General features: G+C 57.8%; 3 long non-coding RNA genes across 3 annotated transcripts; all 3 read right to left on the minus strand.

Annotated features, from left to right (window-relative positions):
• Window positions 1-15,762: 15,762 nt before the first annotated feature.
• Window positions 15,763-18,145, minus strand: LOC119876470. Its single transcript, XR_005362972.1, has 3 exons — window positions 17,804-18,145; window positions 17,056-17,621; window positions 15,763-16,561 (listed from the first exon to the last, which is right to left on the minus strand). It is a non-coding gene; the product is annotated as an uncharacterized LOC119876470 (long non-coding RNA).
• An 8,982-nt stretch (window positions 18,146-27,127) lies between these two features.
• On the minus strand, window positions 27,128-43,400 carry LOC119872929. Its single transcript, XR_005363797.1, has 4 exons — window positions 43,056-43,400; window positions 42,746-42,816; window positions 41,400-41,577; window positions 27,128-27,624 (listed from the first exon to the last, which is right to left on the minus strand). It is a non-coding gene; the product is annotated as an uncharacterized LOC119872929 (long non-coding RNA).
• A 609-nt stretch (window positions 43,401-44,009) lies between these two features.
• Window positions 44,010-48,632, minus strand: LOC119872930. Its single transcript, XR_005363798.1, has 4 exons — window positions 48,555-48,632; window positions 48,329-48,382; window positions 47,495-47,621; window positions 44,010-46,404 (listed from the first exon to the last, which is right to left on the minus strand). It is a non-coding gene; the product is annotated as an uncharacterized LOC119872930 (long non-coding RNA).
• Window positions 48,633-69,969: the final 21,337 nt, after the last annotated feature.

The raw sequence follows: 69,969 nt of genomic DNA on the forward strand, positions 1-69,969 counted from the left end.
GTGGTGCACAGCTCATTTCCCCTATAACTGACGCCCATTTCATGACCATCGAAATTATAATTCCTTAATTATGAGCCTAGCACCTCTTCTCATTTCCTAAAATTAATCCAGAAACCACCAGGTACAAACTTCTATTTAATAAAATGAACATCTGTGATGACACACCAGGAGCAAAATCCTAATTGTTCTAAAACTGGCACTTTGCTTTGACAACCAACCACCTATTTTTTTTTTTTTGTTTACAAAAAAAAAAGAAGAAGAAGAAGAAGAAAGAAAATGCCTTATTCCTTTAAAACACCTGCTTTCTTTCCTTTTTGACTTCTAAAGGGAAGAGATTAATTTTTATTGGCAAGAAAAGTCACCCTCTAACAAAGGAAAAGCTGCGCTCTATGGAAGAGTTACCTGCTGCATTAAATAATACGCAAGAATATCTACCCCAAACCACAAATCAAAGTGGGGCCAATCCCGTTTTCCCACATAAAAGCCCACAGCCCGATAACCTCACCCCTTTGGAATTAGGCAGCGGCGGAGGCTGCAATTCTCACCACTTGAGGGGTGGCCGCACCACCGCATTTCTGGACGCCGGATTTCCATTAGAATCGCCTCCTCTCATTCACTCCCTTCGCCTCCACCCCCTCCACCCCAGCGCGGTTATTCAGTGAGTTATAATTTGGCACTAAAATTCAATTAAGCTGAAACTTTGGTCATACGTGGCCGTTTTCTCAGCGGCCCGTGATGTCTCCCCACCCGGTTCCCAAATGGTAGCCAACGATCATCGATGTTTAAAGCGGAGGGAGGTAAAAAGTCTACCGAGATGGAGATCTGGATTTTACAAACCGGCTGGGATGCTCAAAAAAAAAAAAAAAAAAAAAAAAAAAAAAAAAATGCAACGCACCGAGCGCGGGGGCGGGGGGCTCAGGGCATGAAAGCGCTTCGAGTGTGGACAGCCCGGAGGCCTCCTCGGAGGAGGAGCGACAGGCCAGTGCGCCCCTCGCGCTGCAGCCGGGAGGGCGCGCGCCCCAGGGATGGGATGCGGGAGCCCCGCGCGGCTCCCTGTGAGCCGGCCAAGGTCAGCCCCAGCAGAGAGACCCCATTGAGGACTGTGGGAGTCTGCGCGGCTTAATGGGATTGTGTTCGGTGCTTCAGGCGCTCCTTTAAAAGATTCCATGGCACCAACGAAACTGCAATAAAAGGGCCTCTCTAATTGCTCTCTGACTTTCTATGAAACTTTCTAAGCTGTGCTGACATCCTCGAATGCCGCCCGTGGAATCCGGCGAGGGGGGCCCCGGGGGTGCGCGGGGCGGGGTGGGGGGGAGCGCGGTTCTCAGCGAGGCGTGTGTGGGGTGGGGGCGGCCCGGGGAGGGGAGGGGAGCTGGGGCGGGTGTGAAGTCGGGGCCGGGGAGAGAAAACCATGAGTTCTCCTTTGTGTGCGGACAAACAGCCGAGCGCGGGAGGTCGGGGCCGGGGTCACGCGGCTCCGGGCTGCAGCTGCCGCCGTGGGGCGGGGGTCCCGGGCGGTCCCCGGGCTCCGCGGCCGGCGGCGGGAGCAGCATTCCGGAGGCGCGGGAGGCCGCTGTCCTCGCACGACCCCGGCCTGCCCGGGGCGCGCCCCGCTGCGACCTCGACCTCGGGGCGCCCGGGCGCGGGGAGCCAGGTAAGCTCCGCGGCCGGCGCCGCTCACCCCTGGGCCGGGCGCGCGCACCGGAGGCCCGGCTCCCTCCCGCGCCCCGACGCCCCGCGGGGACCCCGGGGAGCCCCTCCACCGCCTGGGCCTGGCCTGCTGCGCGCTGCGCCTCGAGCCGGGCTCAGGGCCGCCGCACCCCCGAGCGCACGGGGACCTGCCCGGGCCGCCCGCGGGGGGCGGGGGGGGGTCGCCCTACCCTCCCTCCGTCCCTCCCTCCCTGCGACCCGCTGGGTGGGCGGCGGCCTTACCGGGTCCCGTACCCCGCCCGCGCCCCTGGGACCCCCGCGCGCCCGTGCCGCCCCTCGGGCGCTCCTGCGCACAGGCGAGGGCCGCGGGGGGCCGCGCTGCGGCGGGCCGGGGCGCGCGGACGTGGGCCTCGGAAGCTGCCCTGCGGGGCCCACGCGGTCCCCCGGGGGCGGGGAGGGAGGTGGCGGCGTCGGCGAGGCCCGGGCGCCGGCAATCAAAGGCTGGGGATGGCGCCCGCCGCGTTGCCCACGGCCAGGCCCAGGGCATGAAAGGATCTTTATCCTCGAGTGACACGGCGGCGGCTTCCTCCGGCCTCCCCCTCCCGCGGCCCTAATTGGGGCCGGCTGCTAATGTGATTAAAGGCCAGTTAAATGTTTCTCGGGGCAGATGGTGGGAAGAGGCCGAGACCCCTGCCCCCTCCCCGGGGTCACGCCAGGCCCGTGGCCCGGGGCCGGTGGTGGTGCCAGTCCCAGCGCAGCCTGGCCAGGAGCCCGCCGATTGTTCACCCCGAGGCGGGGAGGCCGCGGGCGGGCTCCTGGGGCTTTATGTAAGCTGGTGGGCTTGGGGCCCGGCCGGATTTGGGGATTCTTTTCGCACAGTTTCCATTTTCTGGCCTTTGGAACAGCGCCCTGGGCCCTCGGGGCCCTCCCCCTCCGGAGCCCGGCGCCCGCGGGGCCCAGCGGCGGAGGCAGGCCCGGGGGGCGCGGGGCGCTGCGGGGCGGGGGGTCGGGCGGGCTCCGGGCCCTGCGGGTGGGATCGCCCCACCGAGCCGCCCGGCAGCGCCCCCGGGCCTGGGCGAGACGGTTCCCACGTCGGCGGCCGCGTGGGTGGTCTCGCCCGCCGGGGAGGGCCGCGGGCTCCGTGGTGGCGGCCGGGGCGCGGGGCCTGGGAGCCGGTGGGTGCGCCGCGCCGCGCCGCGCCGCTTCCGAGGGCGCCCTCCCCGCGCGGCCGCACAGACCGAGCCCGAGCTCCGAGCCTGGGCCCCGGGGCCCGCTCCACGCCCGACGCGCCCTCCCCGCCGCGGGCCGGGCCGTGCGCTCGCGCCGCCTCACTGCTCCCGAGTCCCCGAGGGCCAGGAGCGCCCCGGCCGGGTCCCCGCGCCCCCGAAGTGGCGGATCTGGAAGCACCAGGCGGGGGTGCGGGGCAGAGACGAGCCACATGGAAGCCCGAAGACCGAGTGAGCTCAGGACCGCCCGCCAGGTGGCCCCGGCCGTGCGCTCGGGCGGCGGGGGCGCGGGGCGCGGGGCGCGCGGGGCAGGTGCGCTCGCAGGCCGCGCCCCCTCCTGCGCCCCAGCTCCGGGGCTCGCTCGGCCTCCGTGCACCGCGGGGGCGCAAGGTGCGAGCCCCCTGGAAGGCCGCGGGGCGCCGGGGGGACGCCGATGGGCAGCGGCCTTACCAGGGTCCCCCGTACCTCCCCGCGCCCCGGGCGCCCGCGCTCCTGGCACCCTCCGCGCGCCCCTGCCGCCCCCTCGGGCGCTCCCGACACAGGCGTGGGCCGCGGGGGGCCGCGCTGCGCCCCGAGAGCGCGATTCCCAAGCAAGCGAGCCCCCGCGCAAAGTTTGCACATCGGTTGTTTACTTTTTCCCCAAAATTTCTTCTGGAAGAGTCTACAGAACTTTCTCACATCTAACAAATGTCAGACTGAACAGATCAGAAGATATGAAATTAAAAAGAATGACATTTCCATTTAAGGGGAGTGAAAGCAAACGGTATTTTTTTTAAAAAAAAATAATATTTTTTTGTCAGAGTGTATGGTGGACCCAAAATGTTGTCCTGTTCAAAATATATGATTTTGTGTTTGATATTTAAAATATGCATCTTGTACGTGTTTTCAACCCCGAAAGAAGTCAAGCATTTCAAAAGCAAAAGCCGAAACCAAGAAAAGCCTGCAGAGAAAATGGTGAGGAACCAAAGCCTGTCTTTCTCCTGCTCTCCTATTTTTTTTTGTCTTTTCCTCCCTAATAGCCTGAAGGAAAATATAGTCAAAATAAAACAATTTCATATTAAACTAACACATAGATGGAATTAATTCCTTCCCAGATGGTCTGAGGGACCTGGCTGTTTTAGTGGGCTCGGAAAATGCTAGATTCAAGGTGATTTTCTTTCCTTCAGCTGCTCAGAGAATTGTAAACAGCTTCAGCCTCATGATTTGTTTTAATCCGCTTATTGAACACAGATAAAATTAGAATCGTCTTCCACTTGACATAAACGTGGCAAAGGAAAAGTCACCAATTTTTTTAACCAAAGGAATATCTGTTTTTGTTTTGTACAAAACAGTAATATTTAACTAGTAAGTAACAAGCCGATTGACCTTGCGTTTGTTTAAAACTGCAAATGTTCTAATGTCAGTAACCCCAATGGCTGTAAAAAAAAAAAAAAAAAAAAAAAAAAGATTTTAAGCTCATCTTCCATTTGTTCTTTTCCAGTGATCTTGTGTCAATAAGCAAGTAGCATAGAGTAAAACAAATAATTTTGTATGTTCCTGGCACATAATTTTTGGAGTCTCAAAAAATAAAAAATACGTCAACTGCTGCTTTTTAGGAATAACCTTTAAACTGGACAGGAGAGGGGAAAATACGTTTTTGTTGACACTGGGGAAACTGGAAGACAGTCGAGGTGCAGTTAGCTTCACTCTATTGGGGGAAATGCCACCTGACCCAGAAGGCGTGTTGTGATGTGAGTCGCACCTCTGCAGACAGCGTGCAGCGCAGTTATGATACGTGTGATGATGTAATGAGCCGGACAGGTCCCCTGGAGCATGGAGACGGGACCCATACCCGCCTGGCAGCCTGGGCAGCTCCCGTCCTGCAGTCCCCTTGGCCGTACTGAGGTCCCACCTGGAGGACCCTCTCCATCTAACTATGTTTTCTCTCCTTTCAACACTCCATGGTGGCAAAAAATAACCCAAGCCTGGACCAAAACTTAGGATCAGAGAAGCCCCCCGGCTTCTTTGTCACATCGGCAGCACGTAGTCTGAGGAGGGAGCCAACAGTAGGGAATCTATATACGTCCCACAATAGGGGACATCGTGTCCAACCTCAGGCCTGATGACGCAGTTGCATTTAGGTGTGTGTGACAGTGTCTGGGATTTTTTGTTTGTTTCCATCTTTGTTTTGTTCTATTTTTCTGGGAAAATGAGAGTCCCTTTCGTAGCACTTGGGCCAGCCCGCACGGCCATCAGGAAAACAGGTCAGGACAGGAGGGGGATGTGGTCCCATGTTGGGATGCCAGTTTGCTTTGTGCTCGTTTATTAGGACTGAAGGTTTCAAGGTGCCTAGAATTGCCCAAACCAGAGGCGCATTCCCAGGAGGAGAATGAATTCTTCGCCACCACAAAGAGGCCCCTGCAAAGTTGGTCTGAGAATCTTACCCCTTCCTCGTGGGGATGGACCCCTAACACTCTCCAAGGAACAAAATAGCCAACTCACATCTTTTGAACATCCAAATGTTCAGTGATATTTAGAAAAGCAGACAGCTGGCCTCTGGCCTTGGAGACCTTAAAACTGCGTGGCCAGTATAGACAGAAGTGTCTGTGAGCGCTTGGGGGGAAGAAAGGAGAAGATGAATGTTCTGCAAGGTAGAAAGGTCCTCCTGGAGAGGCCCACATGGGGGTTTGTGCTCCATATCCGGGTCTCTGCGGTGGGAGCAGGACCATCTAGAGAAAGCCCAGCGATTTGTGGGACCAGCCCCACACTCCAGCAGGAGCTAGTTACTGATGGAAAAACAAATCTGATAACCCGAAAGCCTTCCTCCAGGTGCCACTGCTGGCAGGAGGGAGCTCAGACTCCTTCCCCAACAGGCCGACCAGCCCAGCCTGCATTCCTTGCCTCTGCCACTGTCATCACCCTGACTTGCCTCTGCTCCCCAAGACACCCTCCTCGGCCACCAACATTGGCTCAGAGACAGGCAGAGTGAGAGCCTGGGGAGACCCCTGTGAGAGCACGGGGTTCAGTGTCGCTCAGAGCAGGCCAGCCTGGTGAGGCGCCTTTAGAAGGCCTAGCCCTGGGGGCCTCAGGAGCACCCCTGGCCTGCAGGTGAGGAACCCTGTGGGATCGCAGTCAAACACGGACACCCCAACGTCTCAGACCCCACACGGTGGTGCCGCCACCTCGGTGAGCCAGCCGCATTGGTGTGCGCGTAGGGGCACATTGCGGAAGTCCTCCAGCACGTCCTGGCTCCTGTCCGGTGCCCAGCCACTGGCGTTCTTGTTCGGAGAACAAAGGCCCGGAGGCCCCTGCAGAACAGAGAAAGGCTGAAAGCAATGGCTTTCAAAGCTTGCTGACCGTGGCCAGGGTAAGAAATACATTGTGCATCTCAACCCAGCGCACACATAATGGCTACGTATAAAATTAGTAGTGAACTTTTTATTCGGGTCTGAGCGTTTTTCACAAAAGGATACTTCTCGTCCCGCGCATTCCTGAAACCTGCTGTTTGTCATCCCATTTCATGTCTTCTCGATGACGTCAGCCCCCTGCACAAATGATCCCATGACCCTAGTGGGTTGCAGCTCAGGGTTTGAGGAGCTCAGCACTCAGTCTGGGGCCCCCTCAGCCCCCACCTGCTACATTTGCGTCCCCCTATTCCGGCCCTGGAGTCAGGCTATCTTGCTGGGATTCCTAGAGCCGTGACACCAGGTTATCACCTCCCTCTGCTGAGTTTCTCTCTCTTAGGATGGGGGTGACAGCGCCCACTCCTAGGGTCACGGGGAGGATCAAATGAGCTCATGCACGAAATGAGGGTGTGACTCAAAGCGCTCAAGCACCTGTCCCTTGGTTCCTCTCCATCTCAGCCTCCCCTCTGGTCCTGCCTGGGATGCCGGCCCGGGATGCCTCCCAGGGGGCTTCTCCCTCTGCCGCCTCAGCTCCCGGCTTCCCTCAGGGCCACCTCCTCCTGGGTTCCCACTTCGTGTTTCAGTCCAGCTCAGATCCACTGATCCCCGATTAAGTCAACCCCATGGTGCTACATCCACCCCCGTGGACCACCAGCTGCCCACCGGGTGCTTCAGCACCGGCCCTAACAGCAGTGCATTGTTGGGCATGGGTGCTGCCCTGCTCCTCGTGTTGCAGATCAAGGATTTGGGGCCCAGAGGAGTGTCGCACAGTTTGTTAGTTGGGGTTAGGGCAGCTCGCCTGGCCTTGGAATAGGGCAGGCTCCGCCCGATGCGCCGCCCCTGGGTCCAGGGCCAGGCACAGAGGACTCCTGCTTCCCCGCTCTCTCCCCAGCCACCCTCGAGAGATGACTCCTCTCCTGGGGGTGGGGGGTGATCCTCGTGAAAGGGACAACGAACTCCCCCAGGCAACACGGAGAATTATTCGCAGACCGCCTCACCTCCTGAGCCCTGAGAGGGCCGACTTCATTGTCCATGGAGTGTCCCCCGCCTTGGGGGCAGAACCACACTCCCTGCAGTGACAAAGTCACAGACACCAGACCGGGGAAGGCTGCCCTGCATCCTCTGCACATGTGTGCGCCTGTACCCAGGTACACATGCACTCCTGCACACACACACACATCCACATGCAGGCACACACACACTTGCCGTGTGCATTATATATTTTTTTAAGATTTTATTTATTTATTCATAAGAGAGAGAGAGAGAGAGGCAGAGACACAGGCAGAGGGAGAAGCAGGCTCCATGCAGGGAGCCCGACGTGGGACTCGATCCCGGGACCCCAGGATCACATCCCCGGGCTGAAGGCGGCGCTAGACCGCTGAGCCACCCAGGGTGCCCTGCTGTGTGCATCTTAGTTGGCAAATTACTTTCACGCACTTTAACCACTCCAGCCTCCCGTAATCAGTAAATAAAAATTCGGAAATAGATGGCTCACTCGCTCTTAAGGGAGGTAAGAGAATTTTTTGGAGACTTGGAAACTGAAGTTGTCGATGAGGGGCTCTATCCCTCAAGTTTTTTCAGGCTTTATGGGTCTCCAATAGCCCTGAGATGGGAAGTCACTGTGCAGGGGACCTCTGTGTTCCCCCAAAACGGACAGAGGCCTTCTGTGGGTGAGGCCCAGCTCCAGGCACCCCAGTCCCTGCCCGTGGAGCCAAGGTTCCAGTAGGGGATAGAGGGGCAGGGCAGGGCACGCGGCGCAGATAGACGGTGTCTGGGAGCAGGTGGCCATGGTGCAGGTGGCCAGAGAAGTGAGGTCGAAAAGGAAGGCGGCAGCAAAGCCCTGGGGAACGCTCTGGCATCTGTGCAGGCAAAGGCCTGATCTAGGGCCAGGTCCAGTACAGAGGAGCAGGAAGGAGCTGGTCTGGCCGCAGCAAGAGGCAGGGAAAAGGAAAATGGAATGATGGGGCCCCTCTGGCCCTCCGGCCCTGCACAACCCACCTTCTGTCCCCTGCCTCCGAGCCCAAGGGTGCTGCAGAGCCCCTCACCACCCCCCACCACCTCTCAGGGCTGCAGCAGGTCACTGCAGCTCCGTGTCTGGAGGACCCACAGCTCCATGACTGTTCTGTGGAGCCAGCCCCCTCTCTGGGCTTTTGCAATCGGTCCTTCTGAGTCAATTTTCCCTTGTAAGGATTTTCCCTTTTACTTGTTTTGTTCATCTGACAGCTTCTTATCTCTTTGAAGTTGCTCTTGTACGATCCAGCTGTCCTGGCCGGCCGCTTCGCTCCCTCTCGGGCCCTCACAGGGGCACTGAGAGCAGTGGACACCCGAGGCCTTCGCTGCCCATCTGCCCGTACCGGGGGAGCCCTGGGACGCTGGAGGTAAAGCTAAAGAGCTAGCAGGGCTCCGAGCCATTCTGCAGGCTTCCTCCAGCCACAGGCGCCGGCTGCTGCTCGCCCCTTCCCACGCATACACGCATGCGCACACACACACCTGTTGTCCCAGGGAGAAAACCGTCCACATGCAGGAGTGAGCTGCCCAGTGTCACGCTGGGAGCCGCACTCAGGGCCAGTGCAGGATGCCTTCTGAGGCTCGTCCTGACCCTGGGGCCCAAGCACCGGTGTTCCCTTGAATCTGTCCACCTGGAAAGCAGGTGCCACAGACCCGGGCTTCTGGCCCCCCTTGACAGTCAGCTCAGGTGTGTTACCCCCCCCCCAGCCTCCCTGAGTGCTGCCACCTGCCCACCTGCTCCATCCGTGCACTGCTTCTGCTGGACAGCTCTTCACTGTGTGTGCAAGCATTCTAGAAAATGCTTTGAGCTCCACCAGCCCCTGGGCCTTGGGCCCTCAGAGGTGAGCCTCTCAAGGCAGACAGGCGGTATGCACAGAGGGGCGGGGGCCCTGGCCTCCCAGCCTCTGGCCTCAGGCCTCCCGCCAACCCTCTTTGCTCTCAAGTGTGCCCTGCCCACCTGGTGCTTCCCTCTTGCTTGCTTGCTTTCCCTGCCCACTGGACTTTGGATGCATTTTATTTTTTTTCCCTTCCTGCCAACCTGTCACCTTGGTCACTGCCCTTCACCCAGTGCCTCCCCCAAGTATATTTTCCTCTGAGGTTTTCCACCAGCATAAACCTCCCAATGTTTTTGCTTCAGGGTGTGTTAATATTCATATTCTTCGGGGCACAAAAACACCAAAGCAAAAGAATGTCTTCTGGAGGTAGGTGCCCAGGTGATGTTGGGATCCTGTGGCCGGGTCAGCCTGTCCTCCCTGCCCAGAGCTTGCTGAACCACAACTCCAAGCAAGACACTCAGAGTGCACCCCCAAACTCTAGTTCAAAGCACACCTAATAGACTCCTAACTCGGGGAAACGAACTAGGGGTGGTGGAAGGGGAGGAGGGCGGGGGGTGGGGGTGAATGGGTGACGGGCACTGAGGGGGGCACTTGACGGGATGAGCACTGGGTGATATTCTGTATGTTGGTAAATTGAACACCAATAAAAAATTAATTTATTTAAAAAAAAAAAACAAAGCACACCTAATTTGGCATCTGATAGAGTCATGGACCTGTGGAAATAGGAAGCCCCTCGGAGGGCATCTAGCCAGGCCCCTTATTTTAAGAGACGACCATAGTGGCTCAGAGAGGGGAAAGGACTGGCCCAAGGTCACACAGCCAGTAGATGAGTGTGGTAGGACTGAGTGGAAGGGCTCTCGGCTTCTGCTCTGGCTGGGTAAGCAAACAATGGAAGCAATAACCCAGCTGATCATGAAGGTGTGATTTACACACCGTTCTGAGCACCAGGTGAGCTAAGCATTCACTGTGTGCCAGTACCATCGTGCCGCTGCCTCTCTGCACTTCTCTGAACAATCCGCCCCTTCCCCAGCCCAGCTGGCTCAGTCTATACCAAGCAAGGAAGCCTTCCAGGCCTCGCTCCGGGGACAGGGCTTCACGCTCCAGCGTGGCCCCAGCCATTAGAGTTTTTCAAGAATCTGAACTAAGCACAGCAACTGAATCACACTGGGCTGGGCCTGGGGGCACGAGATCCCACAGGTGCAGAGGGTGATGTCTCCGTGTAGTAAACCATAGGTTTTCAGTAGCATCCTCTACCTCACTATGGGCACCTGCTCCCCCAGGGGCCTCGTCAGCCCCTCATCAGCCTGGTGCTCCAGGGCCTGGGACGAGACCAGGGCTGGGGACATGAGGGGTCATGTTGGAGGCAGCCTGGGCTCCCGAGGATGGGATGCAGGGTCCCACATCCTTGAGTACATGAGCGGGGCCCTCAGCAGCACCCAGGAGGGGCTGGTACTGCATGCCTAGATGTCACAGGGAGAGAGCCCGCCCCCCGCCTGCCCCCCACCACCCCCCGCTTCAGCCCAGACACACTGCCCTGTTGCCCCACCCGGATCCAGAGGCTCCCGGACACTCATGCTCATTTCCAAGTGCTCTCATAACAAAGGACCACAAGCTGGCGGGACTTAAAGCAGTAGGGCACTCTGTCACCTTTCTGGAGGCCATGAGCCTAAAACCAAGGAGGATCCTTCCAGGCTTCTTCCTCATGAGGACACTGCCATTGGGTTTAGGGCCATTGGGTTTAGGGCCCATGTGACTTCGTTTTAACTAATTACATCTGCGAAGACCCTGTTTCCGAAAAAGGTCACATCCTGAGGTTCTGGGTAGATGTGAATTTGGGAGGGGAGACACCATTCAACCTAGTACAACCCCCACACTCTCTAAGGAAAGGAGGCCCCCGTACACCTCAAGTGTCCGTCGTGCATGAAGACAGTTTGCTCCTCAACTGAGGTGGGTTCAACAGAAGCCGCCGGGGGTTTGCTGACAAGCCAGGCCAGGGGCGTTCACAGCGCCTCTGTCGTGGGAACTGGGGTGGTGATGGTGCAAGGCGAGCCAGTGTTCCAGGAGAAAATGAAGCCCGTGGGGAAAGGCGGCGATGGGCAGGGATGCGGAGCAGAGGTGGAGCACCAGAGGAAGCACCTGCCAGCCCGTGAGACCCCTCCTTCCTGGCACTGGTTCGCATGGCACAGTGACAGCTTGGTTCTGTAGGCCCCAAGCCCCAGGCCTTTCCTTCCCCGCTGCCACCCTTACAGCCATCCGTGTGCACACTGCCGCCGTCCACTCGGGTGGGTGAAGGGCAGGGTTGGACCGAATCACTGTAACACCAGGCTCTGGGTGGGCGCTGAGATTGCCTAATGGCAGAATGACCTGCGGAGTCACCTCGCCACCTTGCAGGGGCAGCCCACCGCACAGAGAAGGGGCTCCGGACGCAAGTGCAGGAAAAGAGACACATGCCATGACCTCGTGTGAGCCACGAAGTCCAGCTGAACCTTGGACTCCTTGGTCATAAGAACCAGTCAGTTCACCAGCCTGCGTGCAGTTTCTATGCTAACTGGCCACACGTGTCCCCCAGCCCGCCCACCACCAGCTCTGGCCACCTGCACGATGAAGTTTCACAGAAGGGGTGTCTGACTCAGGACCGAGTCTGCACACGAAGTCTTGTCCACACTTGGTCCCAGCGAGGGTCATGGAAGTGCACCAGGGCTGAGGCCAGAGACCAAGAGGAGCCCAAGGTCCCAGAGGAGACCAAGAGGAGCTGTGCTCCGGGTCTCAAGCACAGATGGCCAAGGCCACGCCTGTGTTCTCCACCCCGGGCCACCAGGCCCATCCCACCTTTGCTGTGGAAGCGCGACTTCCTAGAGTCTGCGCCCCTGGGTCACCCAGCCCTGAGGCCCCCAGCCCCTGCATCTGTGGCCTCCCTCGTAAGGCGGCAGCTAGGAGGCTTGGTTCAGAGAAATAGGGTGGAGTTTGGGGGCCCACGTAGAAGAGAAGACCCCCTCTGCAAGTGGATAGACGTCAAGAATGAAGGAAGCCTGCAGTGGGTATGGGCAGAATTGTGGCCCTACGTCTAGCCTCTGGGGGTGAGGGATCTGCCTCGTAATGGAGACACGTGGGGCACCCCCCAGGTCTCGGGGGGCTGCTGGCCAGATTGCTGACTTCGCAGCCCCTCATGGTCTAGTTTCCTTTCTGTAAAACGAGGTCCCTTGTCTTTATGGGTACCCTCCACTACCAAGTCTCCAAGGGTCTAAAAATCAAGGTCACCAACCAGTAGGAGGCCTGGGGCTGGAGCCCACCGTTTCCCAGATGACCACCAGGAGCCCGGCCAGAGATCAGGGGAGCTGGTCTCCTTGGAAATAGGACCAGGATCTCCAACACCTGTTGGTCTGTCCTTCTTCTGACCTGAAGCAGGAGCAAGGCCATCCGAAAGGCCTGAGCTTATCCAGGCCGCCCTCATTGTGCTACAGAAGGAGAAACTGAGGCCCAGGGGAAGGGGGTTCACCGGCAAGGGCAGAGCTGGACACCGACCACACCACCGTCGCCCGTGGAGACTTGGCCCTCGTTAGAGCTGAAGTGGCCTCCCCGCACCAGGCTGCTGGGATACCTACGGTCACCAATGGCAACGTCACCCTCTCAACAGCCACATGAGTGGCCGAGCGGCAGCTGCCAGCCTCAAGTGTGTGCTGGACGGTGACAGGGTGGTACCGGGGAGGCAGCCGTTTGGAGGCCAGGCCTGTGGGAGACATTTCAGGCCCAGGTGGTCTTTGGATTCTGTTCAGGATTAATTATAGCTTCTTGGCTCCATTTTTTAAAAATATTTTATTTATTTATTCATGAGAGACACAGAAAGAGGCAGAGGGAGAAACAGGCTTCCTGCGGGGAGCCCGATACGGGACTTGATCCCAGGACCCCGACATCACGACCTGAGCAGATGCTCAACCCCTGAACCACCCAAGGGCCCCGCTGGTGGTGTCCTCCTCTCCGGCTCTGGTTCGGAGCATCCAGGTGGGCCCTGGTGAGGCCTGGGGGAACACTAGAGTGAGACGCCCCTCTCTTGGCCTCACTTTGGCGCCATAAGATGAGGAACTGGACCCGGAGTTGTCCAGGGGTCTTCCCCCTCCCGCGCTCCGGAAACCACGGGCGAGAGAGCTGACCTGTAAGCAAGCACCAGCGGGCCCCCCGAGACCTGGGTTTTCACCTTCTGGAATCCTGGTGGGGGTTTTTTCAGTGTTCTTCCCAGAGACCCAGCACTCTCTTTGGGGGGTGGGGGGGTTGAGTTTTTTAAATGGTATGACTGTGCTTCTCTCTTCAGTGCGGAAAAGCACAGTCAAGGAATTTGAGGTTGCTAGGCCCCCCAAGTACTCCTGTTGACAATTTCTAAAACAAAGTCATACCTGCCACTGGAGAGGAGCCGCAGGGGACCAGGGAAAGGTGACCGGTGACTGGGCCCGAGGTCTCGACACCAGCCCCACAGCAGGCAGGGGCTCAGGCTTGGGGCCAGTGCCCCCACACACCCCGGCAGGTCCCTCACCTCCCCAGACCTCGAGGTCCTCGAGGGGGCCCAAAGGCAATAGGCACCCCCCGGGCCCTCTGAGGCCCCGGTGCGGTACCGGCCCGCCGGCACCTGGAGGTGAGCTCAGCACAGCAGTAAGCAGCTCCTGGGAACTCGCCCGTAGCACCTACCACCGTCTGTCTCTCCCCACCTTTTAACTCAAAATATACAGACTTGGTCTGGCATCTTGCTGTCTTTGCCTCATTTATGTTAGAGATCCATCCCAACACATGCAGGCAGACGCACCTCCCTCTCGCCCGGGAGCCGTTAAGCCCACGGGCCCATCCTGTCTTACCATTAGGGACACCCGGACACCTGGACACCTGGACACCAGGAAGTTAGATTCCTAGAAGGGTCGATCCCAGCCCAAACTGCGTACTCGTTTCCAGTATGGCTGGATTTACACTTCCAACCACCAGGATAAGCGTCCCATCTCTGAAAACCCTGCGAGCCCTGGGACCACCGAGGCCTGGGTAGTTCGTTCCCATCTGACCCCAGGCACCTCTTCGGGGACAGCCTTGCAAGGCAGTGATGCAGCTGAGACGTGGAGCACGGAGGTGGGCTCCAGGGCTCAGGGACGTCTCAGGACCCCAGGGGGACGGGCAGGAGCCACAGCCAGCAGCCAGTTCCCCACGCCCATCGGCCCTGCCCCGCATTGGGCTCCCAGGACGTTTGATCGAATGCATGCCCGCCTTGCAGCTGGGAAGTCAGCTGGGACGGGATAGGCCAGCTAGCTCTCAGAGCCTTTCCCGAGGCAGCCCTCTGCAGCCCGGAGCTGGCCGGGACGCCTGCCTTGGGCCCCTTTGGGGACGGCCGGGGGGGCGGGGGGTGCCTGCGGAGACAGCCCATTGTGTGGCCTCCTTAGCAGGTTCGGCTGTGACCTCAGAGAGCCGGCAACTTGTGGAAACAGCCAGATGCCATTCCGAGCCAAGCCCAGCGGGGCTGCTGCTGGGGCCAACCCAGGTCACCCATCCAAGTGACCACAAAACAATGAAGCCCATCTGCCCCTGCACCGTTACTTGCCTAGAGAAGCTTCCCGAAGAGAAGCTACAAACCTGTTTCCAGTGAAGATCCACCTTCACTGGAAAAAAACCTCTGGGTTTTACCACCCTCACCACCGGGTAAGGAGGTAGCCTCCTGGGTGACGGGGGGACTCGCTGGCAAAGACTGAAATTCGGTCCACTGGCTGAGATGTTCACAAGCTGGGTCCAGTCATCTGCCCTGACGCAGGTCGGGGCACGACTGCCAAGCTCGGCTGCATCCGTGGCTTTGCAGACGCCGTTTCCTGGGCTCTCCTGCCGCCTCCACACCACCTGGCCCTGCTGGGCCCTTTGCTCCCTCCTACGGCCCCTGAGCCACGGCCTCGTCCTGCAGCACCTTTCATCTCCTTGTCTCCACCCCAACACCCAGATTATGAGCCCCCAGAGGTCACAGCAGCTTCTGTCTTTCCACATCTTGTGTCTCTGTAGCCCAGAGGAGTCATGCCAGCTGACAGGGATTTAGGGGAAGGTGGCCCACAGAATGGCCCCTGGATGAGGGCATCGCAAGACCTGGTGCTGGGGCCCGGGACCCCAGCCGGCCACAGGGCCCGGGACCCCAGCCGTCAGTTTCCTAATCCATCAATAGAGGTGTTGGGACCACAGGAATCAAAGGCCCCTGCAAGTCTGTCATTTGTGGGGTTTCTCATGGTGGAAGCTGGAGAGTGGGAGAGGCTGGGGGTGGGAGGCGGAGAGAAGGGCCCCCCCACTCTGTGGCCCACATGCAGTGAAGGGGCAGCCTCGTCCACGGCCCCCAGGACAGTTCCTAGGACGGTTCCCAGGACGGTTCCCAGGCTCCTCGGGGCCCCCAGGGAAGGCAGCAGAGGTGCGCAGGAGGGCACGGGAGGACACGCTTTCGCGGACCATCCAGCCCGGCAAAGCTAGAAACCGTCAAAAAGTAAAAATTCCATTTGTAAACAAGATCGAATTATTTGATTGTGAAACCAGGGTCCATGGAATTTAAAATAATTTAATATGAAACAATATCATTTGAAATGCTGGCCAGCCAAGGACCTGAGGGCGGAGGCAGCGGGGGGGTGCCGGGGGGTGCCGGGGTTGCCGGGGGGGGGGGGGGGGGTTTGGTGGCAGACCTACCTCCTGTGGCCAGACACGTGGAACCTGGCCTCAGGGAAGAACAAGTCGCCGGTCAACAGGCGAGGCTGAGCGTCAACTGCCCGGCTCGCCAGGCCGAGGCACGGGGCCGCCAGCCTGGGGCTCCCGTGCTCCTGGGGTCCCCGGCTGTGATAGGCAAGCAAGGTGCCAGCAGTTGAAAAAGCAGTGCCGGAGAGCAGGAGAGGTTTGGGGAGACGGCACATAATCCAAGCCCACGGGGAGGCCCCGATGGAGCCGAGGGGGACGGTGCCCCAGGGCCCCAGCAGGCATTGTCGGGGCGGCTGCAGGAGGTCCCGGGTCGTGGTGACGGACACGCCCCACCCCATGTGGGCGCAGCATCTCCGAGGAGGGACGCAGAAGAGGGGTGTTCGGACTAGAAACGGTCACCACTCTTGTCTGTACTGCCGGTGTCACCTGGGGCAAGCAAGCCACTCCCAAGCCTCTGTTTGGCCATCTGCAGAATGGGAATCATCCCAGCCCTCACTCCCTGGTGGCGTGAGGGTCAGAAGTCACCCGTGTGTACTCCCCGGAAAGCTGACACCCCCGGTGGACAGGGGCGGTCCAGGGAGAGGGTGTGATGCGGCTGGACCGTCAGCAGACGCCCGAGGGGGTGAGGCGGGGGCGAGGCGGGGGGGAAGGTGGCAGGTGCCCCGGTCGCCTCTGCAGGCCCAGGATCCCGCGGCGGGGCGGCCGGTGCTGCGCAGAAGGATGGCGGAGGCAGGGCCCGGCGGATCCCGGGGCGCAGCGCCCGCTCCCACGTGTCCTGCCTCAACATAAACACAGTCAGGGATATCTCAGGCTGTAGGAGCAGGAAAAACAAACCCGGGGCACCCAGACAAAGAGTGCAAATGCTAACTTTCATGTCACATCCAGAAACCACGTGTTCATCAAGCCACCTGCAGGCTCGGGGCTCGGCGGGAGGCGCAGGGCTGTTGTGTTTAGAAACCAAGCTCGCGGGACAGCTGCAGGCGCCACCTCCCTCCGTCCTCCCGGACTCCGCGCCCGCCACTGAGCCGCCCCCTGGGCTGCCCGGGTCTGGCGTGGGGACCGGCACCTGGGGCCTTCTGGGCTTTACACCCCCCGGGGCCGGCGGGCGAGCGCGAACTCCCCGTCCCCTGCGGTACCACCTGGGCACCTGGGCACGCACAGGAGGGCTGGGAACGCCCCAGGTCACCTGGCCAGGGCGCGGCAGACCTGGAACTGGCCCCGGGCTCCCTGACCCCCCGGACACGCTCTCCTGCCGCGGCCCCCACTCACCAGCCGCCGTCCTGCTCGTGCAAACCCACTACCTATGGGCTCAGGGAGGGCTCCTTTGACACAGCGATGCCTGATGCCGTGTTATTTTTATTCGTCCCCGAGCCTTGCCAGGTTACACCGTCAAGGCCAGCACTTTGGAGATACTCCCTTGGTTTCGCAATTCACGCAGTGACTAACACATGTGTTGCATCTGAAACCCTCTCCTGGTAAAAATTTAAGCTGAATTGTAAATACATAAAAGTCTCGATGTTAATGGGGCGCACGATTTCTCGGCGGCCGTTTTGTAATCCCGAGATTCCGAGAGGATGTGGAATTCTATAAAAATGGATAACGAGCTCCCGCTCAGAGCCGCCCTTTGAAACCGTCTCTACGGGCAGCAGAGCGGCCCTTCCATCTGCCCGTCGTTACAGAAGTTACAAAATCACTCGGAGTTTCCTGCCTCTGATGGGGGCCAGGATGCTTCTGTGGGGTGAGCCGAGCGGGGTAGCAGGAGTCCGCAGCAGAGGATGGAGGCCCTCCATGGGGCGCGAGCTCACATAGGCAGGTGGGGTGCCGGGCATATCCACCTGGGGCATGAGGATGCGAAGTCATGCTCAGGGACATACCCCGTGATAACGGGTAGGACGGGACCCCACCCCAGGCCCCAGGCCTCTCTGCAGCATGGGAGGCCCCCGGCTGTGCCCATCATGCCCACCGCCCCTGCTCCTGAGCACCCGTGTCCCAGATCATTCACCCACCCTGCACCCACCTCAGCTATTGCACCAGAGTGGTCCCCACCTGGGACGGTGGATGCATAGACGGACGAGCAGGGTCTCTGTTGGAGCATCCGAGCTAGGAGGGCAGCAGGACGACCCATGTGCCTGTGCACACCGGAGTTGGTATGAGAAGGTGACAGGGAGAGGAAGAAGGGAGGAGACGGGTGGAGAGTGGCAAGGAGAGGCCACCCACTGTGAGAGAGGCCCTGTCAAGAGTGGGCCCAGGGCCGCCCCGGGCCCTGCAGGCTCAGGTGGGTGGCAAGCTTCCAGAGTGCGGGCAGCGCTTTCTGGCCCCACCAGCACATCCCTCACACCCTCGATTTATTGCCTTGGTGGATAACACTTATCAGTCTGTAGTTACCCTGTTTCTTGTTTCGCTTACCAACCCAGTGCCGGTCCCCACGCTGGACTGTAGACTCCGTGCCCTAAGTGGCCTGTCTGGCTGGCTCCCTGCCATATCAGCAGAGCCCGGCCCAGCGTCTGGGCAGAGTGGGCACTCAGGAACTACTTGTCGAATCCATGCACCTCTGGGAGAACCAGGGAGCCACCCTACTCTGCCCCACCCCTGCAGGTAACGTGGGTGGCTTTCAGCACGGAGACACAAGGGCTGCTCTTGCTCCTCAGACGGGCGATACGGTGTGGGGCAGATGGCTCCCCAGTTTGCAAAACGCTCACCTGGGTCATGCAAGGGCCAAGAAGCGGCTGTGCAACTCAAGACAGGTTGGTGATTCTGTCAACTCCAGGATGAACACTGACTTTTCTTCCAAGTTCATGGCCAATCTGTCTGGGTTCCTCCTGGGGCCCTGCCCACCTCCACCCCCGAGCTGCCTACCAAGCCCAAAGCACGGTCTCCTTGATGCTGTGGGACCCCCAGTCAAGGCCCTTGTTGCCAGCATTCCAGTGACCTGGACGTGTGCAACCCCACGGTTGTTGCAATAAAGCTAAAAAAAACCACATCCAGCCAAAGATAAAACATTGCGAAGGTGCTTTCTGCAGAAACGTTTGCGGCTGTGGAAAAACTCAGTTCGGGAGTGTCACATGTGCCTTTTTTTTGTTGTTGATACCTAAGTGGGCAAGATGTAGGCCGAGCTCTCAAGACACACATGTGGGCGGTAAAAGAGTGTGAGACAGACCCAGAGAAAATCACAACACAGTGTGGTTGTGATACGAGCACAGAAACAGCAGCACGTGCAGGGCCCAGGAGGGAAGGATCGGCTCTAAATAGGGGTCTTCAGGGGGTCCCCGAAGGAAAGAAATTTCCATGGTCTCTTGCAAGTTTAATTCGGCATCTCTAGAACACCTGTTACATTAGAGCCAACCTGGGTGCTTAATGGAATTACTCAGCTTTTGGTAATAACGAGTTTGTCTAGGTCATGTGGGGAAGTGCTCTAAAGTTATTCTTTCTTTTTTCATTATAGCAACGACGTACCATGCTTGAAAGGACATTTTCCCTAATTCAATTACCAAGTGAGCTAAATGCATTTGCCGGAGATAATTAAGAATCTTTATAAATATAAAACGATTATTCCATCAAAATACAGTGCTAGACGTTATGATTCAAGCTAACTTTTCAATCAAGCCCTCCCTCCTTTCAAAGCCATTCCTCGGCACTCCAGGCCCGTCTCTGCTGGTCTTCCCAAGCAGAGCTGCCTGTGTCCAGGCCACGTCGTCCTGCGAGCTTCTCACCACGATGCGAGCATTTGCCCACGTCCACCTCGCCCCCTGGACCACGAGCCGCCGGCGGCCAAAGCTCTCCCCACTCACCTCTAGGGCCCTCGCCTTGGCCCAGAGCAGGTATTAAACACCAACGTGGCATGGACCAGAGGAGCCTGTGCTATGGAGACAAGACTACCACATACAGTGCATCGGTGGGATAACTGGGGAAATCTAGATCAAGTCTGGAGTCAAATTAATAACAGACCAACGTCACCTTCTTGGTACTGGCACATGTACCATGGTGACGCAGGGGAACTGGCTGAGGGGTGTATGGGAACTCTGTACTCTCTTTGCAACTTCTCTATAAATCCGAAATTACTCTAAAACCACGTGTTTATTGGGGCACCTGGGTGGCTCAGTCGGTTGAGCATCCGACTCTTGATCATGGTCATGATCTCAGGGTCCTGGGATCGAGCTCCGTGTTGGGCTCCGTGCTCAGAGGAGTCAGCTTGAGGATTCTCTCTCTCTCTCTGCCCCTCCCCTCCACTCCTGTGCTCAAGCGTACACATTATCTCTCTCTCTCTTTCTCTCTCAAATAAAATAAATAATTCATTTTTAAAGAGCTTTTAAAATTCAACATTTATTAAAATAACAAAGGCGATAGTGTGACTGAATGCACAAGTGGAAGGGCAGATTCTCTACTGCTCAGGACTCCCCATCTTTAGAAGCCTGCCTTGGACCCTCCACCCCCAACTCCAGAGCAGGAACTTCAATGTTATGTCGCGTGTGGGGGCTGGAAAAGGGGGGAACCCTTCTAATAGCGCGTGTTTGATGTCAGGGGCACCGGAGCCAGCCACAGCCCTGTAGTGGCAAGCATCATCCCCAGGCCCTGTCCCAGACCTCCCGAGAACTTGGCCTCCAGAGGGGCCAGGCCAAGTTACAATCCCTCGGAGCTGCACTATGACTTTCATGCCCACACTGTAATAATATCTATATTTTAAAAAAAAAAAACAATCTATAAACCTTCAAATACATTTTTCTGCATTAGGCAAAATCGAACAGGTGTTCGTGAGCCCCAAGGAATGGCGTTGACACATTCTTGCTCCGTGCCTGCCATTCCTAATGGAGAAGCAGCGTCCCCAGGCCACACTTCTCAGCTAAGTGACCCGGAGCAACTTCCTTACCCGTCGCATCTTCGATCCCTCATGTGAGAACCAGGGATAATGATGCCCGCTTTGCAGGCTTTTATGAGGATTGCCTTAGTTAAGTTAATGGGTGTGAAAGCACTGACTCCAGCCCGGCCCCCAGGAGAAGATCGATAGGTACGAGCTGCCCTTCTGAAACATCCCAGCCGACAACGATATTTCCATCTTCTAAACGTTCCCAGGAGGGCCTCAACTGGTGTCTGCCAACAAGGCCTCTTGATTTTATTCCACAATCTCTCTCATTACCTGAAACTGGAAGTACTTGAAAGGCGTCTGCTGCACCCCCTGCCCTGGGTGCTGTGTGGTGCCCCACTCACCACCTGAGGCCCCCACGCTAGTTTCCCTGAACGGTTGCCTCTGGGGGCCTTTCTGGATCTCATCCTTCCTGCAGGCCAGAGACTCAAGTCCCCTCCCGCACTAAACCAAGGGAGGGTGTTTATGAAGGAGCTCTGACCGAAGTCCAGGCTCAACCCAGAATTTCCCTGTTTGCTTTCTCTCCCCCCAGGGTGAGCTGGCGGGACGGCCCGGGGACTCGAGCCACCACGATGACAGTCTCAGCGTGGGCGCCAGGGCTGACCTCCCAGCTGGGTCCTCTTGTGCTGCCTCTGCTGAGAGCTCAGACAGGCTTGTCCTTTTAGGTAACTGCACGGCTGAGCCTGCAAGAGAGACTCACTCCCTGGCACTCCCACAAGTGCTTCCCGGTTTGTTTAGCTTGGGAAATTAGGCAAGAGCAGGTAGGAAAACCGTGGGTCAAACACGAGCCACTGCAAGAAACTGACTCACACTTTACCAACAGCATTATTCATCCTCTTTCCTCTAGCTGGCTATTTATGTATTCATTTATTCAGCAAATATTTATGGAGCGGCCAACATGTGTCTCTGGGTCTCTTCACACCCCGACCTCACATCCTTGCAGACCAGGTCAAAGGTTGCCTTCTCTGAGAAGCCTGCGCCAGGTCTCCGTGCCAGACACCATCCCTCCCTGTCCCAAAGAAGGCCAACGGAGGAGCTAGCTGTGGGGTCAGAAAGGCCTGGCTGAGAAGCAAGGCTCCAGGACCTCAATGTGTATCCTTGGGCAGGTTACTGAAGCTTTCTGCCTGTTTCTTCCCCTATAAAGTGTGGATAATAAGAAGAATATTTACCTCCTGAAATGAAATGCCTGGGAATGCTACATAAAATGCAATAAGCATCATTTGCAATATGCAACTGAGCTTACAGAAGGTAGAGGAGTCACCCAGGGACCCAAACTAAGGGGAACCGGAAGGGAGACTGACGAGCTGTCCCTGACACTGAAGCCACCGCAGGGCATCAGGCAGTCCCAGCATCCTAGGCAGAGAAGGTCCTCAGGAACAGGAGAGGGCCTTGGGCATGTGCCAGGTGGGGTGTTGGGACCATCATCCATGCCCAAAGCCAGGACTCAGAGGGCTCCCACTCCTAGGAATGGGAATCTAGGTGAATTCCACCTGCTGGAGCAAGGATGACTTCTAACGCCACCCAGGTTCAACATTCCTCTTACTACAGGTGCAGATGAATGGGCTTCCTGCCCCTTCCAGTTAGCCTGTTCTTGAGACGGGGTCTGGCCAAAGCGTGCTGAGAAAAAGAGATGTGATCCACTTCTAGACTAACGCAATCAACAGCCGATGCCAGACCCTCCTGCGCTATCTCTAACCCCTGTCCCCAGGTGCCTGGGGATGCCACACGCTCAGAAGGCAGAGCTGTGTTGAGATTGATGAAACCTGGATCATTGACTGGTCCCATGACAGTTGCCTGGAGAGTTGCTCAGATTCCCTGTAAACTTTCCAAGAACAAGAAATAAGCCTTTGTTCGTTTCATCAGTGAGAGGGCCTGTTTGTTACTGAAGCACAACTTTGACCACCCTGGCTAATACAGCTGGCAAAGAGAGACAGCAAGCAAGGGAGCAAGTAGGATAACAGGGTAACTTGTTCATCTCTATCTAGAAAACCAATGTCCTCTGACGATTCATATCCACAGTCCTCACTTCACAAGAGTTTGGGGGTTGGATTTGCATCACCTTTGTGATCCAGAAAACCCCAAACTGTCAAATCAACTTAGAGATATTTCTGGTAAGCTTCAGCTACTGGAAGCAAACTCAAATCCCCCTCAACCTGGCACCATAGGATTTCCACAAATATAGAACCAACAAACAGGCAATCACAATCCCAAGTTTGAAGCCCTATGTTCATAAAATAAACACAATTCTGAGTAGGAAACTTAAACTTTTTTTTAGTGTTTTAAGAAGGGAAACCAAGAAGCCAAACTATAGGCAGTTGGCACAATACTATCAAAAAAGATTAATAAACTTGAAAGAACCAAAACAACTGGCTATGAAAACATTCCATAGTACTAAAACCTCAATTTTTGGTAAAACAGCAAATTAGATGTAGCTGGAAACAGAATTCATGAAATGAAAGATATAATCAAAGAAATTACCCAGAGACACACAGAAAGAAAAAGATATCAGAGAAAAAGAGATAACAGATAAGGATAGGATTAACAGTGTATTCTGCATCCAGTTGATGTTCCAGAAGAAAATAACAAAAGAACAAGGCTGTAGAGGGGAGGTACTTGAAGGTATAATGGCTAAGAATTTTCCAGAACTGGTAATAGACGGGAATCTTTAGATTCAAGAACCATGTTGAGTGTGCAGCAGGATACATAAAAATAAATTCATGCCCTGACACATCATAGTAAGATTGCAGGATATTAAAACCAAAAACAAAAGCATTAAGGTGGCCATATTTTCATTCCCTGATTTATAAAAGGGATATTTGTGAACATCTTCTAGGTGCCAGGTACACTGAGGACACTTGGGACACATCAGTGAAAAAAAACAATTTTTGCTCATTCTCACAGGAGAGAGAAAATGAAAAATAAGCCTACGTAAACTTCGCAATGTGGTAGCAAGTGATGAGTGCTATGGAAAAAGGAAAAGATTGACACACTGGAGGTGGATCCAGGGTATGTGTGTGGTTGGAGAGATCGGGACAGAGTATAGTAGTCACTGCTGGGGGGGTGGGGGGTGTCCCTGAGAAGGTGAAATCTGAACAAAGACTTCAAGGAAGGGAGAGACTTAGTGAAACAGAGCGTGGGGGGAGCACTCCAGGAGAGGGCACAGCTGGGGGATTGGTCCTTTGCACATCTTCTTCCGTGGAGTAGCTGTTCAAAGCTTTTGTCCGATGTTGCATTGTTTGTCTTATCGTAGAGTTGCAAAAAAATGTTCTTGTATTTTCTGATAAAGTCCTTTCTCATATGAATATATTGCAAACCTGGTCTCCCAGTCTGTGATTTGTCTCCTCGTTTTAACAGGTCCTTTGATATGCAGATGTTGTTCATTTCCATGACCTCCATTTTCCCAAGTTCTACTTTCATTTTTTTGGTTTTCTTTGGTCTTATTAAGAAACCTTCACTTGGGATGCCTGGGTGGCTCAGTGGTTAAGCGTCAGCCTTTGGCTCAGAGAGTGATCCCAGGGTCCTGAGACCAGGTCCCAGGGTCCTGAGATCGAGTCCCACCTTGGGCTCCTCCCTCTGCCTATGTCTCTGCCTCTCTCTCTGTGTCTCTCACGAATCAATAAAATCTTTAAAATAAAAAAGAAAGGAAAAAAAGAAACCTTCACCTACCCCAAGGTCACAAATATTTTTTCCTGTATTTTCTAGAAGTTTTATAGTTTTGGCTCTTATGTTTAGGTCTGTAATCTCTTTCAAGTTAATTTTTGTGTATGATGTAAGGTAGGGGTTGAGGTTTATATTTTTATATACAGATATCCAGTTGTTGCACCAACATTTGTTTTAAAGATTTTGCTTTTCCCAGTGACTTACCTTGGCCCTTTCAAGAAAATCAATTGGTCATATATGCATGGATCCCCTTCTGGATTCTCTATTCTGTTCCATTGATCTGGGTATCTATCCTTATGTCAATACCATAGTATTGCTTTATAATAGGTCTTAAAATTCAATAATATAAATCCTCCCACTTTGTTCTATTTGAAAATTCCTTTAGCTATTCTAGGTCCTTTGCATTTTCATTTAAATTTTAGAATCACCTTGTTAATTTCCCCAAAAAGACAAGTTGTAATTATAATTGGGATTATGTTGAATCTATAGATCATTGAGGACAAGATTGACATCTAGTAATATTAAAGTCTTTGGATTCGTGAACATGATATATCTCTGTATTTCTTTATCTTTAATTTCTCTCAGCATTGCTTTATAGATTTTAGCATGCAGGTCTTACATATATTTTGTTAAATAAATCCCTAGGCATTTCATAGATCTTATGCTATTGTAAATGGTATTATTTGTTAAGCTTTTTTATTTTGAGATAATTTTAAAATATCAGAAGAGTTGCTAGAAGAGTACAGAGTTATCATATAACCTTCACTCAGCTTCCCTTAATGTCAATATGCAAATCATGGTACAATTATGAAAACTAGGAAATTAACATTGGTATGATACTACTAACGAAACTACAGACCTTATTTGGATGCTACCGGATCTTCCACTAGTGTTCTTTTTCACTCCAGGATCCCACATCATATTTACTTGGAACATCTCCTTATTCTCCTACAATCTGTGGCAGTTGCTCAGGATTCCTGTCTTTCATGACTTGACACTTTGGAAGAGTGTTTGGTAGGTCAGGTGTTTGGTAGACTTTCCCTCAATTTTTCTTTTCACTAATAATTTTGGAGTGGGAGACACTTTGCAACTAATCAAATGCTCTGTTACTTCTTAAACTTTTGCTCACTAATTTTAACATCCACTGGTGTAGCTTGCCTTCATTACTTCTGTGGAACTCTGTGGCAATTTTTCTGTTTCCCTAAATCCTTTGATATTTATTAAGTAGAATTCTGTAAGGCGGTGTTGTTTCCTTTCTCCCATTTATTACTTTATTAATATATATCAGTGTGGACTAACATATTTACTTATTCTTTGGATTATACTTTGACATTACCATTGTTTATTCTCTTGCTCAAATTGTTCCAGCTTTGGCCATTGGAAGCTCTTTTAGCTTGACTCCAATGGCTTTTCAATATGCCCCCTTCCTTTTGTCTTTTGATTATATGAGTCTCTTGTAGTAAAGTACGTTTTTATTTTGATTACCAACTGTTCTTTTCTAGTATATATATACACACATATATACATATATATACATATATATTCATCTGTATACTATATGTACATATTTATATTTGTATGTATACTATATATATACACAATTGACTTTTGTGTATTTAAAATGGGTTTCTTGTAGGCAACATATAGTTGGGCCTTTCTTTTTTATCCTGTGTTACAATCTCTGCCTTTTATTGGAGTATTTAGACCTTTACATTTAATACAATTATCAGCATCACTGATGCTGTTTAATTCTAGCATATTTCTGTTTGCTATTTGTCCCACGTGTTCTTTGTTCCTTTTTCCATTTTTTCTTCCTTCTTTGGAATTATTGTGGGGGTTTTTTTGTTGTTATTTTTGGGGTTTTTTTAAGTATTGTGGTTTTTTAATTCCATTTCCCCCACTAATACCTAATAAGCTATATCTCTTTGTTCTAATTTTTAGGAGTTGCTCTGGGATTTAAAATATGCATATTTAAAAAAATAAAATAAAATATGCATATTTAACATCTCACAGTCTGGTTTCAAATGTTATACCATGTCATGTGTGACTCAAGTATCCTACAACAGCATTCTTCGTTTCACTTCTCCTGTACATTGTGCTATAGTTGTCATAGATTATACTTTTTAATATGCAATAGGAGCCACAATGTCTTGTTGATATTTTGTTTTAAGTAGTCACCTGTCTCTTAAGGAAATTAGAAATTGAGAAAAAATATTTTAATAAGTTTTTTCAATGTATATGGCAGAGTAATGTGAACATTTCACATACAGTAGCAATTTATAGTTCATATAAATTTTATATACTTATGTTTAATCTACAAAATGTGTAGAAGGATATGTATCAAACAAGTTAGAATGGTTTATTATTATTATTGTTTCTATTTGTATTTGGATGAAATGAGTATATGTGACATCTATAATTTAAGTATATTTAATCAAGTTTTAATCTTTAAATAACATTTAGGAACCCACCGGAATGCCACAAATATCATTACAAAAAATCACACTTAAAGTGGGCTTTTGTTTAAAAAGAACATTTTTACATTTACTTTTTTTTACATATTCACCAGTTCCAATATTCTTCGCTACTTTTTGTAAATCCAATTTTTAATCCAGTATCATTTTCTTTCTACTTGAAGAACTTTCTGGGGCACCTGGGTGGCTCAGTAGGTCAAACACCTGCCTTAGGCTCAGGTCATGATCTCAAGATCCCGGGATAGGGCCCCATGGCAGGCTCCCTGCTCAGCAGGGAATCTGCTTTTCCATCTCTCTCTGCCCCTCTCCCCACTCATGCACATCTTGTCACTTACTCTCTCTCTCACACATAAATAAATAAAATCTTTTTTTTAAAAAAAAAAGAACTTTCTTTAACATTTCTTGTAGTACAGTATGCTGGTGTCTTAAAAATTCTTTATTTTGCCTTCATTTTTGAAAGATATTTTTGCAGAGTATAGAATTCGAGATTAACAGTTTCTTTCACTATTTTAAATAGTGACTACTGGCTTACATTGTTTCCACAAAGAATACTGCTATCATTTTTGTATCATTCTCTCTATATGTCTCATTCTTCTCGGGCTGCTTTTGGGATTTTCTCTCTAATTCTAGTTTCAGAAAATTCACTGTCATGTGTCTTGGTGTGGTTTCCTTTGTATTTATCCTAGTTGGGACTTGTTACACTTGTTGCATTTGTAGAATTACAGTTATCAAATTTGGATGTGATGTTTCAGCTGGGCTTCCCAGGAAGAGCTCTTCCATCTTTGAGTATATGGGCCAATCAATGCATTATTCGTGACCACACTTCTTAGAATGCTGTCCAGGAGCCTGAACAGATGATTAAAGCTCAGTGTTAATGGTGCTGCGGTATAGGGTGGAGCCTGGTGAGAATCTCTGAGGTTCTCTCAGTTACTTGGAGAGTTAGAACAGCATTGCCACTGCCTCTGGGTACAGCTCTGGTGATGGAAACACCACACACTCCCCTGGATTCAGGAAGAAACATGAGTTCTTTGGAAAAGAGGTACAGTTTGAGCTTGGGGGACAGATGTCTCAAGCAGACCCATCTTCCCTGGGTGCTGTGGACACACCATGGCCACACAGGCATGGAAAAGCCCAAGCAAGTAGGAGGATAAAACTGCATTGCCTCTGGGGTCTCCCTCCCTATAAGATCTAGATCTGTTGGCACACACCCAAGTACCCTCCTGAGAAGCTAGCATTGCTGAGCACTTGACTTCTCCTGGTCACTTCTGTGTACCACATTTTCAGCTGTTCTTTTACCTCTCCTAGGCATTGGCCCAAATGTGGAACTCAGCCCTTTGTCTTTCTTTTCCATAAGAAACCACATGTGGAAGGCCCATGTCTGAGTATAGGCTCTACTAAAGATTAGAGGAGAGGAGCTGCTACATCACAGCTATGAGGACACCAGGGGTCAGACCTTCCTCAGCCCTCTCCACCCTTTCCTGCCAGGCCCCCAGACCCTCTTCCTTGCCTGCTGTTCCCCTCTCTTCCAAGGAGCCGATCCGAGGAATTTCTTCCCCAGAAGACACAGGGCTGGAACCAGAGTGAGCAACGGAGGTACTCAGCTCAGGTGCAAAATTGAAGTAGGGCTCGAAAACTCTGTGATAAAGACAAGCCACATCTAGTGTGATATTTTTAAAGTCAAAAGTAATGCAGAACAATGAGCAGCCCAATTCAAGAACGGGCAAAGGCCTTGAATAGACAGTGCTCCAAAGAAGTTACAGAAATGGCCAACCATCGTGTGAAAAGATGCTCAGCATCATTAGTTCTCAGAGAGATGGGCAAAGCAAAATCACAGTAAAATACCAACTCCACACCCACTGGGATTGGGAGAATTTAAAAAAAAGACACTTAAAAATGGAAAATAGCAAATGTTGGCAAAGATATAGAGGAACTGGAACCCTCGTGCACTGCTGGTAGAAATGCAAAATGGTGCAGCCGCTGTGGAAAACAGTCTGGTGGTTCCTCAAAATGCTAAACATAGAACTACCATATCATCCAGGAGTTCCACTTCTATGTAGACACCCAAAATAATTGCGGGGGGCGGGGGGGAAGAAACCAACCTCACAGCAGCACTATTCACAGTAGCCAAAAGTGGAAACAAACCCAAACTTCAATCAACAGATGAATGGATAAACGAGATGAGGTACCTCCATTGTATGGAGTATTATCCATTCATAGAAAGGAAGGACATCCTGACACCTGCTATAACATGGATGAACCTGGACAACACTGTGCTAAGTGAAATAGGCAGTCACAAAAGAAGAAAGATTGTATGATTCCACTTGTCTGAGGTCCCCAGAGTACACAAATTCATGGAGGCAGAAAGTAGAACAGGGGCTGGGGAGGGGGTAATGAGGAAGCTCATGTTTAATTGGGACAGAGTTTCTGTTTGGCAAAATGTAAAATTTCTGGGGATGGATGGGGGTGGTGGTTGTACAGCAACGTAAATGGACTTAATGCCATTGAATTATACACCTAAGAGTGGTTAAAATGGTAAAGTTTGTGTTATGTATATTTTCCCATGACTTAAGACAACAGTAATGCAAAAACTCCATGGTTAAAAAAATAATAAAATTTTAGGGACTCCTGGGTGGCTCAGTGGTTGAGCATCGGCTTTTGGCTCAGGGCGTGATCCCGGGGTCCTGGGATCGAGTCCCACACTGGGCTCCCTGCATGGAGCCTGCTTCTCCCTCTGCTTATGTTTCTGCCTCTCTCTGTGTCTCTCATGAATAAATAAAATCTTAAAAATATAAAATAAAATAAATAAAATAAAATTTTCAATAAATACAAGACCCATGCTACGACAAGCCACATTAGAGCCCAAGACAAAAACCACTCAAGACGGAGCCTGTCTTTATTTAAAATTTTGGCATTTTGCTCATCATAGGTTTTTTTGCATTCCTTTGAGCTTTATTACCATAGTCAAACGTGATTCCTTTGGGGCACTGAGATCAAGGATGCACCTTACATTCTCCTTCCAGTGTGAGTGCCCCACTCCCTCCACCCCACCCAGTTCTAGCCTGAGGAATCCCACCTCAGCCCCTGAAACTGTAACTCCATCCCTGGTCCTCCCCCAGGGCCGACCCCAGGAACCCCGTCTTGCCCCAGGCAGAGGGCATGGCCACTCCCTTCTTGGCAGCCAGGTCGGGACCCATCCTTTTTCTGTTTTTGGATTCCCCACTGCCATTAGGCCTCGGAATACAACCAAAGCCCTCTCGGACTATTCTTTAGTCTTAAAAAAGGAAGGAAATTCTGACACCTTCTACCAGTGGATGAACCTTGAGGACAAGGTTCGCTAAGTTAGGTAAGCCGGTCACAAAAACACAGGCACTGTATGATTGCACCTGCACAAGATAGCTCGAGGAGTCGAATTCTTACAGAAGGGGAGCCCCAGGGACTGGGGGGGGTGGAATCTGGGGGTGTGGGTCTGCGTTTAATAGGAGCCCAGTTTCAGTTTGGGGAGATGAAAATGTCCTGGAGACGGATGGTGGGTGAGGGCTCACACAGTAATGTCAATGTGCTTAGTGCCTTAGAGCTGTACACTTAAAAATTATTTTTTTAAGATTTTATTTATTTATTCATAAGAGACAAAGAGAGAGGCAGAGACACGGGCAGAGGGAGAAGAAGGCTTCCCTGGGGAGCCCAATGCGGGACTTGATCCTGGGACTCCGGGATCACGCCCTGAGCCAAAGGCAGACACTCAACTGCTGGGCCACCCCGGTGCTCCTACTTAAAAATTATTTAAAAAGTAAATATTAATATGTTCTACCACAATAAAAAAAAAAGTAACAAGCAAACACACAAACAGCCTCCACCGTGGGCTCCTGGCTCTCCACGGAGGTTGTGCCCGACGAGCATCCAGGCGGGGCTTCCTCCACCCTTTGCCCTCTGAGCAACCTGGACCAACATCCCCGTCTCACCTGGCCACAGGCCACAGGCCACTGCTTGTAAAACAACAAAGGCAAATATTTTCTACCTTGACTTGGTAAAATATAAACAGAAAAGATCCAGTTTGATTTCTAGAGTAACTATGTTTTCTTCCTCCCAACACTGTTTCTGACCTTTGTGTTGTCAATCCTCCTTCATTCAGAAAACAGGCGGAGGACAACCCTCAAGCTTCCGCCGGGACTCACGCGCCAGTCACGGCTCCTGGGGGCCTGCGAGCTGTCCTCACACTCAGGCCCCCAGCTGCCCCGACAGGGAGCTTCCATGCCCATCGTCCTGAGGGTGCAGCGAATGTGCCCGATTTACCCAGCTGAGCCCTAGGTGTCCGAGTGACGTGCCCAATGTCACACAGCTGGCCAAAGCTCTGGCTTTGGGCTCTGGCCCTTCCTCCCTCCCCCACTGCCGCTCCCCACCCCCCAGACCTTCCGCCCTCCTTGTCCTAGTGCTGCTCGTGCATTTTAACAACACCCTCGGGTGCCCGGTAAGCCCACCTCCCTGCAAGCCTCCCCAGCCCTACGACAATCAATGCCCCCAAACAGGAGGCCAGGGCCTCCGCCTGGTGCCACCAGGGCCAGGGCCTGTTTCTTCCTGTAAATGAGGTTGGGGCCTTCAGGGCAGGGCCAGAACCCCCGATAATGAGGCTCAATGGGCCCCCAGGCTCCCGTCCTCTGCGTGGTCAGCGGGCCGTTCCCACAAGGCCCCACATCTCTGCTTGGTATGCGACGGGGGTCCCCGCCAGGGTCCAGCTGCCTTCCCAGGCCATTCAAGTCAACTCCAGCAAAGGCTTTTTGTTGTTATTACCACCCTCCGCATTAGCCGGGGCAGTTTTTGTCTTCCCAAATGGGAAAGTATCTTTTACTTTTCTCTTTTGACACTGACTATTTGGCCCAAAGCAGGAACCAATTAAATTAATTAATCCCCAGGCATTTTGCCGATGGAGAGAGCCGGCTCTTACACTCGCAGTCGCTCCAGAGGGAGCAAGCGGACTCTGCATCCTTCGTGGGGCTCTGACTCCTGGGCTGGTCAGCAAGCCCGAGACCCCAGGGCTTTGGCACAGCCCTCAGCGGGCCTCCGGCGGGGGTGGGGGGGTCATGTTCCAGGCCCCCCCGCCACCCGCCACCTGCCACACAGGGGACCTCAGGCCCTCCGGGCTCTCACATCCTCACCTCGGACACAAGCCAGACTGCAGCTCCGAGGGGGACCGCTTCCCACTTCCATGTACAATTAGCACTTTCTCTTAGAAGGGGGAATAAAGAACCCCAAACTCAGAAAGAGCACGGCCAGCCGAAAGGAGGTCCTCAAGGTGGGGCTCAGAGGCCCCCGGGGGCCCCCGGCAGGGGAGCCTGTCCTTCGGGGCTTCTCAGCTCCTGCTAAAGCGGTCCCTCGTCAAATGCATTTTCTTTCTGGACAACAGCAGAATTTCTTTGGCTCCGGCAGGGAGGAGCAGCTGTCCACACTGTTTATTCAGATACCATTCTGGCAATATTCAGAAGGTTGTTTTTTCTCTTCCCTGCAGGCTCTGAAACTATCCATGGGGCAGTTGGATGCACGTGTCTACACATGGCTTTCCAGAGTGGTGTCTTTGAAGAGCACATAAATCCTCTTCCAAGAGCCCTTTGCTGTGTTTCTCCGGGCGCCCCCCCTCCGCCGCCGCCTCCCACCCCCGCTAATGGGCATGTTTCTGCGAACACTGAAGACGGAAAACACGCGATTTTTGAATGTGTCTCTTTCATGGTCACACATTTTTTTTTCCTTGTGCATCTTGGCTGATGCAGGATTTAAAATTCCCAGCAACTGCTCCCAGGTCGGTTTTCAAAGTGTTTTGCACCTTGGACCCCCACCCACCCCACCCCACCCCACCCCACACCCCCCAAAAAAGAAGAAAACCAGAGGACACTGGCCAGGGACTTGGAGCACGCCTCTGAAAGCATTTTTCAGTAAGTTTCATGGTTTTGCCTCTGGTTTCTCTTTGCTGCCTGGAGCCCTAGGCTCGCAGACCCAAGATTTGTTCCGCGGACTTGCACCCACGGTACATCTTGACAAGCACCAGCTTCCAGAACTTTGCACAACACTGTGACCACAAGCACTCGGGATATGTGAGGCCACGTCTCCCCGTTGTCTTCCGGCTCCTGGTCGTGTCCTGCACACTGCCCTCGTTGGGTGGCTCTTCCTCCAAACCAAGGGCAGACCCCGGGACGGGGTGCTCAGGACCCCAGCCTTCCCGGCCAGCCTCGCCCTACACGGCCCCTCCCTGGCCCTGCAGGCTGCTCTCAGAGGCTACTTCCCATCCCGCAAACAGCCCACACCCTGATTCTCGGCCTTTCCACTCGAGTTTCCTTCCAGCCAGCCGGCTGTGGCTCCAGCCCCATCTCGGCCCTCGGGCGGGAGTCTCCTGGCACCGTGCTCCCACAGCACCACAAACTTCGTGGCTCAAAATAACGCACATTCATGACCATAGGGTGCTGGATGTCAGGCCTCCTAAGGGGCCTCACTGGGCTAAAATCACAGCGTCAGCAGGGCCGGTCCTTCTGGAGGCTCTGGGGAGCAGCCACCCCCCTGCCATGTCCAGCTTCCAGAGGTGCCCGCATTTCCATGCTCATGGAGCCCTTCTGCATCTGCAAAGTGCATCATTACGACCCCTGTTTCCTCATCAAATCCCCCCTTCTCTGAGTCTGATCCCCCTTATAGGACCCTCGAGATCACACTGGGTCCACCAGGATAATCTGCCTCCCCATGTCACCATCCTTAGCCCAATCACGTGAGCAAAGTTCCTCGGGCCTTTACTCAGCCGAGCGTGATGCACATCACCTGCCCCATTCCAGCTCACAGCCGACTCCCTTCCAGAACTTGCTCGATTTCCCAAAGCAACGCGTGAAGTAGCTGGCAAAAGCATCAACCCCCTGTCGCAGGGGGGCAGGCTGAAGCACGGTGCAAGCAGGACGCATGGGAGCCAGCCAGGCAGGAAGGGGGTGCTCAGGGACCTGCCAGGACTGTGGTCGGTGGCAGTGAGCCGTCGGCCCAGAGCTGCTCGGACAGCAGGCCTCCAGCCTCGAGGCAGACGGCCACAGGTGTGCAAGGGCGGGCCAGCAATTCCTTCTGAAACTAGTACATTCAAGCAGTTCAGCAGTTCAGAGTGCAGGCAGCTCATGGGTGGAAGGGAGGACCTCTCTTCTCCCCCCGGACCCACCTTTTTCCCACGGAGCTGCCTGAGGGAAGAGCACCGGACGCAGGGGCAGACAGACCCCAGCAAGGTAGCAGCTCTCATGCACGCATGCACACACGCAAACACAAGCATGTGAGCAACTGGGCATCCTGAGCCTCAGATCCCGCCTCACCGTGGGCTATGCACAGATCCATACGTGCATGTTCCAAGCCCTGGGCCTCAGAGGAAGGGGCAGAGCATGTCCTCTGCTCCCTCTTCTCTGCTCAGCCCTGGCTGGAATGCAGACGGGATGGAGGGAGCTGCAGCAGCTGTCTGAGACCCTGAGCTCAGAGTTTCTCATTGAGGACAGCAGGGCAACAGGTGCCCCAGCATCCGGGCTTCTGACACTCAGTTGTCTCCATAGGACCCTGAACCACTTGTGTTTGGACTGTAATGTGAGAAAGAAATAAACTTGCATCGTGTTTAAGCCATTCTCGGGGGGTGGCGGTGGGGGGGATCTTTGTTCTAGCAGCAAGCCCTGACAGCAGCCTGACTAGTACCGATTCGGGTGCACAGGAGGGACAGGTGCTGCCCCCGTGGCTAGAGCCCCACAGGCTGGCCTCCATGATCCAGGACACGGATTGTGTGCACTCGAAAGCTGTAGAAATCTTCATAAAATCTTCCATAAAAGTGCTCCCACTGACGCTTAGAAGGCAGCCCACATCCTGATGGCCCCTGGAACTTTAGGACTGGTTTAAAAAACTCAGAATGTAGGTGTGGGGGCGCTGCTGTTCTCTGCCTTTGGGAAGTGATGTGGGAAAGCCACCCAGACGGCTTTGAAGACACAGTCTTGGTGGAAGAGAAGAGGCTGGTCCCAGGAGGAGTTCTCAGCAGGACGGGAGGCCCAGCCCCGGGGCCGTGATCTGAATGAGATGCTGTCTCCCTGCCCAAGCTGTTGGTTCAGGCAACAGACAGCAAGGCAGTTGCTCCTGAATGAGCAAGATGGGCCGAGAACAGAGGCCTGGAAATAAAAGGGGCCGAGTTTTTAAGAAAAAAAAAGCCAGGTCTGGACAAGATCTTTAAGTGGGGGTTACATGCAACATGACTAACCAGCTGTAACTAGACCAGAGATTTACTAGTTTTCGAAGGAACTGTGTCCCCAAATTCCCTGGCTTTCAAAAGCATGCTGTTGTTTGAAAACTACCCCCTCCAAGCAATCCCTGGGCACCCCAGGAATGTGGACATGGAAGTTGAGGGCATGCCTGCTTCAGGTGTGGGCTGAGGGAGGACAGCGGGGCAGGTACGCGCTCCCAGGGGACGGAGCCGGGACGGTGGGGGACAGCAGACAAGGTGTCCCAGCGAGCAGACACAGGGGTGCCCAAAGGGCCGTGGCCATGCTGGTACTTCCCATCTGTAGCTGAGAGCTCCCTGCTCGGGAGGGGTCACGTGGGCCTCGGCGTGCATCACCCACGGATCCTGGGAGGGACTTCGGGGCTGTGGCCACTGAGTGTGCTCTGTGGCACGGGAATCGTGTGGCCCAGAGGGCTGGACCGTGGCCTAGACAGTCAGGGGTCCCTCAGGCCACCGGCCCTTTCTCTCTCTTAGAGCAGAGTCCCTTGAGCTCAGCACCGAGCCGCCACCTACGATGACACTCTAGGCCTCCCTCACAGCAACCGTGACATGTGACCAACTTCCCGCTAACAGGGAGTGAGCAAAAGTCACACGCGTGGCTTCCTGGGGAACGGGCCGTGCGCCCCACTCTCTTTTCTCACGTCTCCCTGGCGACACTGCGGTCAGCGGCGGCAGGCCCGAGCTTCCTGAGCTCCCCGGGAGAATGGGACAGGAAGGCCGCAGAGCAGCCGTGGAGGCAGCCTGCACCCCGACACGGGCAGCGGCCACCTGCACCCCGCGGGGCTCGGAACTCCCAGGTTCTGCTCACGGGAGGCGGCATCTCTGGCAGCTGCAGAGCAGCAGGGTCTGCGGGGGGCGGGGGGCCCAGAGCGCAGGCCGCGGGGGTGCCTTGCCCGGTGCCTTGCCCGGTGTTCGGTTTCGTCCTCCTACCCAGGACCCCAGCCCTGGGGTTCTCGGTGCCCCTCAGGGAGGGGCCGCCCCATCGGTCTCCACCGGGCACACGTTGCTGAGCTGAGCCGTCACGGTCACAGCGCGAGGCTGCTGCCGCTGCAGCCCGGCCCCGGACGTCGGCGGGGTGAAGGCCTGGCCCCCCAGACCCCGGGCTCGCTGTGCGGGGAACTAGTCATCTGGGGCTCCGTGCTGTCGTCCGTAAACGTGGACGTGGCAATCCGTGCTGCCCCCCTCGGCTGTCGGGGTTCGGCAGAGTGACACAGGTGGCAGTGATGTCGCCGACGGCCTCCCCACCCCCACGCTCAGAGTCCCGGGACCCCGAGCAGAAGGCAGGCGTGACGCGGCCCAGCCAGGAGACGGGGTGCAGCCCACGGAGCTCAGGAGGCACACGAGGGAGAGACGCAATGTAAGGTGCCTGGAAGGGTCCCGCAGGGGGCACAGGAGAGGGGCTGGAGCACGTGGCGCCCGTGGCAGGGACAACACAGGTGGCCTGAGGTCAGCTAGAGGGGCCCCACTTACTTGGCTGGCAGGAGGCGAGGCCTCTGGCGCAGCCCTGGAGAGCTGTGACCTTGGGAAGGGGAGGACGATCCACACGGGGGATGGGGGCGGCAGGAGGCTGGGTGACATCCGGTCCCCCTACTGATGCAACCAGACCTTCCCCCCCACCCCCCGCCTGGCTGTGCCCCAGCGGGGTCCTGGCGGGGCCGCAGGCTTTAGGGGAGCAGGGATGCATCGGAGGCATCTGTCCCTTCTCTGAGGTCTTTGTCCTTTTGGCAGCCTCCTGACCTGTGTCCCTGCCACCACGCACGGCAAGAGGACCTTGTCAGGCCTGTGCCGAGAGTCCCCCGATGTCTCTGCACCACATGGTAAGCGCCTCGTGAACATTTGGTGGGTGAGGGCCTGGCACACAGTAGGTGCACAGTCTACGTGCGAGGGACGAACACAGTGGGCGCTCAGCATATGCTTGCTGTGAGGGCCTGGCACACAGTAGGCGCTTTCACTTTGGCCAAATCAGCCCTTGGTCTCCTGCCCGGAGAGGGTCTGGGGGCTCCCAGGCCTGACCCACTGTGCGCTCCCCCCTGGGAGACCTTGGTCACCTGGCTTATCCCTGCCCACCTCTGCCGGGATCGGGGTGTCCTCAGGGGACCCCGAGAAGCGGGTGCCACAGAACTGGGAGGCAGTGTTCCTTTCTGTCTTCACATCGGGCTAAGACTCAAAACAAAACTGTCAGATTTCAGAACATTTCACAGCGGCAAAAATAACTGCACTTGGGGAAAAAACATGCAGACACTTCTCAAAGTCATCTAGTCGCTTCAACAATGTGCCAAAAGCTTCTGGAATTGACAGGTTCGGTTTGCCACGCACCAACTGTGCCTACCCTGCCAGCCTCATCTCCCGAGGCCCCCCGAAGCCCCCGAGGCCCCCGTGTGCCAAAACCTCGGCACAGAAGACGCAGCGGGGGAGACGCGCAGAGCCACCTTTGTCTGGTGCCGGTTCAAACACCGTCCCCAGAATTCACAAGCCTCGGAGGCCGAATCCGAGGTGACAGAGGCGGGGCAGGGAGGAGAGAGGCCACACGGGGAAAGGACCTGATGATGCGCGGCACACGCACCGTTGACTATCTCCCTGGCTCCTCTCGGCCACCTTGCAGAAAGGTCTCCCCGTTTCAGAGACAGGCAAGTGACGCACAGAGACGTCACTCAGGCCAGGGGCCGCCAGCCCCTCCTGGGAAGGAGCTCCTGCCGTCCTCCCACCCTTCTCTCCTCCTAGTCCATAGTAAGGAAAGAGGGAGCCAGGCACACACGGCCCAGACCAAAACTATGTTTCCAGCGTCCTTGGCAGCCAGGTGTGGCCACATAAGGAAGTCTGGTCCTTGGGCATGACTGTAGCCAACTTCCTGGTTGTGCTCCCCCCTCCGTCTGGGATGGCAGGAACTCAGGCAGCCACCTTAGACCCGTGAGGACAGCAGAGCCACGAGGCAGAAGGAGCCTGGGCTGCCAACCCCGTGGAGCTGCCGGGGGAGCCTGGACCACGTCCGCTGGCTCCTCGGGCAACAGAGGAGGAAACCCACCTAAGCTAGGCATCTGGCAGCAGGTCCGTTGGGCCAGCTAGTACTGTGGTTCTGTATCAGGAGGCCAACCAGGGGGAGTCTTACAGATGCTGAGGAGCCTGGATCTTCTCCCGGGCGTGGGGGGCCAGCAGAGAGGAGGGTTCTAAGCAGGGCACTGATTTGATCCCACTGGTGTCTTTCAAACGTCCTGCTGGCTGTTGTATCCACGCAGATTGCAGCAGGCAGTTTGGCCTCTGAAGTCGGGGCGGTGACAGTGCTTAGACCAGTATGGTGGCAGAGGCGGAGGGAGATAGATCCAGGACACATCCCAGAGGAGGGAGGGCACACATGGAGAGGAGACAGGGGGGCCCACACTTGCCCCGAGCAGCTGAGGCGACAGACACCAGCTCAGCAGGGCTGCTCCAGGTCTCGGCTCAGGGGGCGAAGTCTGGGGCGCCTGTGAGGTGTCCAAGGGGAGGCGTCCAGCAGGCAGGTCAGGATTCCAGAAGGTGGGGTGGAGGCATAAGCAGGGGACTTAGCAGCTTGAGGTTGGTTAGTAGTGAATGCCAGGAAAGAATGGGGTCAGAAGATCCCAACAGGAGGGCCTGAGGAGCGCCAGCATTGGGGGTGGCCGAGGGGTCCTCAGAGGAGTCTGGGGGAAAGCCGCCAGCAGGGCAGGGGAAGCCACCCTGAGGGTGGGCTCCAGAAGTCGAGAGGGAGGGGTCCCCTGTGTCAGGACAGCCAGCGCGGGCCATGCCGGAGGAGGCCTGCCGGGCACCTCCTTACAGAGCGGCCACCGGACCCCTTGAGACAGGGGCCACTGGGGAAGGAGGGAGCAGCAGTCGGGCTGCAGAGGACTGGGGAGCGGGGCTGCAGCGGGGTCGTGCCCTGCAGAGGCTTTCCCTGGGACAGAGCGGGTGTGGACAGCTGGCAGGAGCAGGTCCCCGGGGAAGGTCCTGGGGAGCCCTGCAGAGCCTGGGGTGCAGGACGAGAAGGCTGCTTCGGCGCTCCGTGTTATTCCAAGTCCCTGGTTTTCCTGCCATCCTCTGTTCCAGACTGATTTTTACCAGACGTTTTTCTTAAATGCAATCTTTCATAGTCTCGCTTTTTAAAACTCGCTTTTTTTTTTTCCCTAGGCAATATTCTCAGTGAAATCGCAGGTTTGATGGGTTAACTTTTTTGGTGTCATTCGCATGACACCAAATCCACGGCTACGTGAAAGGTCCCTCGGCGCATCTCAGGGATGGTCTGGGGACCCACCGGGGTCGGAGATGGGAGGAGGACCACGGGCCGTCCCTGGTGTCAGGTGACCCAGGGCGAACCCGCCTCACCTCTCCCCAGCAGGGTGACCTCAGGCAAGTTATGTAAGCCCTCCAGGCTCCACCTCCATACACCAGAGACAACACTCGGCTATCTCAAGAGTGGGCGTGAGGAGGGAGAGAAATAATCCATCCAGACCCTCAGCAGAGTGGGCACTCGGGCCGAGAGGCGCCGGGCTCGGCAGGATGGTCCCCGGGAGGCTTTAGGAAGATGCCGCTGAGCCAGGATCCCCTGCGCCCTCCCGGCGCCCAGCCCGCCTCGCTCCGCCCGGGCCTGCAAGGGCCGTACTAGGTTCCAGCCAGGCTCTGAGCACAATCACCCCCCAGGAGCCAACCACGAGCAGAGGAAGACCTGGTGTGCCAGTCTCTGCCACCCCCACGCCCGTTGCCATCGGCCTCTCGGAGACCCTACAGGGCAGGATGCTCGCCCCGCGGACCGGCCCTGCCAGGCGGGCCAGTGGTTAGACGGCTGGGCACGCAGGCCGGAGACCCCATCCCGCCCATTTTTCACCGTGTCTCAGTTTGGTTGTCTCTGAGCTACCAGGAGCTGCAAATAAAACCTCAGTCTTCCTTTCTGGAGCTGCCTCCTAAATTCTCGACTTGTAAGGCGCGGGGGGGGGGTTGGGCAACCGAGGCAGAGAGCATGACAAAATTTCAGAACAACCAGCATGCTCTGCCCCTGCCCGTGGAAAACGAAGCCCCGAGAGCCAGGGCCTCCGGGCCATCCCCCAGCAGTGACGACGTCGGTGGACCGGGTCTCAGGGAACCATCCTCCTGGGGTCTCTTCTCCCCAGGGAATACCCTGGCACCACGTAAAAGGGGATCCTGTCGGCCTCGCCTCTCTCTCTTCTCTGCCAAGTTGACAACTGGTTCCAGGGAAGCCGGGCACCCACGGGAGGCGCCGGGGCTGAGCTGGTCTAACAGGGACCTTCCTGCACCGGCCGAGCCCTTGGCACAGGGAGCCCCGTCCCGTCCGCCTCCGGTACCTGTGGCACCGGAGCCCCAGGCCAAGGGCTCCCGAGGGGCCGGCCCTCCACGCAGATAAGGAGTGTCTGCGATTAGCATGTGGTCATTTGCCCCAGGACGCCTGGCTCTTGGGCGCCGGGGACACCCCCTGCCCTCTAGGGCCTCTCGAGGCCTCTGGGGCAAAGGTGAGCCTCCGCCCAGCCCTGTTTCCATTCCTTCAGATTCTAAATTCACAGGGTCCAAAGAGCAGACCCAAACATACTTCTATAAAAATGTGTTTGAAAAGAACATTCTCTACTCACGCTGGCCCTCTGCCTGCTTCCACTTTGGGGTTCTGGGCAGACTTTTAGAAGCAAACCTCTCACCAATTACCAAGAGCAAAACAACTCCCAGAAGATCTCAGCTGGTGCCAAGCAGAGCAAGGAACAAGCCCCTTTTGCAGAGAGTTTCCGCTCGGCCTCTAGAAATCCCCGGAGATGCACATCGGGTTGGCCCTGGCCACGTCCAGAGCTGACCCAGTCCCCTCTACCCCGTGCCCCCGCCCACTCCCTGCCCCAGCCGTCTCTTGCCTTCCCCTCAGCTCCTGGACCAGAAGGAGCCCCTGAGCTGCCAGCAGCCAAGCCTGAGTACCCGGGACCCCCGACACATGAGTCCAGAAGTTCCACATAGACAAGGGTGCTGTAGCCAGCTCGGGCTCCCCCAGGGCCCACCCTCTGAGGTGCAATCGCCCCCCCTCCCATCACCATCACTGTGGCTCCTTGGGTTCTGAGCAACACAAGCCAGGACTCATTTCTACACCACACGAGGATGCTGAGCATTCTGGGGCAAGGCCTTGTACCCCGGTGCCCTGAGGCTGCCAAGGAGGGGAGGGCTCCGGGAGGCCGTCTCTCCTCATCTCCCTCCACCCTGTTGCGGAGCACTAAAGGGAAAAGTGGGAGGAAGGCCCTTCAGATGTGCTCTGCTCACGGCCAGGGCCGGGGAAGTGGGCCTCGCCGTGTCCCGGAATGATCCCAATACGCTCCGAGCTGGGCCTTTCAGGAGCAGATTGGAAAATCCCCCGGAGCGGGTGGGGCCTTACCAGCTGCTTGGGAAAATGTCTTTTCAGAGCTTCAGGGCGTCATCTCCTTGCTTCCCTCTCATTCAGGCTGCAGACTGCATAGCCCTGTGCTGCAGGCCGGAGGCTGGGGCCCCCGAGAGGAATCCAGCCCAGCCCCTCGTCCTGCTGGAGGAGCCTCCACCCAGAGCAGGAGACAGTCCTGACGGGAGACAGCAGTGGTCACGCAGGATAACTCGGGGCTGTGCACAGGGTGCAGCTTTGAAGGAGGGAAGGGGTCAGGGAAGGCTTCCTGGAGGAGGCAGCTTCTGAGTATCAATCGGGAGTTAACTAGAAAACAACTCGGGAGGGACATCCCAAGGGGTGGGAGCAGAGGCGTAAAGATCCCAGCTGGAAGCAGAAGCAGCCTGTGAGCAAAGCTAGGACACAGCCTGTGCAATGGTGAGGACAAAGGCAGGTGGGCGCCCGGCGGAGAGGTACGTTGGGTGGACTCAGGGGCCAGTCCAGAGGGCGCCTCTGTGTCACATGAAGGAGTATGGGCTGTATTTGGAGAGCAGCCGCGAGCCATGGAGGGCTTTCAGCCAGCGTTGACCCAGCCTGGGTTTATGTCTTGGAAAGTCCGCTCTTACGGCTGCCAGGCGTTGGGCAGCATGAAGGGACGCACGCCATGGGGATGGGTGGGCGGTGGAGGACCGGGACTGTCCCTTCTGGATCCACAGCAGTATGTTCCCAGCCCTTCCCCCAAGCCCCTTCCCCAGCCTCACAGTCCTCCAAACTTGCCATGATTTCTCCACTTCTGAGCCTTTGCATATGCTGTTCCCTCTGCCTGGAGTTCCCTTCCTTGCCTTCTACCCGCAGAACATGTGCTCAGGAGCAGCGAGAATGTACATCCCGGTGTGCCTCCCTGCCCACCCCTCTTCTGGGAAGTCTGTTGCTCCTTTAGACGGTTCCACCGGAGGCCTGGCCGGGCCCCAGCTGTGATAATCCTCTGGTCAGGAAGCAACCTCCCCACCAGACTAGATGCCCATCAAGGACAGGGATGTGCCTCATGTCCCTTTGGATCCTAAGTCCTCAAGCAGGGCAGGCACACATGGGGTGGACTCTTGGGAAGCACCTGGAAGGCTGGCAGGGCATCCTGGGAGACCTGAGTCCCGTGAGCTCAGCTCTAGCTCACCCCAGAGCAGTTCAGCCTCATGCGGGTGAGCTCAGTTGGTATGCCCTGCATTTCTCAGAGCGGGGTGGCAGGGACCAGCTAAGTGCTTGTCAAACCATCTCCCTTCCCCCTCGGCAAGCCAGATCTCAGCACTGTGCCGAGTTGTGCCCAACACAATGTGAGAACCCACCCTTCTAGCCTGGCCCCCAGCGCTCACCCAATCTGTCTCCTCTTCCTGCCCCTCACCAGCTGGCTGGATGGAGACAGTCCAGTGGGAGGCCCCAGGCCCTGGGAAGAGTAAAAGAAGGTACCGTCAGGTGCCCCCCAGCTTCCCTGAGGGAAAAAAAAACATCCTCTCCAGCCTCTGGACATGTCCCAAGTGCCAGCTGTTGCCGTTCAGTCAAATAGGACTTCCTCACCCCAGGGTGGCCCATATTCAGCAAGTGGTCACCAAGCGGCTATACAGGACCAAGCCATTCACCCCAACACGAGACAACTCTGAACGGCCATCCCAGCCTTAGACCTACCTCCTCGAGTCTCCTCCAAGGGTCGCCCTGGGACAGCAGCTCTTTCTGCCCGTCCCCTGTGACTGACCCAGAGCACCCCCACACACCTTCCTCCACTTTGAAGTCTGGGTCCTAGGGAACAGCCTCAGTTCTCACAAGAAAATGGGAGCTGGGAGAGGGCTCACCCACTGGCTGGCTGTCTTTGAGGAGCTACTGCTGCCAGGAACTAGTGCCAGGAGGTAAAGGCCGGAGAACTGCAATTGTCCAGAGGATCACCAGGTGGACTGGGCTGGTCTGCCAGTGGGCGGACATGTGTGGGGGTGGAGGAGTCGGGGGGTGGTTCTCAGGCTCTGGAGGGGAATGGGGAGCTGCTGCAGGGGGAGTGGAAGCAGGTGGCTGATGCTTTGGGGAAACCTGACATCATATATGGGGAAACCACAAGCCCCCCCTGCCCCCCCGCCCCTGGCAGGCTGTAACTCCCAAGACTTAGTGATATGAGCAGTCAGGCTCCAAAGGTTAAGCTCCCAACACAGGCGGGTCTGCTCTGACAAACTCAAGGCTGTGATTGGAAAATACTAAGATCTCGACAAATGGTGTAATGGCTTCTGAGTTGATGCACCCGAAGCCTTGAGCCCCTAGCTCAAGAGTCCCCTAAGCTCTCCAAGCTGGCAAAAGTGGTCTGTTTGTTCCTACAAAGGACAAATGCTCCCACTTCCTTAAAAATGTCATTACAGGACAGCTGGCACTCCCCCAAAATTCACCCCACCTCCCCTTCTGGCCACCAGGCTAATGACTCAGGCTATGTCACAACATAACTCATCCAGGGTCATGAGAGAAAGAGAACGGGACGGTCTGAAGGTGCTAGACCAACGGGGGAAATGCCAAGTTGGATAAGGGAGAACTTATCTCTTTCGGAGCATGTTTGCAGGATGCAGCATGTCACATCCTGGCAAGGAGCATGGGGGATGATGCCAACACATGGAACCAATGGCGCTCAGCAGCATGGGGGAGGGCTGGCCTCTGCTAAGGGAGGTGGAGTTGCTGTGGTGGATGGTGGAAGGACTGAGTGAAGGTTCAGAGGGGTGGATGTGCTACGATGGATAGAACAGGGAAGGCTAGAGCATCCACCAGATGACTGTGTTCCATGGAAGCATAGTTGAGAAGCTCCGTGGTGGTGCCTGTCCCCCACAAGCCAGGGCTGATGGTGGGAGGTGATGCCTCAGAAGCAGGCTCACTGATGGCAATGAGGGTCTTAGGGCCCTAGAACAACAGAGATGAGGTGGCAGGGGGTAACCATCGGAAGCTGGAGACAATTACTGTAATGAGCATTGGAGTCTGAGGGGCAGCCAGTGGGCTCTGGAAATGGTCAATCTGGCTAATGGATCACGGGGTCCCAGCTGGGCAGCCTATCAGGGTAGAGTTCAATCTGTACAATTAAATCAAGAATGAGTGATCAGGATGCTGAAGGCAGAGCCCCAACAAAAAGCCATGATTCCTTGCTCGGTTGCCATTCTGAAGCCAGTTTCCAGGCCGGAATCCATTGACAGAAGGTGAGCCAGTCTCCAGGAAGAAGGACCTTGGGCCACCGTGAGTGTACATGTCATGACACCCGTCCTTCCCCAGAGGAGTGAAAGGGCAACAACAGAGTATCCTTACATGGGAAAAGAACACCCAGTCACGTGGAAGGCTGCTGGACACAGGGTGCGAGTTGACGCTCTGAAGACTGGATGACTCCAGTGGGGGAATGTGGGTGGTGGGGGGCAGGTAGTAATTGGGGTCCCGACCCAAGTGTGGTTCCCTGGGTCTGTGGGCCTCTCCAGGCTCCCCAGTGGTTATTCCCGGGTTCTTCAATGAAGAACTCAAATAGACCTATTTGGTAGTTGGTACAACCCCCACTGGGCCAAAAAAATAAACCAAAAACAATATCGCACACGAGACGATGGCACAGATGTACCATGAAGGGCCAAAAGGATGTGGGAGTGGTGGTCCCCGATGCATCTCCAACCAGTTTGCCCACCTGACCCCAGGACTGTCTGGTGATGGGTCTCGGATGGTGGCATGGATGGGTACCAGCTCAGCCAAGTCGTTGGCCCAGCTGCGAGCCCCGCGCCCAATATGGTCCTTGCTAGATGAACGCGGCCTCGGATACTTGGTAGAGACCCATCCCTCTTCTCACCCCTGTAAGAAAAGACGATCCGAAATAGTTCATAGTGACTTGCAGTGAGTAACATACAGCTGGTCCTGCACCAGGGCTCCATCCCCTCTCTCTTCTCTGTCACCTTCTGGCCACCAGTCTCCGTCATATTACAGGCTGCACATGCCCTAGAAGATGACGTCGGTCCACTTCCACCTCTGGCCCAGCCGACGCCATCGCTGGATGTCCAACCTGCCAGCAGGAAGGATCAATGGTGCGTCCCCAGGGCGGAGGCATCCCTAGGAGAAACCCATCAGTCTCCGAGAAGCAAGCCAACTACCCTGGACCTCTTCCCTCCCGGAGGAGGCAATGATGAATTTTGACAGGAACTGAGAAATATTATGGGTGGGGGTTGCCTTTTCTTGCCACAGGGCCTCCGTGAGCATCGGAGAGCTCACAGGACTCAGTCCGCTGACATGGGACCCCGTGTAATGTCACGTCAGACCAAAGACCTGCGTAATGGGAAAGGCGGAGCTGGAGGGGGGCGAGGACGGTGGCATGTGCTCATGCTGCAGATGAGGGCGCTCGGAGGCTGCCACCTGCTAGAGGGATGGCATGGCCCGGCCGCCGCAGAGCCTCCCGGGACACAGCACACGCTCTCACTCAGTGACCTTTGCATCATTCTGTGTCCCCACTGGATAGAACATGTGGGTCCGAGAACGAAGAGGAGGGAGCAGGAGCCGCCACGTTTACTGTCACTCCCCGGACACATTTGGGGCATCTGTGTTTCCTGTCCATGCGGCTCAGGGCTCTGTTAGAGCTGCCCCTGGGGACACGGTACGAGCTCCACTGAACTCTAAGCCACGCCGATGCCACACTTGGGCTTCTTGTGCCAAAGGACCAGCCGGGAAGATGAGCCGGCGCCTCTTGGAGCACCTTTGCCCGGTTTGGACGGCGACATGGCAAGGGCAGCCTGGAAGGGACGCGACGACCTGGGCCCCCAGACGCTCCAGGGCTGACAGTCAGGGGAGCCCACAGGCAAGCCCCCAATAGGGCAGGGCGCTAGCCCGGGCTCAGGGGATCTAGAACAGAGCAGGGAGGGCGAGGATGAATGCGCGGTGCGGCCTGAAGACCAGCGTCGGCGGCGGGGCTACAGGCTCCCCGCTGCCCTGCCTCTTCCGAGTCTCTGTTAGGGACACAGGCTCCTGGATCCTGAACAAGTGGCTCCCAGGACTTCTGTGAAGAGGCAGATTTTTTTTATTATTATTATTCATGAGAGACACAGAGAGAGAGGCAGAGACACGGGCAGAGGGAGAGGCAGGCTGCCCATGCGGAGCCCGATGCAGGACTCGATCCCGGGACCCCGGGACCATGACCTGAGCTGAAGGCAGATGCTTGGCCGCTAGGCCGCCCAGGCGTCCCTGCAAGGAGGCAGATTTGAGCAGCACAGGAGCCGCCTGCGGGAGAGGCCGCCACGCACTGCCCGGGTGCCCCTGCGGGACAGGATGTCTCCCGTGGACGCCTTCAGCCCTTAGCCGAGGGAACATGGGCGCCGAGAGAGCCTGCCCGGGTCACACCCCCTTCTGGAGGGGCAGCCCGCCCGCACCCCACGACTGGTCCTGGTCGGTGTAAGAGGAGGAAGCCGCCCTGCAGACTCAGGGCCAGCTCCTCACCCCCCGTGGGCCTCGATCACAGTTCAGCGTCCTCTCTCCCCTTCCACAGGTGACTCTGCTCCCCTCCTGTCCCAGTGTCCCAGTGACCCCATGGAGCACAGCACCGTGCCCTGCACACCTGCATGGCTGCTGACACGAGCAAGGAGAGACCCGTGTCCTGCCGAGCTGCTGAGCCAGGAGGTTGGTTGGTAAGCAGTGAGCCTGCCCTGACTCCTTTCTGGGGGAATGCGGGACTCACCCCGCAAGCAAGCGAAGGGATGCCTGGGAGCGCTCAGGGCTGGCACTCCCCATCCCAGCCAGGTGACGAGCAGGGTCCTCTCTGCCCCTGGCAGGGAGTTCTCAGCCCCCGGACGCCCAGAGCCCTCGCGGGGAGGGAGGCCTGAGTGGACCCCCGTCTACGCCTTTCCCTGAGCTGCCCCCCCTTCCTTCCCCACGGCGCTGTGTGGGAGCCTCTCCCCTGGGCGGCCAGCACCCCAGCCCCCCCACCCCCGCAAGGAGCCAAGGCAGGCCGCCCATCCACCCGACAACAGTTCAGGGGCGAGGTGTGTCTGGGTCTGTCTCTCCCACTGAGAGCAGGAGCCCTGAGGGCTGGGGCTGTGGCAGATGCACCTGTGGGACCTCAGCACCCAGGACGGGGTGAGGCACTCAAATACCTGTGGAGGAATCCAGAAAGCCTCAGTTTCCACATCTGTGCCCAATGCCCTCAAGCAGCAGACCTCTCAGCAAACACACCCAGGGTCTGGTCAGGGCCAGGATGTCCTCTAGGGCCCGGAGAAATGCCTGCAGATTTGGGGCAGGCGTGCAGATGAATGGTTGGGGGGTCCCCAGCCAGGCCCCCTGGGAGCCAAGGTCCCAGGCCCCCTGCCCGCCCTCCAGCCCGAAGCCTGGTCATTCCCCTGACCCAGAAATGTCACCCTAGCCTATTGTACAAGACAGCACCAGCCCCCAAGGTGGGTCTCCTGGTACCCCCCAGGTCTTGGTCCAGCCCCAGTGTCCCCAGTAGCTGGATCTCCGCCCCTCCCTGAGTCATGGAGGTGTAAAGTCACTGCCCAGGGGCCGGGGGTGAGTTGGGCAGCTCCTGGCCACTTTCGGAGGAGCGTGCTGCATAAACATTCCCGCCACTAATGAGGCCTTCCAGAGACGCTGCTCCCAGGGGACCCCGGCTTCCTGCTCCCACTGCTCTGGTGTGGGAACAGGGGCGCCCCAGAGACCTTCTTGTCGGGGAGAGGTCGGAGTCGTGGTGGGCAGGCCGGGCGGTGCGTCAGGCAAGGCGGAGGGCTGCTACCCACCCCTCCCAAAGCAAGCCCACACCGAGCGCCTGCTGTCTGCCAAGCCCCGGGTGGGTGCAGGTGGGGCAGGTGGTCACAGAGCTGGGGGACGGAGGCGGCTGGGCTCGGACTCGGCCTGGCTGGTGTCCCCCTCCCTCCCTGCAGCTCCACGCCGGGATATTGGAGTCCCTTCCACCAGGACACCCTGGAGCCCACGACCTTGGAATGAAGCAGAGGATCAATGTCCCATCTCCATCTGCAGCTTTGATTCTGCTGGAAAAAAACAAAAAACAAAAAACCTCTAAGCCTTGAGTTTCTGTCATCCGCTTGGGACCCCTGCCTGGCAGATATGTGGGGACCCCGGCTATGCCTCACACAGCTTCAGTGGTCCCGAGCAAGGGCCTGCGCCTCTCTGAGCCTCAGCCCCCCACCCATGGAGGCTCACCATGGCCCCAGCGCACGAAAGCATCAATAGGCACCCTGCGTGGACCGAATCTTCCTCCAAGTAGCACCCGGTTTGCTGAGTGGATTGGTTGGGGCAAGTCTGGGACGGCAGCTGGGACTCATCACACAGGGGGAGGAGCCCTTTCGATTAGAGCTCACCCTCTAAAGGTGGTAAGTTCTCCAGCTCGGAGCTGGAAGCACCCAGCGAGGAGATGGGGACGGGCACCAGGCCCCCTGGGAGAGCACCCACGGAGCCCCGGGCCCACGCTGGGGCTGTGCACACCCGGTCCGAGAGGTGAAGGGACAAAGCACGGAGGAGGCTTTGGACTCAGCCGCCCCCTTTTACTGACGGGGCCACCCTCTCTTCGCCTCCAACCCTTTCTGTATCCAAATATCGCTTCTTTTGTGGAGTGATGGTAACAGTAGACAGTAGCTGGTGTTTTGTTTTTGTTTTCAATGTTCGTACTTGGCAGATCTAAAGTTGGCACCCTATGACAGGAACTAAAGTTGATTTTTGAAATTTTAATTGTTTGCGAAATCCACAGGCCTAGGACTTTGTAGGAATCTCTGGTCTAATTCTTACAACATGCCCACGGGACGGGGTTCATCGCGCCCATTTTACAGATGAAGCATGGCTGGGAGAGGACTTGCCCGAGATCTCAACCTGTAGGCTGGGGGGGGCGGGGGGGGGACGTGAACCTGCTGACCGCCCGCCCGCCCCTCACTTCCTGACCCAGGCCCTCCTCCTCCCTGGATGGAGGCCTCTCTGCTCCACCGGCCGTGGAAGAAGGGGTCCTTCTCCAGTCCTGGCATTGGCCACAGATCAGAGTTGGCCTGTCCCTACCCAGGGCTCCTCCCCCCCCCCAGCCCCCCTTAGCCTGAGGCCACCCCCGGAAGCCCCACTCCCACCCTCTCCCAGCCAACTAAACAAGCAGGGCTCCCTGGAACAGGCCCACTGTCCAGACTCCCCCAACCCCCCCAGCCGGCCCGTGAGCCTCCCCCAGAACCAGCTCGGGCCCTTGGCCATGGGGGCTTGGCCTGGGCCGGTGCGGCGGGGGGTCCCTGGCCACCCCGCCCGGGGCCGCCGGCAGCCCGCTGTCCTGAAATGGCTCAGACCAAAGACCCAACTGCAGTTTCTCAATGACAATGAGGACACGTTGTTTTCAGTGGCCACAGGCCAAGGGCTCCGACTGTGGTCTTGCCTCGCCTGCCTGGAGAGACATCTGGGAAGGGGGTGTGGCTGCACCAGCCCCTCCTGGGCAGCCGCGTCCTCAGTGCTCACTGTCCCCAGGACGAGCTGGCCCGGGTCACACTGCCCTCCCTCCAGGCTCTTTCAATTAACACCAAACTCCGCAGGTTGGCATCCGAGGCCCTGGCACGTCCCTTCACCTGATTTCCCACGCTCCCCCCGATGCCGCGCGTCCCGAAGTCAGTCGGATCCCACCCTTCCCCTTGTTCACGCTGTTCTTGGAGCCCGCGTGCCTCGCTTCCCATGCAGCCCGTAGATCTGCGAACTCCGGCCGGGTCCGGGTGCCCACCGCAGCGGCACCACCTCCCCCCTGATGCCCTCCTGGTGCCCCCTGGGGCTTCTCTTCATGTTCTGAGTCCCTGTGGCCCTTTCTCAGAGCCCCGGTGCTTTCACCTGTAAAACAGGCACAGTAATAGTACCTAGCTCGGCAGGTGGTGTGAGGCCTGAGTAAACGAGACCGCGGAAATCCTGGTCCATCATGCTCAGTAGCTGCTCAATAAACGGTGGATTTGTTACTGTCATTGTCACTGTGCTTCCCCGTCACTGTGGGCCACCCTCTTCCTTTTCCACCTGCCCCACGAGGGCTCCATCTGCACCTGCCGGCCTCCCCCTCCCCACCCTCCCTGAGCAATGCCACCCAGCCCCACGGCCTGAGCCACCACCCGCAGCTGGCCCCAGGGGCCGCTCTCCCGGGCTCTGCGCTCGCGTGTCCAGCTGCCACATCCACCCGGAGGACCCTCGGGGCCTCGGAGCCAGCATTTCCAACACCGCCACACTCCCTGCCTCCTCCCGTCCCAGCGGGCTCTGCTGGTTAGGTGCTGGTTAGGTGCTGGAAAATCGTAACCAGCCCCAGTCTTGCCATGAGATCCTCTACGACTTAGGAATGCCTTTGGCTGCAAATAACAGAAGGCGCGGCGAACGGTGACTTAACCACAGAGGGGTTCGTTTTTCTGGCATAGCGAGGGGTCTGCAGGCTGTGGCTCCACGGCCCGAGGCCAGCCCCTGATGATCTCATGTCACCCTGACCCCACTGTTGGAAAATGACTGCCCCAGCTCCAGCCCCTCGAACGGTGTTCAAAGGCAAGAAGCAAGAGAAGGCCCAGGGAGGGCGGTCCTCTTCACACACCTTCCCTTACCAGGGAGGACAAACCCTTTCCCAGAAGCTTCCAGTAAACGTCCCCCTCGCATCTCACTGGCCGGACCCGGGTCCTCGGAGTGGCCGCCCCTGCTGCAGGGGAGCCTGAGAGGGCCGCTGGCTCCCCCCACCAAGCACCCAAGCACCAGGCAGGAACCTGGACCCTGTCTCCGCCGCCCCAGCCTCCCGCCAGCCCTGCACCCCGCCTCTCTGCCCTCCTCCCGCCCATCCCTCCCGGCTCAGCACTGGGCTCCCTCGACCCCCTGTCCCGGCCCCCCTAGACAGGCAGAGGGGTCTTTTAAAATCCAAACCTTTCCATGACTCCTGACTTCTCTAGGAAACCCTCGAGCTGCTTCATGTGTCCCCCAAGGCCTCCTGACCCGGCCCTGGCTACCTTTCTAAATTTACCCCCCACCCTCTGCTTACTGAGGAATCCCCAGATGGACCCTGGCCGGGGAAGGAGCGCACGTGGTCCCGGTGGGCGGGGATCCCGGGACACCAGGAGGGGTGGGGAGGTCAGCAGGGCGGGGAAGGAGCCCTTGGAGGGTGGCCGCCGCCGGGGAATACACCGGAACGCTGGTGTCCCGTCCCAAGGGCCAGGAGACAATGCTCAGGTCTGCTTCTGGGGTGGACAGGGTGGGCCTCAAGTCTCCGGAACTTCTGGGCCGAGCCGCCCCCTCGGGCAAAGTGATTCAGGCCCTGGGAGCCGAGGCCGGGCCTGTGGCACCCGGGGAGGCAGGAGTCAGAGAACAAAGCGAGAAAACACGGCCCCTCCCCGCGTGCGGCTCCAGCAGGTAGCAGAGGGGGACCCCAGGGTGGCCCTCCCGCTGCTGCTGGGGCTGGGGGGGGACGGGCTGGGGGCGAGCCCGCGGCTGGGCAGGGAGGGGGGCGGGGGCACACGCCCACAGCCCGGATGGAGCTGCTAGCCCAGGCAAGAGGGAGCCGGGTCTCCAGAGCCACCGGGGCTGAGGCCCAATCCGCCATGGGCCATAGAACACCGCCCCGTCTGGACAAGCCACGTCACCTCTGGGGCCTCGGTCTCCCCAGCAGGAGAATGGGCACCACCACCCCTACATCACGGCCTGGCTCCAAGGAGGGGGCATGGGGTGCACACACTCAGGAGGCAGAGCGCGGCTCGAGCGGGTTCACAGGGGACGGGCCGCCCGGTGTCCCCCGCGGGTCCCCCCCCTCGGGCCGCCCCTGGCAGCTCTGCCTCCCTTCTCAGCCTGGGAGGCCCAGCCCAAAGGCCATCTCACCAGGCGCCAGGCAGGGCGGGCAGCTTTCTGCCCAGGCCCCTCTCCTGTGTGCAGCCGAGGCTCCGCGCTGCGAAGGCCCGTGTCCTCGCCAGTCACCCCGCCAGACCCGCAGCTCCACCTGGCAGGCCCGGGCCTCCCCCACACCTAGGGGGGCTCCCTCCTCCCGGCATCTCTCGGGCTGCCCCTGCTCTTCCTCCAGGCCCTGGGGGCTCCTCCCTCGGGCCCCACTCTGCAGGCAGCCCCAGCTCACAGTCAGGGCACAGGACAGGGCCCGGGGGTGTGGTGGGGGGTCATGCAGGCTGGAGCGTTGCAAACGTCCTTTGGGGGCGTCCCTCAGACTCCCTCTCATCTCACCGCAGAGTGGAATCCAAGATGGGATGTCCCTTAGAGGCCATCTGGAGGCGGGAAGGTGAGGCCCAGAGAAGGCGCAGATGTGTCTGAGGCGGCACAGCAAGCTCATGCCGGGGCCAAGCACGGAGCCAAGCCTTGCGCCTCGCGGATCAGGAGGTCTCCTCACCCCCACTTCACCTGGGGGCCTCGGGGAGCAGAACCGGGGCTGTGGGAAGGGGCCGGAGCTGGGGGCTGAGCCTCCAAGCCACTTCCCTTCACCAAGACTCAGTTTCCCCTTCAGAAAGTGGCCACTGGGGGCTCCTGGGAGACTTACAAGCTCCTGCAGTGCACATGGGGGAGGAGGGTCAGTGGGAAAGGGCATTTGTGGCCTGAGTGCCCCACGATGGCAGAGAAGACCCCCGCTGCCCCCACCCCACCTGCTCCAGGCCGGCTAAGCAGCCTCTGAACTCCAGGTGATGGGCGGGCAGGTGGGGCAGAGAAGGGGAGGCAGGCATGAGCTGTCAGGCCCCTCACCACCCCCCGAGGCCCTCCCCCCGTGCCCACCCCCGTTCCCTGGGGTCCAAGGGCCCATGGGGGTCCAGTCCTATGGCGACCTCCCCTGCCGGGTGGAGCCCGTGTGTGGGTGTGGGGCGGCTGCCAGCCCTCCGGGTGTCTCACTAATTGTACCCTGGGGTGTGGTCCACTGTGGGCACCGGAGCCCACGAAGCAGATGGTGGGGGCAGTGACTTGGGCGGAGGCGAGGCCGGGAAAGCCCCAGGCGGCAGGGCTGGGTCGGTGACAGGCGGCCCAGCGCCCAGGCCGAGGACAGGACACTGTGTTTTGATTATTTCCAGTTTCCTGACCCCCAAGTAGTGATTTAATGTTCCTGTTTACTCCAAGGGTTAGAACAGAAGGCGGGACGGCTAAGCTGGCCTCCTTGGCCTCCCCTGGCGTCACCCCTAAACTCCCAGCAAAGAAGCAGTCGGAGGGAGCAAAGGATCTGGGGGGACAGTGCAAGGCCTCTGGGTGCGTCGGGGACCTCGGATGGGCTCAGGGCTGGGCCCTGCACAGCGCAGGTCCTGCCGGGGGTTGTAGGGTGGGACCTGTCCATAGGAAGCGCGGCTGGGTGACCCCCGGAGCTGGCCCGAGAGGCTGCCTGGCTGTGGGGCCCAGGGGCCAGGGCTCACCTTCCCAGCTCAACACCGATGCGTCCACATCCCTGGGCCTCCCTGACACGATCCAGGGCTTGGACTTTGGCTGGGCCCCTGTCCCCACTCAGAGTCTGAGTACACTTCAGGGACTGCCTGGTAGGCAGAGCCAGGAGCCTGTGGCTGGCTGGGAGGGGCTCCAAGAGGTCATAAGCCCAGCTCCTCGTTCCGGAAATCTTGGCACAGAGGAGCGGCTTGTAAAAGCACTCCAAATGTGGCCTCCCATAAGCATCCTCTGAGGTCGCGGCTGCGCACGGCAGAGTGAAGGGGGCTGCTTTTCACAACTGCATGTAATCCCATGCCTTTGTTTAAATTGACACCCGTCCACGTCATTGCTGGCCAAAAGTTAAAATGCTGCTATATTTTCTGTGCAGGGACGTCCAATCCTAGAGGGTCTGTTCCTTTCTTCAAGAAGCATCCACCAGCACCAGGCGGGCGCTGGGACCACAGACAAGTGTCGGAGGAAAGGTGCAGGTGAGGGAGGGGCAGCAGCGGGGCCGGGCTGGGGAGAGCCCCTGGAGGGAGGACCACGGAGGGAGGGGGCTGCAGAGGCAACGGGGCTGAGTCCCACAGAGGCAAATGAGGGCTCAGCACGAGACGCTCCCCAGACACAGCCTGGGAGGCCTTGAGGTCCCAGGGGCGCAGAGCCCGGGCGCGCTACCTAGAGGACCCGTGTGCACCCAGGGTCACTGCGCCACCTTTTCCCCCATGAGCTACCAAGGGGACAGCAGAGTCAGGGAAGGTAGACGTGGGACTCACGGCTCCTAGGAGTTCAGGGTCCCCGGGGGCTAACAGGGACCAACTTCCCTATGCCATGTGGAGTCTTCAGTTGGCCTGGAGCAGAGACCAAGATGCCAAGCTTAAGGTCTCCCCGTTGCCAGGTGTAGCAGTAAGATCCTGGGGTGCAGAGCCAGGCAGGCCCAAGAGATCACAGCTCCCGCCCCGGCCCCACCCCTGAGGTCCTGTTCAACCAGGGACTCAGTTGCTCCCCCACTGAAACCAGAGTTGACCCCGAGGACCCCACGAGGGCTCCATCCCCGCCACGGTGCAGGCAGGTGATGGAGGAGCTCGTCTCTGGAACCGGGCCCTTCACGTCCAGAAAGGTCACTCCTGAACGCCAGTCCACAGGCATGCACGAAACTGAGGCCCTTTTGTTCACGCGGCCCTGGGGTCAGGTCCCTGCCCCACCGCTAACAGCTGTGTGGCTTCAGGCAAGCTTCCCGGCCCCTCTGAGCCTGAGTCCCTGAGCGTCAGTCCTGATGGACTTGAGAAGTCCGAGGCGGCATCCAGGTGACACCGAAACCGTGAGGAACCGTGCCCTTGGGAGGCATCATGACAGTTAGCAGCAGGGCTCCTGCTCAAGTGCTCAGCGACAGGAGGGCAGGGCTAGGGGACGCACAGACTTCACTTTGAAGCCAGTCCTGCCATTTGCCAACTGTCTCCTCCTTGAAGACCCCCCCCGGGTGGGGCCGGTGACAGGAGAGGAGGAGACAGAGGGGTGCCCGGCACATAGTAGGTGCTCAGGAAACATCCCTCGTGGGCCTGAATGCGAGCACGGATGAGTCTGAACGGACTGGACAATGTGGCCCCAAAGGCGGAGACCCCACACCAAGGGTGAGCGCCCCCGCCCCTGCCCACGACCCCGCTTCACGGTGACCCCCCACCGCTGCCATCTGGGGGAGAATTTGGCTGGGGCAGCGGGGTTCGGGGGGGCGCAGTGGGGAGAGGGTGCTGTTTGTGGAAAGGAGCAGAACAATTGAAGCCAGCTCGTTCAAAGTTAGAGTCCCTTTTTCCAGAGTGGTTGTTTAGAAGGAAAAAAACATCATCCAAATCACAGCCGAGAAAACCTGCAATTGCCAGAGAAACGGGGGTCGGTGGCCAAGAAGGATTGCAAAACAGCGGCCCCAGGGAACCGTGTGCTTGTGCCAAGCCCTGCAGGGCCGCGGCTCGGGGCACCTTCCCGGGTGCCCGCCTGGCCTGGAGGCCGGGAACCCGGACCCCTCACCCTGGCCGTCCGTGCCCTGCTCCGGGCCGGGAAGACACACAACCCGAGCGGTCACAGGGCTTCACAGTTTGCAAAATGGGCCTTTGCAGGGAGGGTCCCAGAATCAGGAGGTGGGGAGGGGGTGGGACGCGTTGTGGGGATAGTTTGGGGGCAGCTCTCGCCTCAGCGCTAGGTCCCAGGGTCCAGGGCTGTGCGTGAGAAAACTGTAGAGTCCGGTTCACAACCACAAGGAGAAGGGGGGGAGCGGGTCACTGCATGCCTGAGAATGGGACCCACGGCTCCCTGCCCCCTACACCCCTGCATCCTGCCCCGCTCCAACAGCCCACCCGCCACAGGACATCCCTGCCATCCCCCGGACCATGCAAGCCAGGCCAGCCTCACTTCCTGGATCCACTAATGCAGGGGATCATGTTCCATTTCCCCAACTACAGCTCAACCCCAGGCGATCTGGGCCCAGGAGCCCTAGCAGCTCCCACCCTGCTGCCCCACCAGCTACCCGGGGTCTCAACAGTGGTTGTGGGATTTAGAATGGCCCCCACAGCTGCTTGCTGCCCACCTAGTGTGTGCTGGGCTGGGGGCACTCGGGGGGAACAAGGCAAGGGCTCAGGGAGGACCCAGGGCCCCCCCCCAACTCTGTGTGTCATGTCGGGTGCCCACAGCCCTCCACAGAGAAGATTCGGGAGAGGAGGCGAAGGAAGAGGCTGGGTGCTGGTTTGGGAGTCTCCACCAGCCCCAACAGGACGCACCAGTGGGTGTGGCGTGGCCCAAGTCGGGAGCAGGTGACCTCACAATTGGGGGTTGGGGACCAAGAATGCAGCCTCAAGCGCCCACCACGCCAACACCCTGCCATCCACGGCCCCTGCAACCTGGCCTGGACATCGGAGCTCCACTCTGAGCCTCCGGGAGGGGAGCCCGTGTCCTGGATTCAGCCTGACGCCCCAGTGAGGCCTCAAGAACCGTCCACGAGTGGGCAGCAGCCACAGCGGCAGGGCCTCCAGACCGCAAGTTCCCCACCGTGGCCCCCTGCCACCACCGCCTCGGGAGGGGAAGCCTGGCTTCCTGAGGCTCATGCATTTGTGCAGGGCCACAAGGACAGCAAGGCCAAGGGGCCAGGCTTCCCTTTCAGGTGGAGGGCCCGGCATGGTGAGCCAGACCAGTGGTGGGCCGGTGTGCCCAGTCGGTGCCTCGGTGGGCCATAAAGATGCCCCTCGCGGCGGGGGGGGGGTGCAGGCTGCATATCCCAGCACCCTTGTCCTCACCCCAGACTTCCCCTTGGCACAACCCCAGGAAAGATGCCAGTCACTGTGGCTGCCGTCTTAGTGCTCGCTGTGGGCCAAGACCCCGACATCGTCCCTACAGAACCTACCTATGGGTTTGATCGCACCTTTCCAGGGGTGACTATTTGAGCAAAGCTGGTCTCCCCAGCAGAACAGTAAGCAACGTGGGGGCGGGGCTGTGTCTGTTTCAGCCACCAGCACCAGACCTGCTTCTTTAATAAATGCTTTAGCAAGTATTCATAGAATGTTCTCTCTCAACCCTAAAACAACCTGATCGACTGCATTGTACAGATGAGGTTGGCGAGGTGATGTGGCCTGCGTAGGGTCACAGGGCCAGAAGTGGGCGTTGGTGGGTATGGGGCTCCCCAGAGCTTTGACTCCTCCCTCCTCCCACGGCCCCACCTGCTCCAGGCCACTGCCCATTCCCCACACGCCACGTGCAGTGACCCAGCCGGAGATCCCTCCCCTGACTGGGGCAGCCTCCCAGCCAGTAGGAAAGGCAAGCGGCACAGGCGGGAAAGAGCCTGACGGGCCGGGGCTCAAGCCTCATTCTGCCGTCGGCTTGCAAATCCCTGCTGTTCCCTGAGTCCCCGTTTCCGAGATGCCCAAGACCCTGTCCTGCCTGATAAGTCTGCGATCTGCAGTCTAGGCCAGGAATCTGCTGCACCCGAGCCCCGGCCTGTGAGTCCGGTGCCCGTGGCAGACATCACTAATCCATTACCGATCAGGCTTTCCCATGGAGTTCATCTTGACCATCAGGAACCTTCTCAACACAGGACGCGAGGCAACCATCTGGATCAAAGCTGACAAGCGAGATCGAACCTCTTTGCTCTCCCTGGTCTAAGGAGAAGCTGGGCTGGGAGCAGGCCCTGCGGAGCAAGCCTCACGCTACTGGCTACTGGCTCCTGCCTTCCCAGAGGAAGCCACCGTGAATGGAGGCCTCTGACCCGCTGGTGGGGAAGCATCAGGAGGCCTTGTGTCCAGACCAACAGCCCCCTGACCCAGCCTGACCCAGGCCAGGCCCTAAGTGCGTTTGCCCAGTGGTGGTCTCCTCAATGGTCCCTATTTCTGGGTTTATCTCATGCCGACTCCTTACGTCCCAGAGCTCAGAGCTCACCTCCTCCAAGAAGTCCCCCTTCCAACTCTTCCTCCCATTCCAGGCCGGCGTCCCTGCGGTACCCCTGCTGGTTACGTACTCTCCCTTAGTCACCCAGCAAGCACTCGTGTCGCCCTTGCGTGAGTGTGTAAGCCTGAGCCCTGACTCCGGGCCCGGCGCCCCGGAGCAAGCCTGACAAGCTCGCAGCGCTCATTCCTTCGCAGGTGCATCGGGCACCCCCCACGGGGTGCAGCGCAGGTGCGGTCCGTGCCCTCCGGAGCTCGCTGTCTAGTGAGAAAGACGGACACTTACAGAAGAGTTAGGCGTGTAATTAAGCGGCAACGAGCGGAGGACCATTCGGGGACACGGCCTTGCTGTGCTCAGGAGGGTCTCCCTGAAGGCCCGACAGCGAAGAGAGCCCCGAGAGGCGGGCAGAGGGTGGGTGGGCATGAAGGCAGTGGGGCCCCGCTGCCCCAGCCCCCCTCTGCGGAGGTCAGCTCGAGGCCTGGGGGCACTGAGGCCAGGCCCTGCCCCCAGCTGTTCTCATGGCTGCTTCCCACGTACCCCAAGGACGGGAGCAGCTGGCCTCAAGCCAGCCCCATGGAGGCCACCCGCGGGAAGCTGGCCACCCGGGGGCTGCAGCCGGCCCCAGGCAGCCTGGACCCGGGGCCGGGCTCCTGGTGAGCCAGTGACTTCGGCTGGGCCGGGAAGAGGGGGGCAGGAGAGGGGGCAGGATACAGGGTCCATCGGGGCCACACGTCACCAGCCCAGGGGCTAGGTGGGACGTCCCCCGCCCTTTCCACCTGGGCCGCCGTGGCTCACGCTCACATCGCTGACAGGCGCGGTGAGGGGACTGTCAGCTCCCCCACCCATCCCCCTGCCAAATTGCACTTAATTATGATGATAAATGATGGCAGGCGTCCACAGCCACATCGCAGAACATGACAAACACTCCACGTCGCCGAGCCAACGAGCTCCGCTCCCCCCACCGCCGCGTTCCTAACAGGAGGCTGAGGGGGGTTATCTCGGGCCACCGGCAGCCCCCACGACAGGCTCCGGCTGGACCCCGGGGCCGCCACGGGGTGGGCGCTGCCAGGCAGGGCCCAGGCCCCACGGTCACCAGGGATCCGGACCCGAGCCCTCGCCCTGCCCCGTGTCCCTGTGCGTCACCTGCTCCTTGTAGCAAAGCATGAAAACAACAACCCACCACCCTGGGGGAGGGGCTGCAGACACAGGAGCCGCGTCTACAATCAAGACTCCGGTCACGCCGGCCCTGCCAGCACTAGCAGCCACCGGGGGAGACTGCGAGGGCTGGAGAGGAGGCCCCACAGCCCGGCGCCTGGCGGGGGTCAGGCAGGGTGAGGCCGAGAGCCCCCAGGATGAGCAAGTCTGGACTGTAGGAGGCCTGGGCATCTCCTTGCTGGATGGGGGTGCGGCCTTGCCGGGGCCCCAGAGGGAGGAGGGAGCCCCCTGATCCCAATTCCAGCATCACAGGACAGAGACCGGAAGAGGCCTTCACCTTCTCCTAGGTCTCTATCACGGGCAGGGCTTTGAGACGGCGTGCCAGAGTCCCTGTCCCAACATGTGGCCCTCACATGACCGATAGGGCAAGGGCTGTGTTCAGGTTGTGTCCCCCAAGTGCCCCCCTCCATCTGCACGGCTAACCACAGCCGTCTGAGTGACAGCTGGACGTGTCAGCTACGTGGGGGTGTTAGGCCGCAGACCAGCAAAGCAGGAGAAGAAGGGCGACGCAGGCAGAGGGAACTGCATGTTGAAGGTCTCATCTTAGGATCGTAGACTCCCCTGGACTTGGACACAAGAGAAAGCAGCTGGGAGTGGCTGTAGCCTGGAGCTGCAGGGGCGGGGAGGGGAGTGAGCTGCTGCCTAAGGGGGAGGAAGACCTGCGTGTGAGGGAAGGATGGGGGCAGTGGGAGCAGAGATGATGGGGATGCCGGGGCAGTGGGAACAGATGATGGGGGTGCAGGGACAGTGGGAACAGAGATGATGGGGGTGCAGGGACAGTGGGAACAGATGATGGGGGTGCAGGGACAGTGGGAACAGATGATGGGGGTGCAGGGGCAGTGGGAGCAGAGATGATGGGGGTGCAGGGGCAGTGGGAGCAGAGATGATGGGGTGCAGGGGCAGTGGGAAGCAGAGATGATGGGGTGCAGGGGCAGTGGGAGCAGAGATGATGGGGGTACAGGGGCAGTGGGAGCACAGATAGGGGTGCGGAGGCAGTGGGAGCCGAGATGCAGGTGCAGGCCAGGGACTGGGCGGCAGAGGAGGTTGTGGCTGGAGAGAAACCTGGTTGGCAGGCAGTTGACAGTTCCCGTCCTGAGATGGGGACAAACATGTCAGCAGGTGTTTGGGGCATGTTTCCCCGAGGTGTCCCAGCAGCCGGGTCTGGGGAGCTTGGGCACAGAGGGCTCAGAACAGAGGTGCTGGTGCTCAGCAGTGGTCAGCGTCCGTTGAATTTAGCTGTGGGTAAGATGGCCCAGGCAAGCCGAGGGGTGGCCCCTAGAAGAGGGGAGTGACTCAGTGTCTAGAACCCAGAGCCAGAGGGTAGAGCTGGGTGCAGAGGGCCCTGGGAGGAGTAAGGTCCTTTGTTCAGGGGTCCAGGCAGCCCACAGCAATCTTGCAGGGAGAAAACCAAAAAACCAACACACCACCTTGCTCTCCTCCCACACTCCACGGCCTGGTGGTACATTGGTACATGCCATGGGCGAGCCCAGGTGGAAGCCAGTGGGCTACAGAGCACCCCCTCTCATGTGGCCCATTCAGACTCACATCCTGAGACACATAGCAAGCAGAGTGTGCACGAGCGCCCACCGCACCTAAGGAGAGAGCCGCAGAGGGGTTAGAAGCCTCTTGTGCCCAGGAGCCCTGAGTGGGGGTCCGACGGCAGTGTGGACACTTCCACAGATTGCTCTACAGAGAGGGGCTGGAAGGAGGCTAGAGGAAGCTAAGCATTAAGGGCAGGTTTGGTTTTGTTTACTAAGAGCCTCAAGTTGAGTCCTGGATCCAGTATGCAGGACAGAGTGAGGCTGCAGGAAGGGGAAGATGAACAAGTAACAAGACGCAAGAGAGTAAGGACACAGGAGAGTACGGATGCAGGACAGAGGGGATGCAGGAAGTGGATGCAGGAGAGAGGGGATGCAGGGGAGAGGGGATGCAGGGGAGAGGGGATGCAGGATAGAGGATGCAGGAGAGAGGAGATGCAGGGGAGAGGGGATACAGGGGATAGAGGGGATGCAGGATAGAGGATGCAGGGGATGGGGGATGCAGGATAGAAGATGCAGGCAAGAGGAGATGCAGGGGAGAGGAGATGCAGAGGAGAAGGGATGCAGGGGAGAGGGTGGCAGTCACAGGCAAGAGCAGGTGGGTCTGACCCCAGGGCTGGGAGAGCCGAGGTGGGTGGGAAGGGGGTTGGCAGGAGGGGCGGTTTCCTCCCACCCCTTGCACAGAGGCTGGTGACCCAGGCATGGTCTGTTATCAGAAGCACGTCTTGCTCATGTGCGGAGGCCCTTGGGGCCCCGAGGCTTGGGTTCGTCCAGAGGGGCCGAGTGGGGAGGCTGAGGACACTCGGGGGGGAGTATGGCTGGGGAGTAGTTGCTCAGGACCCAGCTTTTCGAGGCAGAGCCAGCTGGGTGTGGATGGAGTCAGGGTGCGCCGTGGCAGGGTCGGGAGGGACGCAGGGAGGGTTTTCGATCCATGGGGCGCAAGGATGAGAGACCATAGTGGTGACTGGGGCCCCCCCAGGGATGTGGAAACTGATGTGGGATGAGAAGGAAGACTCTGGAGGGGTGGGGGACGCCAGGGGGGCGGTTTGTCATGGAACCCAGCGGGAGAGGAAGGTAGAGGGTGGCGGTGGAGTAGGGGTGAAGAGTGGGGGAGGCACAAGCAGGTCTCCTGGGGCGGGTGAGAGAGAAGCAGGTCGGTCACCGTCAGCCAGAGGAGGATGTGGAGCTATGTGGCGGGCACATCCGGGCCCCCTGGGCATCAGCAGCCCATTGTAAATGGGGAGACTGAGACCCAGAGGGGAAGAAATGGGGTGCCCGACCTCAAGGCCTGGACCTGCAGGACTCAGAAAGGCCTCCCTGAGCTCTACTGCATGGCTCCCAATCCAGGTCAGTGGGGCTCACTTTGGGGGTGGTGGAGGTGGGTGTAGGGGCAGGTGGTCCATCAAGGCCCCTGGAAAGCCCACCCCGGCTCTACCAGCCCACAGGGACCCAGACCACATGTGGGGGCTGGGAAATGGGGGGCGTGTCTGGGAGGGGGCACATTTGTGTGGAGGCGAGTGGATGTGCTCACCATGTGGGTAATTATGACCACAGGGGTGACAGGTGCCTACGGGGAGGAGACAATGCAACTGTCTCCAGGCAGTGTGGGCGGATGCGCAGTGGGAGTTGTGGGGGTGCGTGGGGTGGGCTGCTGTGGGGGCTGTCTGCAGAGGGCGGCTCTGGGGGTGCTGGGGGTATGGGGGTGCATCAGCAGCATGCACGTGAGCCTGGGTGTGGGAGGAGGGGAGGATGTGGGTGGGTGGGAGCTAATTAGCTGGAGCCTGGTCTCCATGCAGAGCCTGGACGTGAGCCCGTGTCTGGCAGCCTCATCTCAGCCCACACCGGCCCGCCTCGGGCTCACTGTGGTTCCCCATCTGCCCCAGAACCCCACAGTTGCCCACCAGACGCGGCCAGGCAGTGTCCCCCAGAGTCCTCCAGCGCTGTCAACTAGGTCAGGGCAGGGCGTGAGCACGAAGGCCCTCCCTCGGGGAGGGAAAGAGCAGCTTCTGTCTTACATCTGAGGTCCCCACCCCACCCTGGCTCCTCTGGGGTACAGGAGGACTTCCTAACCCAGCCTGTGAAGGTCAGGGCAAGCAGCCCGGGTCCAGGGGTGGAGAAGCAGTATCCCAAGTCATGGAGCAAGCAGCAGCAGAGCCAGTTCTCCAGCCCGCACCCCCATCCCAACCCATCCCAGACTCTGACACAGGCTCCCCTGGGGTTTCCAAGCTCCTGGGCTAGCCCGGGGCAGCAGCTGTGCTATCGGCCTCCCGGTGGTCCTGCCCTCTGCCCCCAGTGATCTGCACTCCGCAGCCCCTCCCGTCACCCCCAAAGCCAGCCCCACGTCCAGATCCCCAGGCCTACCAGGCCTGCAGAACAGGCCAAACAAGGAGCTTTAAGAAAGGCAGGAAGCACTAATCCAGAGAACTAGGTGCCAGGCTGAGTGCCTCCTGAGCCCCAGCTCTACCGGCCACCAGGAGTGAGATCGGGGCTTGCCCTGGCCCTGGCCCTGGCTGCCTGCTGTCCTGGAGGAAGCTCCACGGCCTAGGTAGACCCAGAGGCCACACAGGGCCCTGGGAAGGGCCACCTGCAACCTACATCCCCTCTAGCCCTGCACTCCATCCTACCTGACCACTAGGAATTCCATAGCCAACGCAAGAAGCTAAGAGGCCGCCCCATCCATTCATCCATCCCCATTGGCATCAGCCCGTCAGTTCATTGACAAGGAAGCCAGCCAAAAAACATCCGTGGATGTATCCAACTGACTCTACCTGTCCAGCCATCTGTCCTCCCATCTACCTGTTCAGGTATCATTCAGTCCATTCATCCAGCCAGCCAGCCATGGTCCATCCAGCCACCCAACAATGCAACCACTTGTCTGTGGATTCCCACTGATGACCCATCCACCACTCACACGCGGTTCGCTCACCCAGCCCGCCAGCCGTCAGAGCATTCACCCACCCGACGACTGATGGGTCCAGCCCCCTGTCCACCTGTCTACTCACCCATCCTCCCACCCACTTGTTCGTTGTTAACATCAAGTACTTCGGCCCTTCCGAAGTCTGAGGGAGGCCAAACCCAGCCTCCTTCCCCAGGCCTTCTCACTCGCTGCCAACCTCAGAACCTCGGGGGCCAGCAGTGACGGTCCTGTCTACGTGCGCCACAGTGCTGTGTGCTTTACGTGTGTGGTGCATTGAAGCCTCACGCCATGGGAATCCCTGCCGTCATCCCCCTTTTACAGCTGGGCCAACTGAGGCCCGATAATTCATCCAGGGTCACAGAGCTAGAAAGTAGAAGCACTGGGATGTGAACTCAGCTTTCTGACTCTAGAGCCCGGGCTGCCGGCCCCCCGGATCCTGCTGGTGGTGGTGCTGTGGCTGAGCTGTGCCCTAGAAATGGCGTGGGCAGGGGGTGGCCAAGAGCCCGGGCACACAGGAGCTTCAACCACCCCATCCATTGGACCTGCAGGGGACAGAGTGGGTCCATCAGACCCAGGACTGGGGAGCGAGAAGGAAGGGCTGAGGACTCAGCAGGGTTGAGGCAGAGAAGAGGGGGAGAGGAGCCAGTCCCGGGATCCAGGGCCGGAGGGCCAGGGGGAGCGCGGGGACCGAGCCCAGGCCGAGTCACAGAGTCCCAGGCCGGCCAAGAGAGGAGAGTCCGTCCCCCCCGCCCCGCAGGGTGAGTCTCAGAACTGATTCTGGTAACGGGTTTGAACAGAGATGAGGAGAGGGGCGAGCATGGATATTTATGAAACGTGCTCCCAGCCTGAGCACAACGTGTAAAGTCGCACACACGAACCTTAGGAGCTAAACCAGCCGGGAGGCTTCTGAGAGCATTCGGGAGGTGCTCAGGGGGAGCTGGTCACAGCCAGGGCCTGGCCCCCCAGGGCCACAGGCATCGGAAGGCTTGAACGGGGCGCTTTCTCCGATCACTACATCCCAGGCGCATTGTATCACGGCACAGAGTTGGGGGAAATGAAGGAAAGGAGAGGACACGCGAGTCCTGGGTGAATCGCTCCAGGAAAGCCGCAGGCTGTGGAGACTGCTGTCGGTGTTGGTGTGCGCGTGAGCGGGCACATGGGCCTTGTCGCCTGGCACAGACTCCAGAGGGGTGCACGGAGGCCACTTGGAAGACGGGAGACGCCTCTGGTTCTCGCTCATTCGCCTGCTCCCTAGCGAACGCTCATGAAGCATGACTCTGCGTGCAACTCCAGGGCATGGGGACACCAGGGAAGTCCACTGTGGCCGGGACAGGGGATGAGCCTCGGCCCCCTAGAAGCTAGACCCCGACCCCTGGAAACTGGGAGTGCTCCCCTTTCTCAGGCCAGGCATTTGCAGACAGAATTCAGTCAACGGTCTTGAGATAAGGAGATGACCCTGGAGCAGTCAGGTGGGACCTCATGCCACCAAAGGGTCCCTCTCCGTGGGGCACGAGAAGGTCAGACTTACAGATGGACAAACAGACGGGAAGGCAGAAGCAGATGCTGGAGAGAGGTGGCCGCAAGCCCAGGTCCCTGGGGCCACCAGAAATTGTGAGAGGCGGGGACAGATCCTCCCCTAGAGCCTCCGGAGGGAGCGCGGTACTGGCCACAGGGTGATCCCATGCAGGCGACCGACTTCAGACCTCTGGCCTCCAGCAGGGGAAGAGGGCACATCCGGTTGTCCTAAGGACCTGCGTTCCTGGTACCTGGGGACGGGAGCTGTGTTGCCAGGCCTCCCGGGGCGGGGGGGGGGGGGGAACAGAGGGAGCGAGATGGGCCCGGGCGCTGCCAAGGGAGGCCAGCCCAGGACTGCAGGGGAGCGGCCCCCAGCCTCGGTGCCCTGCCCTCTCCCTCTGCTGGGGCTGCTGCGACAGGAGACCACGGACCGGGGCTCGTGAACACAGGAACCCACTCCTCACAGCTCCGGAGGCTGGAAGTCTGAGGTCAGAGCGTGGGCGCCGGCCTGCGAGGCTTCTGGCCGCATCCACACGTGGTGGAAGGGACCAGGAGCTCCCTGCGGCGTCTCCGCAAGGGCACCAAGCCATCTCCCCTGCGAGGCTGGCCTCCTCATAGCGTCACCTTGGAGGTTAGGTTTTACCATATGAATTTCGGGGACACACGTGCAGAGGACAGCACTGTCCTCCAAAGGCCTGAGGCCCAGGCGAGCTAACGGCGTAGTGTCCTTCCGGAAACCAGGAGGCTCAAGGCCCCGGGAAGACTGACGTGTCAGTGGGAGTCCAAAGGCAGGAACCAGGCGGGGTCCCAGTTCAAAGGCAGGCAGGCCAGGGAGGTCAGCCTTTGTCGTCTTCAGGCCTGTGACCCGCTGCATGAGCCACCCACCCCCCACCTGAAGTCGGGAGGACCGTCTGCAGTACTCGGTACTCGGTACTCAGTACTCGCTTGACCCGTGTAAGCGTTAATCTCATTCAGAAACACCCAAAACAACGTTTGACCAAATTCCTGCCTCCCAGCCCCAAGGCTCAGTCCAGTCCACGCAGTAAAATGAAGCATCACGGGCCGGGGGCCGGAGCTCCGTCTTCGTCTGCGGCCACGGCGAGCTACAGAAGAGTACTGAGCACAGAAGCATCAGGGTCCAACTGCCTGTGCTGAAGACTCTGCGCCCTGATGGCAGGGGAGCCCCGGGGGGGCCCGGGTAGGGCTGTGGGGGCACAGAGAGGGAAGTGTGCATGGTCCAGCAGGAGGGGGGACACGGAGGGAGGCCAACCGCCAGGGAGCCGGGGCGGGGGGGGGGGGGAACCCGGGGCTCCACTTAGCATGGGGTGGCAGAGGTGCCGCCGTGTTTGCTATCTGTGCCTCGTCCACACCGACACCCACAGCCACGGTGCTGGAGACAAGGCCCCCGGCCCACACCGGGGGCGCAGCCCCGCAGAAATGACCTCAGCTCAGCCACACTCCTGACTCTGTGTCCCTCCACAATCACAGGCCCCATGGGGGGGTGATAAAAAGCATCTTTTTTACCGAAGCAAATGGAAGCCTCACCTCGCCTCAGCTGTACTAAGCTAACTTTCTCTGCTAAGTGGGGCATAATCAAATCCAGCCCCGTAGCCTCATTTCCAGGCAACTTTATTCATTGTCATTTTTATTCCAAGAATTCCTTGGCATTTTCTGGGAGCCCTGAAGTGTTTAATGGCTGCCTAAGTAACAACGTATCCTGTTTGGAGCAGAACCCGGGAGCGCGAAGTGGCACCGGGGGTTATCCTGGGAGGGCACGTGAGGTCACCAGGCCCAGGCCCGAGCGAGGGGCACCTGGCCGGCTCAGGGGGAGGAACGCGGCTGAGTGGGGGGCCTCCAGCTCGCGGGCAGGGGGACTCCTAAAACACCAGGGAGCCCGGACAGAGGAAGCGGTCAGGGGCCTGTGGGTGGACGGGGGCAGCATCACCCCTGGGATGCTGAGCAGGAGGGGTCCTCAAACCAGGGCGCTTGGCTGTGACAACAGGGCTCTGAGGACTTGAGGGATCTGCGGCCACAGCTCTATCTTCCTATATTAAACAGAAATTCAGGGGCAGCCCGGCTGGCTCAGTGGTTTAGCACCTGCCTTCGGCCCAGGACGTGATCCTGGGGTCCAGGGATCAAGTCCCACGTTGGGTTCCTGGCATGGAGCCTGCTTCTCCCTCTGCCTGTGTCTCTGCTTTTCTCTCTCTCATTCTCTCTCTCTCTCTCTCTCTGTCTATTATGAATAAATGAATAAAATCTTTTAAAAACTAAACAGAAATTCATGGGGGCACCTGAGTGACTCGATGGTTGAGCATCTGCCTTTGGCTCAGGTCGTGATCCTGGGGTCCTGGATCGAGTCCCAGGAGGGAGCCCTGCTTCTCCTTCTCCCTCTGCCTGTGTCTCCGCCTCTCTCTGTGTCTCTCATGAATAAATGAAATTTTTAAAAGAGAGAAAGGAAGGAAGGAAGGAAGAAATTCATTGTCCTCTGGCTTCCCAGGGTGGCCCCAGGACCCAGCAAGGATGAAGGGCACCCGGCCCCTACTGTACCTTCTCGGGGCCAAGCCCGAGGTCTCCCTGCATGGACGGGCAGCGAGAGTTGGGCAGGGTCTGCATCTCCTCTGTGTCCAGCGCGGGGACCCCATGGAGGCAGGAGGGGGCAGGGAATGAACGGACACCAGAGAGCACAGCCAGAGGTCAGTGAGGAGGCCTCGGCCGAGCAACATCAGGACTGGCGTCTGGGGACAAGGAACATACAGAATGGACACACAGGTGGAGGCCAGGCCGAGGGCCACCTGGAGGCAGGCAGTCAACACAGTGATGGGCAGATTTGAGGCTGGCGGTGAGCCACTGGAGCAGGGATGGGAGGTCAGCCCTGGGGCCTCCAAGAGGCCTGAGGGGATTTGGGGTGCTGGAGACAAGAGACAACCAGGGGAGGGTGGTCAGACGCACCTGCCATGGGCACCCCGTACAGCCCCTGCGCTGACCGGGTCCCTCGGCCCACACCGCACGTGGCCGCCGAGCCTCTCCGGGCCTGGTGAGAATTGGTGAGGCCCCAAGGAGGTCGGGCCGGTATGTTTCCCATTCTCGTTGCTTAAATCATTAAATGGCTCTTTTGTAAGAGTCACTTGATGCTCAGGAAGTCTTTTGATGCCTTCAAAGGGCTTTTTAATAAGCGTTTCTAATCCTTTTCTCTTAAAAACAGGAAGTTACACTTTGCCAACCGTAAACACCAGAAGGTCCGAGTTTGGTTGGCGATGCAGAAGCCACAGAGTCCCCATGGCTGCTAAACCCACCCAGGCTTGGCCAGGGCCCCGCACCCCGTGAGCTCTCCAGCTGGACAGCCCAGGCGCCCCCTTGGGGGTCCCGGAGCCCTGGTGGGCAGTGCTCGGCCACAGGCCAGGTGACCCTCCCAGGCAAGGATGCTGCATGCCTGTGACCCGCGGAATGTTTCCTCCAGTCCCTCCTCTGAGAGCGGCCTCACCACTGCCCACATCAGGAACTCCAGAGTCACCCTCAGTGACCTCTCTTCCTCAGCCCTGTCCCCCTGCTGTGTACCTCCTACTCTCTGTATCTGGCCTCACCGCTCCCCTGCAGAGACCCTGTCATGAAACAGTGTTCTGGAGTCTTCCCCTGCCTCGGGGGGGGGCGGGGCCGGGGGTGCTGGGCACACAGGACCAGGCTGAGGCCAGCCCGTGGAGCCCCTCTTCATGCCCCAGGCGCTCCACTCCAACACCACCATAGAGACGGCGACTCCCTAACTACTCCATACTTTTTCCTCTGCCTGGAAAACCTTCCTTCCACTTTCCCACACAGCAAACTCCTACCCATCCCTCAACGCCCCTCCTCTCTCAAGTCTTTCCTGGCTCCCAGTGCAACCTTTCCCCTTGGATCCCAGGCCATCCTTTAGGTTATGCTCCCCGCACACCCTGAAAGTCACTGCAGAAGTATTGATGTATTTGTCACCCCACTAAACAGAGAACCCCCCAGAGGTGGGACTGTGTCTTGTTACCTCTCCCTCACCAACCTGGCCCATAGCAACCCCTCAACCAGCAGAGTCACCGGGCCATCCGTCAGCAGGGCCGTCTCCAGGCTCAGGACTCAGGCTCTGACTCCAGCCACGGGCTTGGACCTCCCTAGAGAAGGGGCCAGATCTGTACCCACCAGGCCAGTGGGTAGGGTCCAGCCCTGGCCTCTTCCCTTCCACGGTAGGGTGTAGGGGAGGGAAAGCTCCCCCTTCTAGGTTCTCTGGCTGGTCTAATAATTGAATTGACATAAGACACATTAAAAAGAGGAGAAAAAAAAACAAATTCAATTTCGTATATATAGGAACCTCAAAGAAGTGATGCTCAAAGAAATAGCCAAAGGGAACAGCTTTTATACCTTTTAGGAAAAGAAGCACTACATTTGTGAAGAATTGACAAAACAAAGGGGTTTGGGCTCGGGCCAGATGGTGAAGAAGCAGCAAGGACTGTCTGCATGGCCTCCTCGGCCCCCCAGTCCCCGTCTCTGGTTATAGGACGCCTCTCTTCCTCCTCGTGCAGGGAGGGCACCTTTCCCATGGGAGACTGATTTCCTGCTTCCAGGGGAACAAGGGAGGTCAGAATGTCCTTCCTGTACCAGCTGTTTCTTAAGTAACTTTAACTCAAAA

The sequence above is a fragment of the Canis lupus genome, chromosome 8 (assembly GCF_011100685.1).
Source record: "Canis lupus familiaris isolate Mischka breed German Shepherd chromosome 8, alternate assembly UU_Cfam_GSD_1.0, whole genome shotgun sequence".
Lineage (NCBI taxonomy): Eukaryota > Metazoa > Chordata > Mammalia > Carnivora > Canidae > Canis > Canis lupus.